The sequence below is a fragment of the Ascaphus truei genome, chromosome 9 (genome assembly GCF_040206685.1).
Source record: "Ascaphus truei isolate aAscTru1 chromosome 9, aAscTru1.hap1, whole genome shotgun sequence".
In the NCBI taxonomy this organism is placed as follows: domain Eukaryota; kingdom Metazoa; phylum Chordata; class Amphibia; order Anura; family Ascaphidae; genus Ascaphus; species Ascaphus truei.
Genome location: NC_134491.1, coordinates 30,958,382 through 31,019,329, shown reverse-complemented (window position 1 = coordinate 31,019,329; position 60,948 = coordinate 30,958,382). Strand labels below are relative to the sequence as shown.

The 60,948-nt window shown below is 43.7% G+C and overlaps 1 protein-coding gene across 3 annotated transcripts; it reads right to left on the bottom strand.

The window, feature by feature from the left end:
- Window positions 1-16,630: 16,630 nt before the first annotated feature.
- Window positions 16,631-57,958, bottom strand: PSEN1 (presenilin 1). 3 transcript variants are annotated; one of them, XM_075614253.1, is made up of 12 exons: window positions 57,812-57,939; window positions 53,158-53,247; window positions 48,147-48,283; window positions 45,680-45,912; window positions 39,004-39,145; window positions 35,146-35,213; window positions 32,614-32,834; window positions 28,570-28,668; window positions 26,540-26,626; window positions 25,229-25,405; window positions 19,920-20,038; window positions 16,631-18,398 (listed from the first exon to the last, which is right to left on the bottom strand). In XM_075614253.1, the coding sequence occupies exons 3-12, from the start codon at window positions 48,228-48,230 to the stop codon at window positions 18,243-18,245; spliced, it is 1,386 nt and encodes a 461-aa protein (XP_075470368.1). In that variant the 5' UTR covers window positions 48,231-48,283; window positions 53,158-53,247; window positions 57,812-57,939; the 3' UTR covers window positions 16,631-18,242. The 3 variants fall into 3 exon arrangements, with proteins under 3 accessions (XP_075470368.1, XP_075470367.1, XP_075470369.1); XM_075614252.1 differs by lacking the exon at window positions 53,158-53,247 and having other exon boundaries at window positions 57,812-57,958; XM_075614254.1 differs by lacking the exons at window positions 48,147-48,283; window positions 53,158-53,247; window positions 57,812-57,939 and adding an exon at window positions 46,655-46,742.
- Window positions 57,959-60,948: the final 2,990 nt, after the last annotated feature.

The window sequence follows — 60,948 nt, the reverse complement described above, 5'->3', positions numbered from 1 at the left end:
TGGAAAAACCCCAATAGATTTACCTTGGCTTGTGCAAAACTACACATTATTCAACTTCATGTACATTAATAATGAACCCGGTCTCCATTAACTCTATGTACACTTTCAGATAAAGAATACTGAAATCTGTATTGGAATCATCAGGCAGTGGCCAACTCAGGAGGCGCTGATAACAGGCACTGCAAGAGTTCACCCTACTGTAAAGATACACTTACATGTCTGTGCCATCTCCATTTATGTAGATATAAAAAAATGTTTTAGCTGCATCGGTCCCTTATATATATTAAAGAGAAGGAAAGAATAGGTAGTGGGATACCTTTTTTTGGCCCAACAATACAAGTTGGTACAAGCTTTCCAGCCCCACAGATTTCTTCTTTAGTTACATCTGTAAACCTTCCTATTGTTGGTCTAATAAAAGGAATTGCACAGATATAATGTATTTGTATAGCATGATAATCTGCACAGAAATAATGTCACAATAACGGTACATGTAATATTTTTCCATTACGTAGTGATGCCATTATACATCTTTATTTGTTTATAGCACCGTGTCCCCTAAGTGACCCACGGGGCACATGTAACCGATGAATTAATTTATTGTGGCCCTATCCGGTTACATGTCCCATTTACAATTAAATAGTATTTCCCTGAACAAAAGGAACAAAAAACAGGTTCTTCCTTGGTCGGTGCACTATTGATGACACAATCTTGTTGTCTCATTGTTTCACAATACTTGTGCACCCTTAATATCCTCCAGCCAAATGAGTATTTGGAACATACATAGTTCATATCACTGATTTACTGAAACCAAATAACGTATTCTCTGAGCACAATTATCTGCACATAACACAATACATACTACATACTACTCTGTCTACAATACAGACACCCACATCATTTAGTATTAGGCCCTTTGGGGCTTAGTTACCAAGATCATATATTTTTTTGTGTTAAATAGTACAAACATATATACAATGTGTGTCATACATATGAATGCTTCATATGAGATGCACAATTCATTGTTTGAAATGAATTTTGACTCATTGCAAATACCTGATTGATACAATTTTAATTACAACAGAATTGTGTATTTATTTATAACTAGTGTTGGTAAATATAAATTAGTGTAATGTTATATTAAATATAATAACCAGTAAAAATACATTGTGTTAACCAATGTAATGAAGCATCTGTGTTGTGTCAATTTTTTTTTGCTTAATATATAATGTAATTAGGCACTAACATTAGGTTTATGGCAGACAATTTTGATGCGCGTGAACTTTATGGCGCACAATTTTTTTAGCACATACCATTAACATCTGTACGCCTGGCGCAGTAACAAATACATCTGGGATTTTGACATTTCTCTCTACCTTAATTACAACTACTGACATGGCACAATAACCAGAATCCAGCATAATTAGGGTCCTACTTCTCTATGTTTGTTTCTATTACTAGGATTTACCTGATGGTTATATTTGTCTGTATATCATGTTCCACCATACCCCATGTTAGGTAGGTTATTCACTGACCAGCAGGTCTTCGTTACATTCACAAGGGAAAATATTTGTTCTCTACATTCCATTAACCCCAGCATACGCTCGTTAGCACAGGTGTGTTTTTCATATAATTAGTAACAACAGGTATACATATTTATTTGTGTTGAGTTACATTAGATATATATGTACTTGATTTGCAGCATTAGTATTAAAGCTGCAGTTCAGTCTTTTTTTTTTTTTTTTATTTTTTTTTTTTACTTCAATAGTTTCATGTGGGCAATCTCTAATTACCTAAAGAACTGCATAGCTGCCGGTCAATTCGTTCTCCGTCTATTGATCGGCAAAGTTTGGCAACATCTTTAAATATGGGGAATGTAAATCGTTGCTATAGGAACAAGCATGCTTGTTAAAATAGAATACAAGAAAATTGGTCTTTCAAAGTTGTTTTTTTTAAAACAGAAAATGCTAAAAGTATTTTTTCTTACTACAGAACTGATTTATTAAAAAAAACACACGCAAGATATTGACTGAACTGCAGCTTTAAGGGGTTGAGTGGTCTTTGTTGTTTTACCTCTACTTTATTCTGTTTGTCTTTTCTGTGTTATTAATAAAATCCATTGTTTTTTTTTAACATTTTGAGTGCTTTATACAGGACCTCCTTTTTTTCTCCCTTTGTGTGTTATACAAAATCAAAAGGAGTGCTACAGAGAATGGCCAAATGCATACAACAAAAGACAGAAAAGCTAAATGCTACATCCAATGTGACAACAGAATATTGAAGTATTTCACTATGTATTTTTGAGTAAGAGTCATTTAGTTAAACCCAAAGCATTATAAGCCTGCAAGCCACGTCATTGCATGATCAGCACGCAGGTCCTAACACTACCTATGCAAATTCTCATTTACCTCTGCTGGAGGGAGCATGGCCGCAGTGGGTCTGTACTGCACAGGAACATGAAAAAACCTGCTACTTAAAAAATGTCTGGCTTTTGTCTTTAAAAAGGACTACAGCTCACATTCCCTTCGGCGCTGGAAGACACCTCAAGGTCTATTCCAACTCTGGATGGTGTCTTGTGAAGTAGCACACAGCTAGTAGACGCGAGCCCATGTGTGTCAGGGTTATGGTATATAACGTTTTCATTTTTGTAGTTGTGATGAAGCTGATGCCGTGAGGAAGGCTGCGGTGTGCGCCAAAACGTCAGACTTTATGGCAGTGATCGAATAGAAAAAACAGTCTCCAGGGCACTCCTAAGCCAAACAGGATCCCAACTGAATGAATAATAAACGCTGGTCTCAAAAAATTGAATGAAGTGGAAAAAGAATTTATTGCAACATAGGTGAACAATAAAAATACCTCCTACGCGTTTCAACCAACTAGTGGTCTTTGTCAAGGAGTGGTCTTTTCATTTATGGCAGCGATCCCTCCTTTTTCTTCAACTTGTTACACAGATGGGAAGCGGCCACCCTAGGAGTCTGGATGCACCGGTATTTGTAGATCTATAATGCTGCAAAGCAGCGAGTGCCGAGGTATAATCATTTCATATTCCCATACGTATCAGTGCCTGTGTGTGCATGTTTCTCTGGGTTAAGGTGTGCGCATCGCTGCGTTAGTGAATGTGTGCGCATCGCTGCGTTGGTGAACGTGTGCGCACCGCTGCGTTAGTGAACGTGTGCGCACCGCTGCGTTAGTGAACGTGTGCGCACCGCTGCGTTAGTGAACGTGTGCGCACCGCTGCGTTAGTGAACGTGTGCGCATCGCTGCGTTAGTGAACGTGTGCGCATCGCTGCGTTAGTGAACGTGTGCGCACCGCTGCGTTAGTGAACGTGTGCGCATCGCTGCGTTAGTGAACGTGTGCGCATCGCTGCATTAGTGAACGTGAGCGCACCGCTGCGTTAGTGAACGTGAGCGCACCGCTGCGTTAGTGAACGTGAGCGCACCGCGGCGTTAGTGAACGTGTGCGCACCGCTGCGTTAGTGAACGTGTGCGCACCGCTGCGTTAGTGAACGTGTGCGCACCGCTGCGTTAGTGAACGTGTGCGCACCGCTGCGTTAGTGAACGTGTGCGCACCGCTGCGTTAGTGAACGTGTGCGCACCGCTGCGTTAGTGAACGTGTGCGCACCGCTGCGTTAGTGAACGTGTGCGCACCGCTGCGTTAGTGAACGTGTGCGCACCGCTGCGTTAGTGAACGTGTGCGCACCGCTGCGTTAGTGAACGTGTGCGCACCGCTGCGTTAGTGAACGTGTGCGCATCGCTGCGTTAGTGAACGTGTGCGCACCGCTGCGTTAGTGAACGTGTGCGCACCGCTGCGTTAGTGAACGTGTGCGCATCGCTGCGTTAGTGAACGTGTGCGCACCGCTGCGTTAGTGAACGTGAGCGCACCGCTGCGTTAGTGAACGTGTGCGCACCGCTGCGTTAGTGAACGTGTGCGCACCGCTGCGTTAGTGAACGTGTGCGCATCGCTGCGTTAGTGAACGTGTGCGCATCGCTGCGTTAGTGAACGTGTGCGCATCGCTGCGTTAGTGAACGTGTGCGCACCGCTGCGTTAGTGAACGTGAGCGCACCGCTGCGTTAGTGAACGTGAGCGCACCGCTGCGTTAGTGAACGTTAGCGCACCGCTGCGTTAGTGAACGTGTGCGCACCGCTGCGTTAGTGAACGTGTGCGCACCGCTGCGTTAGTGAACGTGTGCGCACCGCTGCGTTAGTGAACGTGTGCGCACCGCTGCGTTAGTGAACGTGTGCGCACCGCTGCGTTAGTGAACGTGTGCGCACCGCTGCGTTAGTGAACGTGTGCGCACCGCTGCGTTAGTGAACGTGTGCGCACCGCTGCGTTAGTGAACGTGTGCGCACCGCTGCGTTAGTGAACGTGTGCGCACCGCTGCGTTAGTGAACGTGTGCGTACCGCTGCGTTAGTGAACGTGTGCGCACCGCTGCGTTAGTGAACGTGTGCGCACCGCTGCGTTAGTGAACGTGTGCGCACCGCTGCGTTAGTGAACGTGTGCGCATCGCTGCGTTAGTGAACGTGTGCGCATCGCTGCGTTAGTGAACGTGTGCGCATCGCTGCGTTAGTGAACGTGTGCGCACCGCTGCGTTAGTGAACGTGTGCGCATCGCTGCGTTAGTGAACGTGTGCGCACCGCTGCGTTAGTGAACGTGAGCGCACCGCTGCGTTAGTGAATGTGTGCGCACCGCTGCGTTAGTGAACGTGTGCGCACCGCTGCGTTAGTGAACGTGTGCGCATCGCGTTAGTGAACGTGTGCGCATCGCTGCGTTAGTGAACGTGTGCGCATCGCTGCGTTAGTGAACGTGTGCGCACCGCTGCGTTAGTGAACGTGAGCGCACCGCTGCGTTAGTGAACGTGAGCGCACCGCTGCGTTAGTGAACGTTAGCGCACCGCTGCGTTAGTGAACGTGTGCGCACCGCTGCGTTAGTGAACGTGTGCGCACCGCTGCGTTAGTGAACGTGTGCGCACCGCTGCGTTAGTGAACGTGTGCGCACCGCTGCGTTAGTGAACGTGTGCGTACCGCTGCGTTAGTGAACGTGTGCGTACCGCTGCGTTAGTGAACGTGTGCGCACCGCTGCGTTAGTGAACGTGAGCGCACCGCTGCGTTAGTGAACGTGAGCGCACCGCTGCGTTAGTGAACGTGTGCGCACCGCTGCGTTAGTGAACGTGAGCGCACCGCTGCGTTAGTGAACGTGAGCGCACCGCTGCGTTAGTGAACGTGAGCGCACCGCTGCGTTAGTGAACGTGTGCGCACCACTGCGTTAGTGAAGGTGTGCGCAGGCAGTGTCAGAGCGCACCATTACAAATAGTGCAGGTAAATATGTGACTTCCTTATACGTGATGGCCAATTTCAAATCTGACTTTCCTGACAAAAAGGTGCAACTTAGAGCTCAAAGATCTAAAATTGATATTTAGCCAATGGGATCATCCGCAAGCTAGAAAGAAGCATATATTCAATATTCAGACATACGGATATCCCATCATATAATGCAACCAGGGAGATTTGGGAAGGGGAGATCTCAGATGTCCATGTGCATTAGCGTCGGGAGCTTTAATTATGGCCAAAGTAAAAAAAAAAAGCACACTGTTTTGCCTAAAGAATGGAGAATATTATTATTTATTATATTATTAATCTACTCAGAAGAGACCTGGACTAATGCTGCGCTTATAGTGCCTGGCGACGTCGCTCCAAAACAAATCCATTGACTGTCGCAAGCGCTTATAATAAGCGCGACGGAGCGACCAAAAATGTTGAAGCCGGGTAAATTTGATTTTTTTTTTTAGATACAGTCGCCACATGTGACTGTCTCTAAACCAGAGAGCGCAGCCCGCCACCTTCGTGACTTCACTAGCCTGGTCGCCAGCGACGTCGCTTAAAACTGAAGTTTAACTTTCCCTAGTGGCGACGGCATCGGTCGCGTCGCCGGCATTATAAGCGCGGCCTTAAGGAGAAACTCCTTAAAATTATTTTATTTTTAACTTCCCTGATCCGTGAAAAAAAAAAAAAAAAAAAATAAGCATATTGGGAAAAAAAAAAAAAAAAAATACAAACATGGCTACCAAGGTCACCGAGATGATGCTGCAACTTTCGATTGGCTGCCGGAGCAAACCTGACAGCAGCAGACATTTTGCATCCACCAGGCAAGTATAAAAACCCTCCACGGCTCAGGAAGCAGGGGGTCTGAGAGAGGCCTGGGGACCCTGGATCAGCTGCACGGGACCCCACTTTTCAGGCAAGTAAAAATAAATAAATTAGAACCCAAAACACTAGCAGGGCCGCTGCTTAAATCTGCAATGCTCATTTACTATATATCATGAAGAAAAAAGCTCCTCAAGTGGGTTTATAATAATTATGTACCATCTACCAACAAACCCCTCCTCAACTGTAGATAATACAGTGCAAAGAAGTGGCGTTACCATTGGTTATTAAACACCCATACACAAGGGTGCAGCCTGCGGACCTCACACTGATAATCTACACCAGAAAGATGTCACTTGGTAAGTAAAGGGGACAAGATGAATGAGAGCAGGGGGGCTCAGGACTGTCCCACCCACCTCTACCTCACTGCCACATTCTTCCCCTCTATCTCCTCCACACTGTATCGCACAATCTATTTCTCAGAAGCATTTTTCCTGTGGTACACATTCCTCCTGTATTATTCACCTTCAGCTCTCATATGTACACATTCTTTCTAACTTTCTCACACATTCTCTCTCACAAACTATCCATCACACATTCTCACACACACACACACACTCCTACAATGTCATTTTGTCAATGTCAATGCATCCATCTTTGACACACACACACACACACACACACACACACACACACACACACACACACACACTTCTCACAGACCACGTGTACTGGAGGTGCTTTTGTTCCATGCAATATTCCCTTAGTGCTGCCCTTACCCATCTCCCCCTTCTGCTTGGGGAAGGATGACAAACAACATAATACTCCAATGTATATAAATCTGCGCTCCCTTTATTTCTGTCAGTGTAATCTGGAGTAGGTACCACTTTGCATGCGGCACCAATCAAAACATTTGACTGTGCATACAAACGCCATAAAATACTCGAACACGGGGCAGGTGACAATATAGGTGGAGGAGACATTTCTTTAGCGAGCACCTCCCATAACGGCACATTAAACACCTGCAATTTAATATATGCAGAGATTACACTGTATTTTTGTATTGAATTGTATGTATAAAACATAAGCGGTGATAAATTCTTTTTAACACCTGATCCTTAATCAGTCATTGATCTTAATGTTACAGTAATTAACTGAAGGTTCTGAGATGCAACCAACAGACAGGCCGTGGATAGATCCATTGGCTCACAATTGGGCAGATAGGTAACCTGGTTTTTAATAGGCTCCGGTCATAAAAAAAAATGACATTGAGTTCCTGCTCAATACATACAGTTGGAGGGTATGCTAACGGTGTGTTAGATCTTAATTAGGGATAGAGACTGTTGGTATGTTTGTGCATAAAACAAAACAGCGATTTGTTGTACATTCTTGTAAAGTGGGAGCTCTGAAAGTCTTCACTTCTGAAAATGAACGTAGGTGGTAGTTAAACCTTAGAAAATGTCATAATAAGCTTAATATCATGCCATTGTAATAAAGCCTCATGTAATTAGATACCACTGTTAAGGTTAGGAGGGAAAAATCAAATGATTCTCCAAAACAGTATAGCAATTTCCTTTCTGATGTGAATCCATGGTTTCTTTGCATACTTCGCTTTATTTAAGTTCCACCGCATAAGGATAGTAAAGGAAACAGAGCTTCTCCTCCGCAGAATAAAGGACCTGTTGCACATGATAAGTTGATTCCCCGGATAGATTGCTCTTTTTGCAGAATTGACTCCCTGGTTTGCAGTGGCTCTTGGAGAAAGGGCTCACATCTGGGATATGTGGAGATGCCCCAGTTTGATATGCAAATGTTTGTGCAAAGATATCATGTAAAATACATGGCAAAGATGCACCTACATGCATATGTTTTTGACATTTGCATAGCAAATAAAGCATGTCTTTCTAAATTCAGAATAAATCAAGTTTCCCTCTGAAAAATATATTGAAATCACCAAAACATTTGTAAACCTAGGGGTGAGATTTGATCCCTTAGTAAGAAATGCAGCGATTTGTCACAAGGGTTGCCACTTAGTCCGACATTCACCCATTTTGCAAATATTTTTCCCATCTCTAGTTATTTGGAAGCAAACTGGTATTATGCCTACTAAAGGTGTGCCCACCTTAGAAGCATTGCCAATCCCACTTGCTGGCATACATCCAGAGATGACGCTGTAGATGTCAGTGTTGGGAGCAAGAACCCGGAAGGAATTAGAGGATCACTGCATGGGGAGTCCTGCTATTGCAGGCGACGGCAGTGTTCCTGAGGCCTCGTTCAGGGTGCTGGCTTCGGAGGGAGGGCGTGCTTACGTGCGAACTGCCGTCCGAAACAATGTATTTAAAGTTAATTGTGGTTGTCAGGGTAGCAGCTGCCCTGTCTCCGAAGTACGGAGTTGACGCTGGCTACAGTTTCAATAAACCCAAGTTGTTTTTTGAAGCTACAGCAGCGTCACTGGGACCTCGGCAGCCAATGAAATCATTCTTGAGAATGATTTCAAGACAGCAACTTCGATCCCTAAGCTGCCGTCTGTAGCCCCGCCCCCTCCACTCTTGAAAAAGTCTGCTGGGGAGGATGTGCACACATCGCCCAGCAGACTGCCGATCACACACACGAACGCCCGCCCTCCAACTCCTGCCTCTGGCACCCTGAACGAGGCCTGAGACGCAGATCCTAGACCGGAAACCCCTGACGAGCGACTAACCAGGAAGGATGACCGGACATCATAACATGACCCCTACGGGAACGGTATCCACGTGCTGTGTGTCACGGATTTGTGAATGGATTATAAACAGTGTCCTTACCGTGGTGCTTGCTTACCTGTGTATTCCTCTGATGCTGCACTTCAATTACCTTACTTGTAAGTAAGAATAGGGGCTTGTGGCCTAATACATTTACCTTTCAAACTTACTTAAAGAGGTCTGTGTCTGTACAAACGAAAAGAAGACAGTGTTTGCAAGAAGTGAGCCTGAAAATTCACTAACAGCACCAGCTGGCTACGGAAAGATTCAGAAACATCAATTTCTGCTCTCAAAAATAAAACCTCAGCACCAAGTGTCCCAAACTGACTGCTCAATGAAGTATAAACACACAAAATAACGTCGCTGCACCAAACCAACAAACATGAAACAGAGAGAGACGCTATCTACCTGGTGCAAGGGGGAGAGAGCCACTTGAAACCACACAAATAATCAAAAGATTATATAAAGCCCCCTAAAGTTGCACTCAAGGTAGGTGACAAAATGAATGGAATGTCAACTAAAGTATAGGCCAGTAAATAGCCAAATCCTGGTATAGGATACACTGCCAAAAAAGGTCACACTACTGAATGAAAAATAACAAAACTTTAATAGTGTATATTATAAAAACCGACGAAACACTATAAAAATGCAAAACATTGCATAAATAAAATCCCCAAATGTGTTTTGGGTAACGGTGCTCTATGAGCACTATGTGTATCAAATAGCTATAAAGTATCAATCGCTATATGTACGGCTGCAGAGATGTTCAAAGTGGGTGCTGGTAGTCTAATAGTATACCTTACTAGGTCTCTAGAAGCGACCACCAACTGTGATAATAATTTGGCTCTTTGTCCTCAATAGGATCAGGTCGGATAGAGAACCCCAGTATATACTTTATAATATACACTATTAAAGTTTTGTTATTTTTCATTAAGTAGTGTGACCTTTTTTGGCAGTGTATCCTATACCAGGATTTGGCTATTTACTGGCCTATACTTTAGTTGACATTCCATTCATTTTGTCACCTACCTTGAGTGCAACTATAGGGGGCTTTATATAATCTTTTGATTATTTGTGTGCTCAATGAAGTACTCTCAATGATGATTATATAGTATAATATCCTTACCTAAGGCAGCAATCAAAAGTAAATGTGGTGATGGCTTGTGTCACCGGGCATTTATATTATGGTGCATGTATCTAAACCAGCACTGCCAGGTCACAACACAACGTGAAAAAGAAGTTGCTGTTGTATAAATAAATCTATATGGTGTAGGTTTAAACACCTTCAACTATTTAAAGATTATTCTGCATGTCGGGAGAGCCACAAACGTTAGAGGAGCCCCCTAATGTTGCATTAAAAAGGACTACTGTACTAAATTAACAGAGTATTTCGAAACTACATGCGGTCCTCGCTTATCCGGCGGAATGCGTCCCGCACACCGCCGTCTGATAACAGACTGTCTGATTGCGGGTCCATGTTAATCCGCGGCGGTGAGCGTCGGATAAGCGGATCGGACGTCGAATAATGCGTCCAATGGGCTGCATTATGCGGCGTCACATAGGCCGTTCGACAGAAAACGGACCGCCGGATACGGAGGATCACCTGTATTTTAATTTCTACTTTCTTGGCATCAAAAAAATCTACGTAGCTGGAAAAACCGTAATATATGAATCATTGAAAAACGCTATTTTTTTTCTGTCTTTTACAAACCACCAAGCTAAGAAATCCTACTGACCGTCAGTAGAAAGAGAGGATGCTCAACGAAAGACGTTTGGGAAATGTGTAGCTCTTCCATGTTGAAAAGAGTGACGGTCGCTTGTGTAAATAAGACCGTACTTTTAGTGCAAAGCTTCAGACAATCCAAAAAATACACAACGTTAGAGCTATACTACAAAAAATAGTGCATGCACTATATAAATTATATGTTTACAAATAACGTATTATAATGGAAATACAAAATCAATTATATACGTGCAATTTAGTGTCGGGTGTTCACTTAACGAATTCCTGCAGCGAAAAACTATCCTCCTCGGCCCTGGACTTCACTCCATGCTCAGTGCAGACGTATAAGAAAAATAAATAAATTATATATATATATATATATAAAAAAAAAAAAACAGTATAGTAACATATAGTGCAATAACTAATAAACAATAACACCTCCATGAATGAATAATTTGACCATACCTGGTAGATACCGAGTCCAAGCTCCATTGCAGGAACCGGCGCCAAAGGACTAAACAGACGGCAAATCTAAGAGCCCTCAACCAGGCTTAATGTGTTGGAAGGTTCTTAAAGGATAAATCAGTATGTGAGTGGCATTCCCGGTGTCCGTCTTATTCAATTTTAGTTTCCGAGTGGATCTGTTCTATGGTGTTTTTCCCCCTTTTTCTATGAATTATTGTTGAGACTATCCCAGTGATCTGCAGACTTTGTCCTGTCATCAAGCTATGCTCTTTGTAAGTTACGTCCCATTATCAGGCACTGTTGGTGTGCTGGTGTAAATTAGTAAAGGGGATAAATATTTGAGTTACCTTCCACACCTAGGAAGTTCACCTAATTCCTGCACAAATGATCAATGGGATCATTTTATAACAACATCTTCATTCCCAGGTGATCTATTGCTGGGTATACACATCTGGTCAAAATGATTCACTCACGGAGGTGTTATTGTTCATAACGTATTGCACTATATGTTATTATAGGTTAAAGTCATGGGACTACGAGGGACCGCCGGGTGGAGCAGCAGCTCACCGGTCAGGTTAGAAGGCTTTTCCCTGTGATTTGGCACATGTTGCTCTGCTTCAGATGTGAGCTTGCTGATTATTAGTTACTGAATATTTGCTTTATCTGTCTATTTGGAGAGGGGAAATCTGCTCATTTAAAGACAATACTGAATTCTATGGCTTACCAGGAGGTTTCTAGAGCACCCAATTAGGGATTTTTCCCTTATCTACCTATATGTTATTATACACTGTTTTTTTATATATCTTTTCTTATACATCTGCACTGAGCGCGGAGCGAAGTCCAGCGCCGAGGAGGACAATTTTTGCAAGGATTTAATTCCACTTAAAACAGGACTTTCCTTCCTTTTCTGTACATCATTGTTTGACCGATGGCACCTCCGCTACCCCAGGTATTAGAAGTTGTCAATTGCCATAATAAACCTGCTTAATCTTGAAGCAGATTGCCAAGAACACAGAGTATTCCCTCTGGTGTTCCACGTTAAGGATCCGCTGCGTTGCCAGCAATTAGCTGCGGCCATTCAATAACTTGGGCTATGAGAAACAGCTCTCGGGGTTACAAACACACGATCACAAAAAGAAGCAATGGGCAAAAATGGGGGATGAGGAAGGAACAAGGAAACTGGGAGGGAGAAGGGCACAATGAGGGATGGAAAAGGGGTTTACTTGAAGGTACAATGCTGAATGACACGTTACCAATGTCCGTGTTTCAACGTGTCGTACTCTATGCCTGTAGCAATAAATAGAGATAAAGTGCAATAAAAAGTAGTTTTTACTTTAAAAGTAGTAATATTACTACAGTAGGAAAAGTGCCATCGTCCATCAATATCATTGAAACACCCCCCACCCCCGCTCATTGGAGGTGAATATCTCAAAACATACTAACCAATATAATAAAAAATAAAAAAAAGAGAGAGAATGTTCAGTCAGAGCCAGAGCATGGTATGAAGCACTAACTTAGTATCAAGCCAGCTCCAACTGCTCCGCAGGGGCGGGTCCAAGTTCCGCAGGAAGTAGTCATTGTCTCTCGGTCCGCCTGCAAAAGGAAGGGGTTGGGGGAAGGGCTGCATCTATCAGTGCTCCTTCTGAGTCCCTGATTTGGCAGCAGAGACCCGCTGGGGTCAACAGCAACAGTCCTCTGGTATTGTTTAGAAAGAGAACAGGTACGTTCTTGTCACAGTTACATAGTATATGAGGTTTAAAAAAAAAACAAAAAAAACCAGACGTCCATCACGTTAAACCTATGCTAAATTTAGACAACAGCTACTTTATCCTATATCTATATTTCCTTATTGATCCAGAGGAAGGCAAACAAAAACCCCCAGTGTCATGTCATCCAGTGATATCTCATAAGGGGAAAAATAAATTCCTTTCCGACTCCAATGTAACGCAATCACCCCCCCCCCCTCACCCCCTGGGAGATGTGGGGCTACGTTATGTGTGATGCAATGCAATACCTGCGGCTCACAGGAAACCTGAGCCTCCGCTGCTGGGAACCTGGGGTGTACCCGAGTTGATGCTCGGTAGCGCCTCCACCTATAATGGGATTCTACTATGTGGAATGACCCCGTTACAGGACAATAAAGAATACACACGGGTAAAACAATAACTGTACACATCAGAGAACCAATAATAACGGTGATACCCACTCGCAGGCCTCGCAGGACCCGTGTCCACACCCCAGTGGAGTTTACCCCAATGAAGTAAGGTGCTTCAGGCACCGGACCGTCCCAGTGTCCACCGGATCAATCACCCACCCAAGTGTGTGAGACAGCGCTGCCCCCACTAGCCCATGTATGGTTGGTGCACTTTGTATTATATGTCTTTAGTTGGGTACCTGCCGGGTGTGTCCACACCCAGGCGCACAGTGATGCTGATAGGATCCATGGATCCAGTGACCGCAACGCACCCGCGTCTACGTGGGGTGGATCCCGCATGGATTGTACCACCGTATGAGATTGTTCTTTGTTGCAGGTGTCTGGGCCAGATCACCTGAGATCAGAATGCAGCCACATCCTGATGGTGTCCCTCACTCTGGAACTACAGGGCAGTGTCCCTATCTATGGGCCTGTGCCTGCAGCAACCACAAGCTGAGGGGAGTGTTGACCTAGCTGGGGCCTAAGGGGCTCACTGAACACACACACGCGCTGTCCCAGCTACCACTGACACTCACTGCTCAACTGTATAACTGCCTTAACTACAAATGCAGCCGCCCTATTGGCTAAGCCGCAGCATGTGACATCCGTTCCTGAGGCTCATGGGACATGTAGTCCCTCTCGAGCATTTCCCCTTTTGGCTGCCGCACTGGGGGTCCTGCTGCTCATGCGCGTTTGTGTCTCGCGATGGCGCCAACCCCAACATGGCCGCCGGACTAGGGGATTCGCTGCGCATGCGCGACTACACTGCGCATGCTCGAGGATTAACAAAATGCTATGGGAGGTGCTGGCGACTCGGTCGCCGCTCCAACTGCACACTGACCTCCCCGCACTCTCCCCATCCCCCGCAGCAGAAGGTAAGGGGATGAAGGGGAACCGTGTCAATTGGCAATCTGATTAATCCCTGGATCAACATCCTTCCCATGTTTACTTATTTGGTATAGCCCTGTATACCTTTCCTTTCCAAAAAGATGTCCAACCTTTTTTTGAACAAATCTATTGTATCTGCCATCAGTGTCTCCATGGGTAATGAATTTCACATTTTAACTGCCCTTACTGTAAAGAACCCTTTCCTTTGTTGCTGGTGAAATCTCTTTTCCTCCAACCTAAGGCTACGCTTATAGTGCCGGCGACGGTCACTGGAAAATCAAATAGAGATGACTTCCAGTGATCGCGACCAATCCGTCGCTCTGCGCTTACTATAAGCGCACGCGACGGCGGCATTGCATGTTTTGCCGCGACGTTGCGTCGCTGTCGCCGGCACTATAAGCGCAGCCTAAAAGGATGCCCCCGAGTCCTTTGTACTGCCCTTGGGATGAATAGTTCTTTTGAAAGCTCCTTGTACTGTCCCTGAATATATTTGTATATAGTTATCATATCCCCTCTTAGACGCCTCTTTTCTAATGTAAATAAATCTAATTTAGTTAGCCTCTACTCATAAGTTAAATTATCCATCCCCTTTATTCATTTGGTGGCTCTCCTCTGCACGCTCTCTAGTTCCATAATGTCTTTTCTAAGGAGTGGCGTCCAAAATTGTACTCCATATTCAAAGTGTGGTCTTACTAATGCTTTGTAAAGGGGCATAATCATGTTTACTTCCCTTCCATCCATTGCCTGTTTAATGCAAGATAAGATCTTGTTTGCCTTTGCAGCTACTGCATGACTTTGGGCACTATTGCTAAGCCTGCACAAGCACTCTTAAATCCTTCTCCATCAAGGATTCCCCCAATTTATCCCCATTTCATTTGTAAGTCGCCTGCTTATTCTTGCTTTCCAAATGAATAACCATAGATAAATCTGTATTAAACCTCATCTGCCATTTACCTGCCCAAGTTTCCAGTTTCTCCAAGTCCTGGAGAGAAATTACATCCTGCTCTGATTCTACTACCATACACAATTTAGTATCAGCAAAGATGGAGACTTTGCTCTTGATGCCAACCTCAAGGTCATTAATAAACAAGTTAAAAAGCAGGGGTCCCAGTACCGATCCCTGAGGTCCCAGTACCAATCCAATCATGACCTTAGCCTAACCTGAAAAAATTCCATTTATGACAACCCTTTGTCTATCCTTCAACCAGTTTTCAATCCAGGTGCATATATTTTGACTGAGTCCAATTTGCTTTATTTTGAACACCAACCTCGTGTGGAATCGTATCAAAAGCCTTTGCAAAATCTAAGTAAACCACAAACTGCATTACTCTGGTCTAAATTCCTACTTACCTCCTCAAAGAAACAAATAAGGTTAGTTTGGCATGATCTATCCTTCATAAATCCATGCTGACTATTACTAATAATTTTGTTTTCCATGAGGTATTCCTGAATATTATCCCGTATTAAACCTTCAAATAGTTTCCCCACTACTGAAGTCCGGCTTACAGGTCTGTAATTTCCCGGTTGTGATCTAGCTGCCTTTATAAAAAAAATATAGGCACCACATCTGCTTTACGCCAATCTTGTGGTACTGAGCCTGTGGAAATGGAGTCCTTGAATATTAAATGTAATGGTTTGGCTATTACTGAACTTATCTCCTGGAGAACTCTTGGATGTATGCCATCGGGGCCAGTTGCCTTATTTACTTAAATTTTTAATCAGTCACTTGATTAAGGAGTGCTGCTAAGATATACCACGAGTCTTTAAAAAAATAAAAATCAGTGCACAGCAATATTGAAAATAATGAACATTACAAACCTTGGAAAAGAAAAATGTAAATGTATTGTTGTAAAAATAAATAAAATACATACGTCTAGGTGTTGGTCCCCACAAATTCTACATGTTTTGCACAGTATTCCACGAAACGCGTAGGATTTGTGGGGTCCACTACCCATGTTACTTTTTCATGTTTTGAAGTGTAACTTTTTTCTATGCTGCCAAGCGTGAATATTTTTGCTTCTCTCTATTCCTTCTACAGTCATTTCAGTTCAAGTACCTTCGTATTTTTGAGTCCTTATTTAATTAGCTGCAATTTTTATTTCCTGTAACTCCGTTATCCCTTGGTTCGCGTGTTAGCCCTCGGGAGTATACACAATGTGCTCCTGAGACCATATACAGTAAAAGAAGAATGAGCTTGCAGAATAGCAGTTTTTTTTAAAGTCTACTTTTTTAAAGAAATCCTCTAACATTCTTCCACGAGCTCAAACTAAACGTGTATAATGACGTTCCTAAAATTATTAACATTTCTCTGAACTTCCTTTGGATGCTCTCATTGGTGGAAGGCTTAATACAGAACAATATGAGCATTTGACAGCACTATGCGTATACTTTTCCCCGACTTTTAAAGGAAAGCCCCATATACTTAACCCAGCTAATGTTTTATATGCGACTAACTTATTTAGAAGTACAATCCTACAGTACATAAATGGTCCAAAAAATAGATTTTATTTACAAATCACTTTTCCTTAAATCACATTTCACTGTGATATTCCAGTGTGGTGTTATTGAGAGGGATGTGAATGTCAAATTATTTTGTGGGGTGGGGGTCTGAAAAAAAAAATAAAAAAAGCGGCCGTTGTGTCCTCTAAAATCTGTCCATCGGAATGGTTTATGTCCTTGTAATACCACAATATCTCCCACTCCCTGCACTGGAATCTGCAGAGGGGGAGGTTTAGTGTGTTCTGGTCCCACCACAGGCAGCTGTAGGAAACATGTCACTCTGTGGCAGGCAGTCACAGTTATAGTTTTTCAGTAGTCAATATACTCCAAGTGGCAGAAAAGTAATGAAACTAAACAAAGTTGACATTTAAAGTATATATATATATATATATATATATATATATACATATACATACAGTATACATATACATATATACAGTGTTCGACAAACCTATACATTTGCTCGCCCCGGGCGAGTGGATTTAACCCCCGGGCGAGTAAATATTGGCCCAAGCAGCACACGTTTGGTACTAGGTGGCGAGTAGATTTTTTGGTGATTTGTCAACCACATATATATATATATATATATATATATATATATATATATATATATATATATATATATATATATATAAAAGAAACATAAAATAAGACAAACATGCAATGCTGCTTTAAACTTTTAGCCCATTGCAATGCGTTGCTGCTCCTTTGGCACCCGAGGGAGTAAAACGGCAATAAAGTAAACCATTCCACAACCCCTTACCCTGCAGTACTCATTCTGTATTTGGCCATGCTTACAGCCCTCTGATATGAGAACCGCCTCATAACACGGGTTCTTGTATTGACTTCTGAGACGTGTAAGAGGCCTTTAGAGGCAGGCAGTACCACGCTTGAGATATTGATGGGTCCCAAATGTGTTTTGTTTTTTATTGGAAGATCGCAGTTTTAAACGGTATTGCTTTATATTACAGCATATTAATTTGCAGGTGTGTGGAAATCCCAAACATTAAATGCTTTCTTAACCTGGTGCCAAAGATAGTGCACAAGTATATAATAAAATATGAACACGCATGTGTGCGAGTGCATGCGTGCTTATTCCACATTTTATATATATATGAGGTTTGCACACTTTATGTACCAGGTTGCATAAAAACCACCCTGCTTTACTCTCCTGAATGGGACATACAATATAGTGTTACAGGACCCTCTAGGAACAATAGGATGTGAACTGAAAAGAATGCCCCAAACGTTGCTTGTTTTCCTTTACTGCTCAGAAAGTTTCCTTTGAATGCTCATTTGCTGGTAAGGTAATTCCCTCATGCCAAGAACCAACAGCGACGCATGATTCCAACCTCACTCACAAGTTCAGAGGGTTCCCCTCCGAGGATAAAAAAAAAAAAAAAACCTTTTGCATTTACCACTCCAATGCAGAAGGGATTTGCAACACATTGCTCACCCCTCAGCTCTAAGGAGGGTAAAACCTTGGGTCTTCTGATTTCCAAAAGCCGAAAAGCAAAATGCTTTTCTTCCATTTGTTCAGGTACAGTCATAGGGGGGGGAGAACAAAAAGTCCCAGGAATGTATCTGTCCAGAGGGTTAGATATAAAACTGGTGGAATGCCAACCTGTCCATAAAGGGTTGTAACAGGTTGTCTGTGGCAAAGTAGAACACAAGCCCGAATGTTATGGAAATGGGAAGCGCGGGCAGCGCCTTCTTGAAGATGGCAAGGAGAAGCAGTGTAAGGCACAGACCCTGCAAAGAGAAAAGAAATAATCAGAATATGATAAAAACGACACTATCCCCCTCCCCCCCCCCAACAATACCGATCTAAACATCTATCATGAGGGGCTGAATAAATGTATTGCTGGTTAGGGTAGCACCCTGCAATGTACCACCCTACAATTAAACTGCAGAATCAGGTTGAGCATCTTTAAAAACACTTCCATCTTACCAAAGCTCCCAGCTCCTTGTGTGTAGCTAAACAGAGTCCCTAAAATCTGGCTTTTTACAGACTGTCTGCCAAAAAACTACGTACATTATGTATTGTATTTGATTTTTTTTTTAGATGGATCACTAATCTGTCTGCAAACAAGTTTCTTTGCCGTTTATGTTTTTTATTCGTGCTGCAAGGGGTTACTCCTTCCATTAATTGTAGCCAGCCATTTCATACCAATTGGTTGCCATAGCAACAGTGGGCATTAACCATCTGCCCCTTTGGGTGTAACATTATTCCCTGATGTCACTGTAGTGATGAAACACATTGGAGGCGTTCTCCATTACATCATCACGTTGTAAGAGGAGGGCCCTCAAAGATCCCAGGGAAGAGACGCTGTTTGTGCTGCTTGCTCCGGACAAAATGAAGTAGATGGAGTGGGAAGCCAGTCCTCTGTGATTCTGCAAAGTGCTTTTCTGTTTGACTAGTTCAGCTCATTTTTAAATCTTTCTTAAATAAACAAGATTTCCTCTACAGAGCCACATGTGCGCCTCTTGGCTTCTTTGTAGGTGAGAGACTTGGTTGGTCTGGGGATCGAAGTGTTATCCCTAATATTAACTGGACTAATCCACCTACAATTGACTAACAGACGGTAAACTTCACGTGACCGTCCCTAACATTAGTGGATACGGATTACTTGTTGGAACTGCATCGATTATCACTATATTGGATTTAAACTTCTGGAATTTCAATTTGTTTATCCTTAGTGGAATCTCACTTTAATAGCTTTCTAATATTTATTTTGTGTTCATCTGTATATACTAATAAGTGATCACTCGCACATATTGAATAGTTAAGAATAGTTACGTTTACACTAATGGTAGCTTAGTGTGCACAATTTATTCACCAACACAAATATTGTTGAAATGTACAAATATAGTTGGAGTGATTAGTGCTGGGATTTACCCATTTTCAGATTTACAACTTGGTTTGTTAGCCTGGTGGGCGACAACGTATTTAAAAAAGGAGTCACAATACACTGATGGTACAGACCCTGAGGCGGATAGTGAGGCCTTCCAAAGTCATGCCCCACAATACCTTGTATTCCATCCGACTTCAGTCAGGCACAACGTCCTTGTGGCCCCTACACCGCTGGGCACAGGACAGTTGGCCCAGTACTCCCTCCCCCCAATTGTATGAACAATCACGGAAGGGGGACCAGGTAATTGATACGGTTTTTCATGTACAACTTGTGGCAGAGTAGTAACGAATTTGTTCACTGCCAGTTTCTCTGACAGGAATGATCGTCAGTCAGCCTGTCCTTGCTACTGCTTACTCACAATCAGTATGGCAACAAAACAAGCCAGAGTGGTATTCCAGTCTCCGCTGGCTGTGGCTGAAGCCTTCCCGACAAGGACACTGTAGAAAATGAAGTCTCCCAATCCAAGCTTTACTCCCCCTGAGGAGAGAAGAGGGAGAGAGTTGTTGTTATAGTTTTTGTTGTCTGCTGCATGTTCACATTATTTGGACCGTTATTTTAGAGCAGCATTCCTGCCAAAATTGTGAGAGATAGGGAAACCCTGCAACAATCAGAGCCTACAGTGGTGAGACTCTTGACCTTGATTATTTTGATAATTGTAGTGTATACAAAAGCAGGGGGATTGAAGTAGTGCCACCTATCTCACAACACATGCTCCCAGGCTCCAATTCAAGGTTGCTGGGGGCTTTCATCGGCAGTTGCTGCAGCTGCTATCATAACTATATATCAATGTGGTGACGCACAACCGGCTAAGAAGTGGCTTAATATCTCTTACTTCAATAACGTCGACGGTTCGGTGTCTCCAGGTCCTGACAAAGGCGTGGAAACACTGCAGAAATGTTGACTTTAAGAAGTGGCTTAATTAAATCGCTTTGTTGGGTGTGTGTTATCACATTGATATATAGCCAATTGTAGTGTAACCCATACCAGTCTCCCAGTCTTCAATCACACAGTTTGTGCCGTTTGCGCAAACCTAATACTCTTCAGCATTTAAGACGCCAGCTTCAGAACTCCAAGTGACACCTGGGATACACAATACACACGCCTGGTATTTAATTCAAATATCCCAGAAACTTCCCTCCGGAAGTCTATTATAAAAGGTACGCCACCACATTATACTGAAAAGTCAAAAAGCTTAAATCCATCATTGGCTGAAGCAAACTGCTTACACATTGGAAATCTCAAATCTCGATTCTCTGTGCGTCTTAGGTGTTCTCAGATTCTCTCCTTAAGACACCTTATAGTACGTCCTACATACTGTGTATGTATATACAATGGCGAGAAAGTTTGCAAATCCCTTAAGATTTTCACATATTTCAAACCTAAAATGTTACTAGATCTTAATCTAAGTGCTAATAATAGATAAAGATAACCTGATCAAACAAATGACACAAAAACAAGATACTTTCGACATTTATTTATCCACAAGTGATTCAACATCCAATATCCATGTGTGACAAAGTATGTGACCCTTTAGATTCAGCTCCTGGTGGCACGCACGAGCAGCAATGACTTCAGCTAAGCATTTCCTGTAACTGCCGTCAGTCTCTCACATCGGGTGAGGAATATTGTCCCATTTCTCCTTAAAGAACTGCTTCAAGTCAGCGACATTTAAGGGCATTCTTGCATAGACAGCTCACTTCAGGTCCTGCCACACCATTTCGATGGGGTTAAGGTCCAGACTTCGACTAGGCCATTCTAAAACACGAAATTTCTTCTTGTGCAGCCATTCTTTTGTAGATCTGCTTGTATGTTTAGGATCATTGTCTTGCTGCATGACCCACTTTCGGTTCAGCTTCAGCTCACGGACAGATGGCCTGACATTCTCCTCTAGAATCTTATGATACAATGCAGAATTCATGGTTGTACCAATAATTGCAAGCCGTCCAGGTCCTGAGGCAAGAAAGCAGCCCCAAACCATCACACTACCACCACCATGCTTGCCGGTTGAGATGAGGTTCTTCTGTTCGAATGCAGTGTTTGGTTTCCGCCAAACAAAACGTTTCTCATTGAGGCCAAAAAGTTTTACCTTTGACTCGTCTGTCCAGAGAACATTGTTACAAAGTATTGTGGATCATCTATGTGCTCTTTGGCGAACTTCAGGCATACAGGAATGTTCTTTTTAGAGCAGTGGCTTCCTCTTGGCAATAAACACCCTTCCTTTTCGGTCTTTTTCTGATAGTTGAGCCATGAACACTCATTAGCCAGATCCTTGGATATTACGCTGGGGTGCTTTGTGACTTCCTGGAGGATTTGAAGGATTGTTCTTGGAGAGATTTTGGTAGGACGACCGATCCTGGGTAGAGCGACTGTGGTTTTGAACTCTCTCTCTATTTGTCTGACAGTGGATTGGTGGAGCCTCAAATCCATAGAAATTGTTTTGTAGCCCTTTCTAGACTGATGAGCATCAATAACTGCTTTTCTGAGGGCCTCAAAGATTTACTTTGATCGTGGCATGACATGTTTCCACACACCTGTATGGTGAAGACCAAACTCAAAGTTTCTGATCTTTATATAGGGTGTGGCCTCTCAAACTCAACCCTGAAGATCTACTGAATTTTTTAAACACCTGATTATAATAATCACCTTTAATTTAGCTGATACAACCAGGGTTTTACTTAAGTTTGCACATCATCTTACTCTGAATTACACATTGTTTTTGTAATTGCTACATCATTTTGTACATGAAATTGGTTAATATAAACCCTATTGGACATTTAAATAAAAAATGGTTTTGATTCAAGGTTTTCATGGAAAAATCGATGGAATTTCCGTAATCATCATTGGGATTCACAAGCGCGTGTGTGTGTTTGTATATTAAATAGTCCATCAGTCCATAAGGAAAGTACAACTTCAGATGGCAGGTGCTGCTCTACTCAAGGTAGCTTTCCAATAATACTCCTCGGAAGAAAGCGTTACACATTTCGAGAGCCTACTCTGCAGACAATCTGAGTGTATCCTGGTAACATTATGCCATTCACATGTGACTTCCGATTCAGATGAGTGCAACTGGAAGTGGCAGCAGCAAGAACTGGCACTGGTGGACCTCAATAAGACTTCCCAGACAGTACACGCTGACCAGCTCCAGAATATCCACATCTGCATGCTATAATCTATGTGCTTTGGTGGAAAGAACTTTTAAATGTGATTGGACAGCTGTATGTTTTTCGTATTTTGCTTCCCCATTAATAAAGGGCCATATAATAGTGTTTGGTGTGCTCCTACAATTTCTTGCAGTGTCCTGTTATTTATACAAAAGTCTTTAATTCCCATTCTGGTCACCTACTTCATTGAGTAATCAACTGTTCGGTTTTGGTCTTGAGAAAACAGTGAAAATATGTTTTTGCAGGAACTTTATCATTCATCCATGTGAAAACTGATTTACAGAGAAGGCCCCGATGACTGCACGCCTGGCATAGCTGCTGCATTGCACCCTGGGAAGTAGACAGTGCTCCCCATATTTTGTAATGATTGTTAGATTGTGTGGTTTTGCAGTAGGGCTTCAGGGTTTTGTTTTACTATAAAATGATAAGACCTCTGTAAAACAGTGCTGCATGTCCAGCACCCATTTGAGATCAGGCTGGTATTAAAGTCAGATCTTCTGCACATTCCACAGATAACGCCAAGGGCTGTGAGACAGCGCATTTAAGCAGAGTCTGGTTACATTCCCCGAAGGGGAAGGTTCTGCACACACAGAAAAGATGACAGCACACGCCTGGGAGCACTGAACAGATTGCACTGCTTCGTTCAGGAGGAAGGTGTTGGCATTGTGGTTAACACGTTGGACTTCAATACATCATGTTGTGGGTACAAATCTCCGACTGTCACTATCTTTTGTGAAATAAATAAATTCACTACGTAACCTTTGGATTCAATGCAACGTGTTTTAGTTGGAGAATAATAGAAGCTATTTTCTTGCTCTTAATTTTGAAAGCTGCTGTCAGACCCAAAGTATCATCAATGCCTCTCCTATATTGTCAGCTATATAAATGCTTTTAGAGTACAACAGCAATATGAATTTAAAGGTAATTAGCAAGTTCACATTGTATATAGAAATTTCCAACTCTCAACACATTAAGTTGAATAGGCGTTCTATAATATGTGATGTAAGAAAAGTGCCTGGAGAATTCGTTAAAGTATATTAACAAGATCCACAAATCAATTGCAGGAGCACTACTTCAATAATGCTTCCCTGTAAGGACCCCCTGTAAGGTCCCCAAGACTTCCCTTTAAGTATGATGTATGAACATATAAAGAGTACGGCACCAGCCTAAATTATTTAGCCGAAACGTTGGAATTTAGGCTAAATAAATAATCTGGTATGAAGTCTGTGGTGCCGTAATCTATAATATGTGCCTGGGTATATACAGCTGAACCCCATTATAACGCGGTCCTTGGGGTCCACAGAATGAGAACGCGTTATAACCGGGATCGCGTTAATACCAGTACCTACAGCTCTCAGGTCTCTCCTCTCCCTGCTTCATAGGGCTGTGTCCACGTGTGCGGCACTTACGTAGACTTTCAAGCGCAGAGGAGGGTCACATGACAACACACATCCCCCTACACCATGTGGATTTATTTTTATTTTTAAACATTCAATTCAATGCTTTATTGCTAATGGACACATACACACAACTACTATGTGAGAATTGAACATTAATACATTTTTTACAATACACATGCAGGACCTTTCATATACTAATACCAATTCTCTACCTCTACACCACAGGCTTGGTGTGATAAAATACAATTAACTATGTATATGTTAAGTTTGTTTGTTTTTAGAGTCTGTGACATCACACAGTCCTGTGGCGAAAGAGGTAGAGAATTGCTTTATGAAAGGTCCTGGGTTCGATTACTGTATGATATGGTATAATTTACAGATTATACAATAAATAAAATTGATAAATTATTAATTTATTTTTAATATAATGAATAATTTATAAATTATTATTTAATAATTTATACCATATCATACAGGAATCGAACCCAGGACCTTTCATATGCTAGTACCAATTCTCTACCTCTACACCCAAATGGTGTAGGGGGGGGGGGTGTGTTGTGCCATGTGACCCTCCTCTGCACTCCAAGTCTACATATATGCTGCGCACGTGGACACAGCCCTATGAAGCAGGGAGAGGAGAGAGCTGACAGCTGCAGAGAGGAGAGAGATGTAGATGCCGGTAGCGCGTGAAAATTGAGCCGTTTTAAAAATCGGGAGCCATGCTCAGACCGCGTTATAATCAGATCCGCGTTGTAGCGGACCGCGCTATAACAGGGTTGAGCTCTATTTATACATGTATATGTATTTTGTATGTGTAATGAAACTCTGGAAATTCATTAAAATGGGAATGTAATGGGTTGACCAGAAATATGATAAAAGCTAGGCAATGGAAAGTTTACATTTTCCAATACCGAATCCTAGCTCCTACAAACCAAAATCAATAGGTGTATATGACATTACTATATAAAACATGGAATTCATAACCATACTGTTTTACACAGAGGTATTTCAGAGTCACTAATAAGACAGGAAGCGCTTTATCAAACCCTTCCCCTCGAAGTCGTTTTAATTTGTTACATTGTCTTGTATAGTTTGAATGCACTCACGCTCCTCTGGGTCTTCGCTTGGGGGTGCGTTACTGGGGAGAGCCTGGACAACCGCTCGGGATTCTGCTGTGGATCCAGTTGGCCCAATTCTTGTGTCCCTTTGTTCCTCCCACTCCGTATTAAAGCCTCCATTATCATCAGAGGTAGCAGCATCGCTCCTTATCTGGACAGTCGGGGCTTGAGAAAATACAAGAGACAGGTCATCACAATGTCCATTTTAGAGAGACAAAAAAAGTGCAAAATCTAAAATGCTGCATGTCCTAGCAACTCTGAACATTTAGGTCCAGATTCACAAAAGTGTGCTAAGCTTAGCATGCCTTCACTCTGCTTCATAGGAATGGGAATAAAGGCTTGCTCAAGTTTAGCACCATTTTTGGAGTTCTGGGCCATAGTGCCTTATTCTATACACCCCAAAATCAGTGTTTTTGGACAAAAATCCATAGTCACCAATGGGGATTTTTGGGCCTGAACACGTGTGTGCACGTGCGTGTTCGTGTGCTTGCTCATGTGTGCGTACGTGGTATTCCCTAAAATGTAAAAAAGGCCAGTCAAAATCTTTCTATACCCAGAACAAACTCTGCATGTTTACATGACTGTAGCAGGTTTGGGGAACTATGGGAGACACAAGAATGTCTTTAATGGTGCATTGCGAAAGTAGTAATCAGGTTTGGAGACGTCGCTGGCTACAAGGGGATTGACGTCAGCAAGGGGGAAGGCAGAGGGGCTATGTGATTGGCTTATAGGCAGTCACATGGGGAGCCTGTCTCTGCAAAATCAAATTCTAGTGACAAGGATGTTGGTAGCGCCGTCGCATCCACTATAAGCGCACGCGACGGCATCAATACAATTGTTTTGAAGCGACATCGTGTCGCCGCCACTATAAGCGCAGCCTAACCCTGAACTGTTGCGTCTGGCTCACATGTACAATTGTTCTTTCTGGATTTACCTGCCAGTATCGGAGAGGGATTAACCCAATCCTGCCAAGGGTTCAGTATTCGAGTAATTGCGGAGGTCACCTGGAATTCTCCCTAAGGATGTAGGACAACTAGGGAGTGCGCTTGTATCGGTAGTGTGCTTTTCCAACTGCAAAAGTGTTGCCCTGGTCATTAAACCATCAGGAATTATGGCTTTCTTTGTCCATGAACTCAAGTAGTAATACACCTTATCTAACGACCTTTCTGCTGCATAATTTCCCATCTGCTCTGGTACCAATTTACCATTGCCTCTATGGATTTAAGTTGTCTGTCCGTTAAAATAACACTTTAATTTCTTTAGCAAAAGACTTTGTGCCAGAACACCGAGCAGACGTACCTTGTGTGTTGTACGTAGGTTTCTTTGAGACGCTCTGTTTGAACCCTGGATCTGTGTCTGCCATCTTTACTAACCATATCATTGTAGCTGTGGGCAAAATAAAACAGTCAATGTTTCATATAAACAGCACCCACCTGCACTTCAGCACACTCCGCATGTAGTTCAAGGTTCTAGTAACTGTACTGGCCCAGGAAAAGTGCACACGCAACACTGGCTGTGATACCGTTTAATTATCCAACTTGCTTTAGAGACCTATGCTGTGAAAAGCTGTGTACAATCTATTTTCACCCATTAAGAACTCCTCTGTTCATTTATCACAAGGTCATTGCATCTACCATGCTTTACATAAAAAGCCAGGAGGTAAATATGGTAACTGGCTAGGTTAAGTGGGTCAAAACCTGACATTATTTTCTATGTTCCTATGACTTGTGCCACACAAATATATACAGTGTAGTGTGTTTGGGTTCTGAGCTTGCTGGGACAGTGTGCGCGCGCGGTGTTACTTGCGCTGTGCGCGCGCTTGTGCCAATGTTGCAGCTTTCCTTAAGGACTATTAGAATAAACCAGGGGGAAAAAACTCTTGCTGCAGCCAAGGAATAGGATAAGGTATGGTGCAAATGAAGGGATACACTGATACAGAATAGCAAAGAAGAAGAAAAAACCCTTCTCGTACTGCACTCAATACCTTGTTTGTAATGAAATAAAATGATAAACTTCTGCTCAAAATTAAAACAACGTTTACCAATAGTGTGTACATTTTTTTGCTATATACATACAACAAACTTGAAAATAGATTGTTAGAAAAAAATATACGTAATTGATATTAGTGATATTGATATTAACCCATGGTATACATTTATGTATACACGCTGCCCCTGGTGGACATAAGGAGTTAACCAGCTCCGCATACCACAGTGTCAAGTGTATTGATGGATATATGGTACTCTCGGGCCAATAGCCGAGAACAGAAGAAAGGACTAAGCCCATTGGATCCTGAGGAGCTGAAACATCATGGCAACGGGAGTGTGGAGATACACATGGAGGAGTGAGAGTGAAGAGTGAGAGCAACAAGAACCTGTCCAGAGGAGCCCGGTAGACAATACAGGGAGGTGTTGGGGCCTAAATGACCAGCGGGACAGAGAGAGAGAGAGGGAGCAAGAAAGCAGCTGGGAGATCGCTCCTACAAACACATCAGTCTCTTTCCAAGTGCCATGGGCACAATGCCGATTGTAAAGTAACAGACCTGCAACCATTTCAACTATATAACACTACACGAGCTTCAACGCTGTGCCGACACCTACAGTGGCCCTTTTAGTTAGCACACAGGCCACCGAGTCTGGACAAGTGACTGTTGTCCGACTCCAGCCTGGTTCTTTGCTGAATATTCTCTCAGGTACAGGGGAGGTGGCCTCCAGCCCTGCTCTAGTATATACATATAGGGAAATAAACAGGGGCTACATTGATGATGTAATTTACATCAATTAAGTATATTTTTTCCAACAATATATATGTTGTATGTATATAGCAATTTTTGAATACACTTCGTAAACGTTAAGATTTAATTTTGAACAGAGGTTCACCATTTCACTACAAACAAGGTATTGAGTGCAGTACAAGGAGGGTGGTTATTCTCTCTTCTTTGCTATCCGTACTATCATAATAGAAGCAAATAAAAATACCACCTGTGAGCACATCTGCATGTCTCAGGCAGGTCTGCAACCCGGCCTTGTCCCCATTATCAATTAGCATACAATGCTTCCACTGCAGCAAGGGATTCTGGGTAATGACACGCAAATGACCACAACTGATAGAACGTTTTTCATGATCCATTGCATCTTGTATTATACAGTCATATATACTCTGCTATAAAGGAAAGGTAAAGTGCTATGGGAGAAGGTATTAGAGGAATCTTTAAACAGAACATGACCAGAATGCAGAATCTGCTGTTAAGCAGCAAGGATTTGGTTGAACTCTGGCCGCAGTAAGTGACAGCATTCCTTTCGGAATTCCCAATATCGGAGCATACGTACAGGAGTAAATTAAGGCTGGGAAGAGGGTTTCATTTCTCTCCTGCGCAGTCTCCACCAGCATGCGGAGCGGTCCCTTCGGACACAGGACAGCAATCAGATCTACAAGAGAGCAGCACATAAGGACTTTCTCCCAGAGACTGAAACACGCAAAGCTCAATAGAATTATTATTAAAGCCAACTTCTTTTCATACAGTGCTGGAATGAAAAAGCAGCAGCACTAGGAAATAGTAAACTTTGTTTCCTAAACGGAAAACTGTACCTTGAATGGCAGAATCAGCGAATGATTACATTTATCACCAATCTCCCCTTGATGTGTGTATTTTAGTAAAATTCAATTTGTAACAATATAGGTAAAAAACAAAAAAAAACATTTGAATCCTGTCTCCAATCACCCCTTGATGTATCTAAATTAAATTCAGCTTGTAACACTTTGGCAGAACAGCCTGTTTAGAAATACCATTTGTTTTAATGTGCCTAACGTGCTAATTAAGCTGGCTGGGCTGAACTTAATTCAGTCAGCTGACATGTTAAAGCTATATGACTAAAAGCACAGCAGCCTTAGGCGGGGATCATTGTCCCTGCGCGGCCACGTGAGAACGAGCGCGCCACCGCACGCAGTCCTGCAGCCCAAGCCATTTGTGAACTTGGCTGCAGGAGACCGTAGACCCGTTGCGGGGCGTGGCTGACGCGTCATGAAGCTGGTTCGCCCTCATTGGCTGAACCAGCTCACGTTCGCTGACATCACGCGGCAGTCGCCTGAAAATACAACATTGGACAACACCTACTGACCCCGATTCCTGAATTTGAACTACGCTAGAAAGGAGGATATCTATCCCATACTGCACAGCTCAGCACTTATCTATTGCTGTGATGCCGCTGTTCTATTTATTTGCTATGACCTCACTTCTCAAATTCCCCACTTCTTTCTACCAGCCTCATTATGTCTCTAACTCATATTCATATATCTCCATCTCTCCTTCCTTCACCACTTCTCAGTTCACATGAACTCCTTTCTTACCTGCACCCTCTGACACTACACAGATATACCCCTGTACTAAAACACACCCCTACAAATCCTCACACATTCTCAGTCTTTCCATGATTCTCCACCTTGCTTCTGGGGATCTATCTCCTAATCCTGGTCCCTGCCTAACTTCTGCATGCTCTCGTTCTTGCCTCCCACATGCAACTTCTACACCTTCTGATATCAAGCCCTCCAAAGTCATACCCATCCCCTCTCACCCTCCCTCCTCTCTCCCTTTCTCCTGTGCCCTTTGGAATGCTTGCTCTCGCTTCAACAAGTTCCTCTCTGTGCATGACTTCTTTTTCTCTCCCGCTCTGCTTCTCTTTGCTATAACCGAGTCTTGGCTCACTCAGTCTGACTCTGCTCTGGAAGCTGCCCTCTCTTATGGTGGCCTTTCTTTCTCCCACACTCCGCGCCCTGATGGCTGGGGTGGAGGCGTGGGGCTGCTCCTCTCCTCTGTCTGCCGTTACCTTCCTATTACTTCTTCTCTTGCTTTTCCCTCTTTGTGGCTCACACTGTCGAGATCTTCTCTCCTCTCCCTGACCACGTGGTGGTCAACAATCGCCCACCTACTTCTACTCATCCCCCTTCTGCTTTTCTCACTTTTCTCTCCTCAGACTCCACCTGTTCGTCTGCTTGGGGACTTCAACTGCCACATTGATGACGTCTCCCCCCTTTGGGCTTCCCACTTTCTCTAACTTCATTTGGCCTTCTACAGTGGACTGCAGCCAGCACCCACAAGGATGGCCACTACCTAGACCTGGTTTTCATTAACGGCATCTCTGATTTCTCCATTTCCCCCTTTCCTTTCTCTAACCATCACCTCATCTCATTTTCTCTCGCTTCTCCCTCTCCCTCCATCTCCCCCTCGTTTCTGCAGAGACCGGAGATCTATTAACCTACCAGCTTTTGAGTCCACTTTACGCTCCTCCCTCTCCTCTCTCAGCCCTGCTCCAGACCCTGACAACCTGGTCACCTGACAACTCTGCCCTGTTCTCTCTTGATCTACATGCCCCCGCTTTCTCTCTGCCGTCCTCGCCCTTCTAACCCCAGGCTCTGGCTAAATTCCAACACGCGCATGCAGCGTTGATCCACTCGTTCCTCTGAACGCCTCTGGAGGAAATCTCACTCTCGCAGACTTCCTTCACTACAAATGTATGCTATCCTGTTTCAACTCTGCCCCCTCTCAGGCTAAACAAACCTACTTTTCTTCACTAATCAACACGCACAAATTTAACATGCAATGTCTTGTGTATATTGTATACCCTGTTCACTTATGTAACTGTATTTGTAACCATGCTTTATTTGCCTTAACTCTATGCCCAGGACATACTTGAAAACGAGAGGTAACTCAATGTATTTACTTCCTGGTAAAACATTTGATAAATAAATAAATAAATAAACCACTCCAACTCTTTTCTGTCTTTGACTCCCTACTCAGACAACCCCCAGCTGCCTCTTTTTCCTCCATCTCACCTTATGACTTTGCTGACTATTTTAAGGAAAAGGTGGAATCCATACATCAGACCATCCGCTCTGTTTCCACCACCCATCCTACACCGCTTCCTAACTCTCCTCCGACCTTCCTTGACTCTTTTTCTGCTGTCACAGAGGATGTGTCACTGTTGATCTCTTCTCCCTCTACTACTTGCTATCTTGCCCCCATTCCCTCCCATCTCCTAAAACCTCTTGCTCCTACTATAATCCCAACGCTCAAACCCTCACTAAAATAACTAATGACCTCCATGCTGCCAAAGACAAGAGGTCATTACACTCATATTATGCTCATATTACTCGACCTCTCTGCAGCATTTAATACTGTGGACCACCCTTGTCGCCTTCACATTCTCCATACTCTTGGTATTCATAACAAAGCTCTATTCTGCATCTCTTCTTACCTCTCCCAACGTACTTTCAGTGTCTCTTCTGCTAACACATCCTCCTCCTCTATTGATCACTCTGTGGGGGTACCCCAGGGCTCTGTCCTGAGTCCTCTCCTCTTTTTTCTGTACACACTCTCTCTAGGTGACCTAATCACAGCTCTTGGGTTCAAATATCACCTCTATGCCGATGACACACAAATATACTTTTCAACCCCTGACCATACACCTGCTGTACAGACCAAAGTTTCTGAATGTCCCTCTGCGATATCATCCTGGATGGCCCTCCACTGACTTAAACTTAACATGGCAAAAACAGAGCTCCTCATATTTCATCCCAAACCTGGCCCTACTACCTCCTTCCACATTACTGTTGGAAGTTCAGTCATACACCCACTAGCGCAAGCACGCTGCATTGGGGCCACACTCTCCTCTCACATTCAAAACGTATCTAAAACCAGTCGTTATTTCCTCCGCAATATTACAAAGATACGCCCTTTCCTCTGTTGCTCGACTGCTAAAACTCTGACACAGGCCCACATTCTCTCCCATCTCGATTACTGTAACCTCCGGCCTTCCTGCCTCTCACCTGTCTCCCCTATACGCTGCTGCCAGAATCACTCTACTCTTTCCTAAATCTGTCTCAGCGTCTCCCCTGCTGATATCCCTCTTCTGGCTTCCTATCAAATCCCGCATCTTACACTCGAAGGGTAAAGAAAACACTTGATTGACAAACACTTCCCTATTTAGGGGCCGCTAAAGAATTAAACTGGTCGATTGTGTATATTGCATCTTTAACAAATACATGTTTTACTGCTTCAGGAATAATACTAAAAATACTACAATACTCAAACAGATTGTTGGAATAGAGAGGAGGACAATATCTGACACTAGGAAAAAAAATCATTTTGGAGGAAAGTAGTAATAAAACAAAAAGGTAGATTCTGCTAAGCATATAAACTAAACAGCATTGTGAACGATTAAATCCCTCAAAATGCTATAAATGATAAAAAAAAATTATCAAATAAAAAAGCTGCTCTAAGATGTTAACCAATAACCCTTCGGCTGCCAGAGGGACCAGCAACGCATTGCAGATCTTTGCAGACACATATGGCAGCGGGTTATCAAAGATGCACTTACCATAAACAGATATCACTGCCAGGATGAGCCAGGCGGTCCACTCAGGGAGATACTTGATAAAAACCAGTGCCATCAGAGCGCTGATCATGATGAGATAAGCCTGTTGCAATAAGAGGGGCCCCTTCCAGTGAATGCAAATCATGCCCACGACGCCGAAATTCCAGATCATCAGGGCCAGAGTGATGTAATCCACAGCCACGTTATAGGTTTTAAACACCTCTCTAAGAAGCAAATAGAAGTTCTCATGAAAGATTGAGCAAGGATCTAATGTTTAATTGAAAGCGTTCTCTCATACACACATCGCCTTCACTCTCCTTATGCTTACTAGGAGGCAGTATAGGTATACGATATAAGTCATTCTTCCTAGGGTGGCGGATTCATGGACTAGTCTCTCAGACAAGCCGAAGGACAGTACAGAACTCCACCACCAGTGCAAACACACAGTAGCACTAATCTCAATAGCAATGTTAACAGAAATGTGGCAAAGGGCATTTGCCTCGGACGCTCGCCCTGCAACTGATTCGCGTTAGTAGTAATAGGTATACTTAATCCAAAAAAGGTAGGACATAACGGCACTCCAGGGGACTTGTTATAATAAAGTATAAAGAGATTTGATAGATCTACGACGTTTCGGTATGTAGATCTTATCAGATCTTTTAGATAAAGATTCGGTGTAGATCTAGATACATTTTTAGACGTATATATAATATTTATTCACTGTACAACAAACAATATAATCTATATTGCTTTAACCCCCCCCCCCCCCACCAAAATAATTTGAAACTAAAGTCTTCATTTATTTAACCTTTAGGGCTTCCTGTATTCAATTTATCAATCCAAAACATTTCTCTTATTTCCTCCTCTGATGGGTGTTTGTATCACAATTGCAAGTGATTGAATACATTCTGTTTATGTAAATAGAAATGGTTTTCCCAGTGGCGTTGTGTTTTTTTTTTAATGTTAAGTCTCTATACCACATTTATGTTAATTTAAATCTTTGTTCAATGGGTCTTCCAGTTTGTCCTACATTGCCCTTTCCACATTGGCATTTAAACAAGTATATTACCGATTTCGTATCATATGTAGAAAACCATTTTATAGGTATTTTAAAACCCTTTAATGGATGCAAAATATAATTGCCCTTTATAAATCCACTGCCGTACCCCTGTGGCAGAGAAATGTACCATATATTGGGGGTGATCGGAATCATGTACTTTTGTTTATTTTAATGCAATCTGGTTTAATAAGAAAATTACCAACTTTACGTCCTCCTTTATAAGCAAACAAGTCCAATGTTTTCCTATAAAAGAGCAAGGAATATTGGCAATTTTCATAAAATTAACTTGATTAGGATTTGTTTTTTCTATGTCCTTCTGCAATCTCTCCAGTTGTATATAGCCAGATTTATAATAACATGATACATTTTTTAAATATTTCTATGAATGTTTCCTATTAGTGTCTATTTTCTAATTCTATATATTTCTGTAAGCATTAACATTGCTAGTGAGATTATAAGAACAAAAGACAAAAAGCCCTAGTGCTCCATCTAATGTGACATATTATACAGTTAAAGGTTTATCTGTATATCTGTATATCTTCATTTAGTTCAACTCTTTGGCCAAACTATTTTAAGCCTACAATCACGTCACAGTATGGGCCATCCATAGGGCCCAACACTGCTGCACCGGCACAAACCTCTCATAACCTCTGTGAGGCTGCGGCGGCAGGCGGCGTGAGCCAAGTCCCCCGGTCTGCAGAGAGCTGCAGGGGGAAAGACAGTGGGGGACGTGGCCATGGCGTCATCCGGCAGGTTCGCCCTCATTGGCTGAACCGCCGAGGGGAGTGGCCTAGCGCTCCGTCACGACGCCTGCTCTCGATTTTCTTGAGAGCAGGAGTTTCTTTTGGCGCGGCGGCCCCCCCTCGCAGCGGGCCCGGCCCCATTGCGAGCGCTGCAGTAGCCAGCAGAGACCTGGCCCAATGGTGTGAGAGCCGTCTTTATAGGACTGGTCATTCCCGTGTGCTTAGCAAGAACTGCCATTAAAAAAGGTAGGTCGAGTGAGCTTGGAAACAGGGAGGGGTCACTAACTGTCATGTTGTTTTACTATTAAAGGCCGCTCTCCCTCCACTAGAGAGGTTCTGAGAGCGTTTTGCAGGTGCAGCCGTGTTGGGACCCACAGATGGGACATACTGTGGCGTGGGTGGAGGCTTAACATACTTTTGCCAGAGAATTGAACTAAATGACCGTTGCTTATGAGAAGATATGCAGATAAGTATATAACTATATATGTCTAGTTAGATGTAGCATTAGGTCTTTTTGGTCTTTTCTTCTATACATGAGGGTTTTAAAACAAATTGTGAAGTGGGAAGACTGTTGGCCAAATTATTATTTTCTTGCCAAATTCTATGTAATCAAAATTCAAAAATCTTTAGGGTATAAACAGAGGTACAGGAGAGAAAGAAATGTTTCCATGGCGGGTTGCCAAACCCGATGTTGCAGATATTTCATGTAATGCCGCTTTTTGATCCACTTACCCCAGGTATATGAAAGAGAAAAAAAAAAGCAGCAAGAGGGAAGAAATGATGAGCCAACCGTGTATGACCTGGCAAGAAAAGCAAAATATGGTGGGTTAGCCTCCATTGGAAAAGGTTAACGGTTATTTCAGCCAACCAGAAATCGGCTGAAAGACCTACTGTGGATGTAGAAGTATAACCGTGTTAAGATGAATAAAGCACTCAGGAAGTTATACCATATTGAAATGAGATATCTCTAGCACAGGTATGGAAGAAATAACTCATTAAACTTGGGTCAATTCAGTTTGACAAATACATGTTGGTGCAATGTCAAAGTTAGAGTTACAAAAGTACAAATCAGGTAAATACAGCGGTCAGCTCCCAAAAAGAAAGTCAGAGGGCTACGTGCAAGCAGGAGGAGGCCAGGAACCGAGCCAAAGACACCGGTACTACTAGGGGGGAGATTGTGAGACATCGCCGGCATGGTCCTGCCAAACACTACAGTTGGATGAGGAGCTGTCCAGTGTCTGAGCCTCGGACACAATAACAAATCAACCACGGCTGCCAGACCCGAAACCTGGAGCAGGAATCTCTCGGCAAGCCTGTCAGCCTTTCCATTTGGAGGATAGACCAAATGTTATTTTTATATACATCTGGTTGTAGCCAGAGTAGGGCTATGTCACAATCTGGCCGCAGTCATAATGTTCGAGATTAGCTTGTTCGTGTGCTTAGCAAAATCTTGGGAAGGCACATTGAGCCAACAGGACTATGGTTTCTGCCTCCATGGAGACCAATTACATTTTGTGCAAATCTATGTACCTTTCCCCAAAGTGGTGACACCCTGTGGCACGACCACCACATGTGGAGAAAAATCAGCCAGCTGGCTCCACCCCATTGGGCAAATGTGAGGTGTCCCAGGGAACATTCCAGTGCTGCACCGGGGCCAAGTGCCATCGGTAAAATAGTGTTTAAATGCTTCAATGAAAACCTGTCTGGCACCAAGAGCCATCTTACACGGTGACCTGGTTAACATATCCCTGCAGGTAATCCATCCTTTACAAAACGTCTTCACCCCGTGGATACAGTTACAATGTGGATAGGAGAGAGTTGACTGACTGTGTATATGTAAAATATTAATTTTGCGCAGACATAAAATATATAAAAACAATTATATACAACAACATCCAGAGTTCGCAGTGGATACAACACAAGGGACCACATCCAAGTCGTATAAGAAGAAGTGATTTTCCGAAGTAATGAATACGATCTAACTCTGTTTAGGATTCATAAAAAAAATTATTCCGTCTACCCCTGAGGGGTCAATACACACAAATAATCGTTGTAATTAGTCAATAATAGACTCTGAGTGACTCTGGGTAGCGCACGCAGAAATGCACAAAATAAACACTCCAAAGCATAGAACGAGCACTCGCATACAGTCGTCCATTTGTTGTCAATAGTAGACTCTGAGTACTTGCTCTGGGTAGCGCACTCTGCAAAGTGCGCAAGTACAAGCCCCCAGAGAGGTAGAGTAACACCAAACCAAAGTAGGATAGTATACAAGCTGATACGTAATGGCAATAAGCAGCGTTTTGCTCCGTGTAATAGCTGGAGCGACCGTTCCTTCAAACACAAACTGCGCATGCGTCAACGTGATGACGTTATTTGAGTGTGACCTTTTGGTGGTGAATCCTATGCTAGGATTTGGCTACTATCTAGCCAGTTATTAGTAGACAATAGCATTTTTTTGTCACCTACCTTGAGTGCAACTATAGGGGGCTGTTTGTAATCCTAGGATTATTTGTGTGTATTGATTTGTGCTTTCTCCCTTGCACCAGGTAGACTGTTTCCTGTTTAAGTGTATGTGTGTTTGGTGTAGCGACGTACCCTCTGTGTATATTTACCCCTGAGGGGTCCCAGATGTACCGAGAAGACAAAATGTTGAAGAAGCGTACACACTATTATACTAGTAGTTCTGAAGGGCCCCTTTGCCACCAATAATGTATTTCAGTGGGATGATGGGGGAAAAAGCAAGGTCAAAATGGTAATACATTTTGGTTATAACAGACACAGAATAAAAACAGCCAATTAATATCTAATAGAATAAACTCCAGTGAACGATTGAAATGATAATATTTATGAAGAGGCGTTGCCCAAATGCATGTCTAATACGAGAATCACGTAGTAATGAATAGTGTATATATGTTTGATTGCTCTCATATATGTGTTTGTAATCGTTTGTTATTGTCCCGTAGTTTCCCTGCTTGTGAGAGGCAGAACACATTCTATACCGAGACAAACTAGTGCTGGGTGTGTTGGCATCCAGATTTACAATTGATTGATTATTGCTATGAGAAAAGAAGTATCCATCAGCCAGATCTTCAATACAAACAATTCAATCTGTCACAAGGGTATTTGGTTTCATTCTACAAACATGTGCTCCTCTTCACCTGTTCTAGGTTATTCTCACTTGTGTCTCCTTACCTTTGTCTGCTGCCCATAGTTTTTTTTTTTTTAACTATTAAAATGTCTATTATGACATAATTACCGACATAACATTTGGTTTCTTGCATAAAGTTGTGTAATGACTTAGAGCCAAAAATCAAACTTTTCTTGTGCCTGAAAGTTGCTTACCCAACGAGACCACAAAGCTTAAATAGTTTCATGCGCTTGGCCACTCCTTTTCCTCCTATACATTGCAATACATTTGGTTACAGCCGTAGAACGCACCTCATTTATAAAACTTCTATACAACTGAAGAGAACACACGGAGCGTGAGCACAATTGTGTAGCTAAACAATTCTGGCTGGAAAAACCTACGCGAAATAACACCTGGGGACCTGTGTAGAACCTAAAACATATTTTGAGGGCGTCAAGTCTTTTAAAATGTCCCTTTTCATTGTCGTTTCTAAATAGAAGTGACCGAAATGAATTACCACCATTCTGACATGAGAAACTGTGCTTCGGGCCATCAAACTGTCGCCCGCAGCATTGCACACATACCCCGATTTCTGCTGCATTTTTCCCCCCCCTTTTTTTTGTGCTCAGCTATTTTCTTTTCATAAGTTTTCTTTTTTTTTTTTTAAACAGTTCTCAGAAAAAAAAAAAAAAAGAAGCTCTTGAAAGGAAGTGGTCCTGCGACATTCCGGAGAGTACCGGGAGGTGTTTGTATGCAGTGATGCCCCGCGGGTTAAGGCACGACTCCAAGTTTTCTGATCAAAACGCTCTCGGGTTCCTGGGAGAATTTATATGCTGCTATTGAAGCTTGCTAGGACCTGAATTAAAACTAGTCAAAGGTATTTATAAAAAAAAAAAAGGCAGAACGAGGCATAAATAGACCTTTCATTTAAAACAGGAGTAGCCGTTCTTTAAAAATATTTTTAACGTAGCAGAGCCGATTGGTCCAACGGAGTTGATCTGTGGCACCCGAACCTCTACATACCCTTCAGTTCCTGTGATACTTGTACTCTCTTATTGCGGTGTTTGACACACACACACACACACACACACACACACACACACACACACACACACACACACACACACACACACAAACACACACACACAAACACACAAAAAGAACATAGAAATATTGCCATGGGATCAACAATAGAAAGTTGTGACATCTCCCATTTTTTTGCGCTGCTGAAGCAAGGCTGACCCTGGCAGCCATACTGTGTCCACCGGGAGAAGCCGTCTGTATATTGGGCCCCGGGGGGGGGGGTTTATTGCCCAGTATCTAGACCGCTGAAGATTAAAATCCATCGTATTTAAGACACTGGGAGAGGAATGGGGAAATCAGTGTAACATGGTGTGACAAGGTGATCTGAACCAGATACGTTATAAACATACAGCAATGAAAAGTCCTAACATGCTCACCTTATAACACCTGTACTTGTATAGCACCACCAGGAGTATGGTCATGACGATGATCACGCTGATCATGATGGCGGTGTTGAGAATGGAGTTAAGAGCTCTCTGACCCACGGTTTCTGTGTCTTCTGTGAATGGGGTATAAATTCTAGGAGACAAAAACAGGAAGCCCGATGTTATCTGTGATCCAATATGGCAACAACTTCTATTCAGTACTTATTCCCAACTAACTCCATGCTAACGGGGCGATTCAAACCTGGTTTTGTATTCCCATTTACTGGACTCTGGCATAACCCTTTCACTGCCAGAGGCCTGTGCAAAGCATTGTAATGCCCCGCTAGCAACAAGATGGATAATAAAGGAACACCCGAAGAAAGATTTGCCAGGATCTCCGTTATTCTTTTGCAAATTAAAGAACATTTTACAGGACCAATCTGACCCCTAACCCCAGGATTGGAACCAGGTCAGCTACACTATTTTCAGCGTCAGGGACCCCGTGGTTCCTGAGAGTTACTGGTATTACTTCCTGGGTTTTGAAGGGGATTTAAATAACCCTCCAATAGGAAGTCACAACCACTGGTGTTACGGCTTCTCATTGGCTTGAGATATGGCAGCCATTTTATTTCCCCTGGAGGGAAGATTCAAACCCTGTAACTTCACTTGTAAGTATCTCGGGAACCAGGGTGGTCTCAGAAGCTGAAAGTAGTGGATTGCAGCTGGTTCTGAAGGCCCCACAGTTCCCATCAAGGATAACCAAAAATCAGTGTTAAAAAATAAAAAAATAAATAAATAAAAAACACACCGGGAGATGGGGGAGGGGGTAATTGCACCTTTAAAAGACTGCCCCACTTATTAAAATAACACCTCTAAATATTATCAAATGCATACACTTATACTGAAAGCAACTTCTGAAGCGAAACAGCCCACATAATGGGGTCTTTGTGTCAAGCTCTAGGATGTTTTCATGGTATAGTGATGCAAGCACAGTGGTAGGGAATGTGCCGATGTATCACAATGCTCCGCCTGCACGGAGAAGTAACACGGGAAGGGTTACATGGCGCAGGAGTTGGGAAAAGACAATTGGGGATTATGTATCAAAGTCTCCCTGTCTGCAAAAACTGATCCAAACAGCACCACCCATTCACAGCACTTAGTTGCTGACTATTACACTGTGCTAAATATCGTCACATAAATCTGTGACATCGGAGTAAGTGCAGGACGCAGGAAATATCCAGCAGCAGTCATGTTTTGCCCACGGTCTCCCGAGATAAAATCATGTTTTTTTTTTACTTTGGATAAATGCAATGGGTGATCAACCGAGCATGGTTTGGAACAAACCCATGAAAACCACCCGAATAGGATCTACAATCCTTTTAAGTTGTTCTTGGTAAGACTCTTGCCACAATATTTTAAAATGCGAGGTGTACATTTTGTTTGGATGGGCTGGGGGGAGGGGGGAAATGGTTCCCCAGAGGTCAGAGGAGCACAGATCAACTGCAAGGGGATCTACTTGTGGGTATCATAATGAAAATATAGATTTTCTTGTGGGGGGTGGGGGGGGGGGAGATTTAGCTGCTTTCAGGGGATTCTAGGAGTAGCCCCCGTGTTCACTGATATATCTTTACTATTTGGAATCTTGAACAGCCTATGAATTATAATAATCTTGGCCGAGTCTGAGCTGTTCTCATGCACATGCTGACATACAATACAATACATGTATGAGGACTGGAGTTGACAACCTCTGTTAACCCATATCATACCTTAAAGGAGGGAATCTCCTCCCAACATACAATAAACTGCAACATGTCTGCCATCTAGAGGCAAGAAGAGTGTATTGCAGAGACCTTGCTAGCATGCTTGAACGTTTGGGCATTGGAGACTAAGGCCCCGCCTATAGCGCCGTCGCACGAAAATTGTATTTCGCTATGCGGTGGCGACCAGGCTCCTGATTGGTTCATGGCCTGTCTCATGAGGCGACAGCCCCTGAAAAATCAAATAATTACGACTACCAAAAATCGCGTCGCCACGTCGCCCTTACTATAAGCGCACACGGCGGCGACAATGCATTTGTTTTCGGGCGACGTCGCATCGCCGGCACTATTAGCGCGGCCTAAGGCTAAGTCCCCGCTAGCGCTGATCGGGCGGCGCTTGCGGTGGGGAATTACATATAGATATATGTAATCCCCCGCTCATGCGGTGCGTGCGGCGCTCGTGCACACGCTCAGCCGCGATGGTAAACAAAAAATCTATACTTACCCGCGCGCTCAACTACCCGCAATGCCACCCCCGTGCCCAAGCCGGACACCTGGCGCTCATGCTTGGAGCGCTCTCCAAGCATGAGCGTGCTCAGCGCCAGCGGGGACTTAGGCTAAGGCTGCGCCCACACTCACCGGCGCACATGTAAACAAAAAAAAAAATCTACCTTTCCAGTGCGCTTAAATGACAGGACACCCGGCACTCATGCTTGGAGGCTCTTTTTTTTTTAGGGAGATTTAGGCTAAAAATGCAGAAGCTTTCTAGAAGATCTAATAATTTGCATTGGAACAAGAACATCATTTGTCAGGAAGACGTCAGAAAAAAGAACCATTGTTCAGTTAAAGATGAGGGAGTCTCTCAAACAGGCAGAGTTGGTCACTACGAAAAGGGAATGAAAGAAAGTGACAGACGGGAGGCTGTGTGACTGCACCACTAGCCCAATATATTCCCCTATGTAAATAAATCCCTATTATGCCCAAGTTAAGGCCGCCGTCCATGATCATTAGGGATCGGACCAGCATCATTTGCTACCAGCAGTTTTGGTTTGAGGGGTACACCAAAGAACACTGTTTTAGAGCCTTTGCCCAACACCCGTGGGAGCTGTGCCAGCTGGCGGCAACCTAGGCAGAGCTCAAAAGAGGCCGTCCTGGAACCAAGTGTACTGGAAACTTCATCCGGGTACTCCCTGTTAAAGGTAAAATGTGGGTGGTGAGACACCAGGTACAGACCCCGCCTCTGCAGCAATACACTGGTACATATTTGGGGTAATAAGAGGAATCCTTTACTAAGCAGGATCCCAGGCTTGGAGTAAGGTCCCTAGGGAAGTACCATGCTTGGACAACTCAAGCAGCACCCACAGGTCCTCCTGGTCACCCCACCAAAGCGGGAGAAAAAAGGAGAGGAGCCGAGTTCCCTTAAAAGTATTTCCGCAGAGCCTGGATCAGGACAAAGCCTATGATAACCCAACCAGACTCTGCACTAGCCCCAATAAGGCAAAATCTAAATGTCTGAACTGTGGAAAAACAGTATAATCAGGACTGCTCTGTTATGGAGAGTTCCCTGGCAAAGTTTGGTACTGCGGGGATTAACCACACTGTTCTGGGGGCTTTGCAGCTACCTGATCAGGTAAATGGGACTCTGAGGCTGAGAAAACATTGGTTGCACCGTGATGACAAAAGGAGCCAGGTTAAGGTATAACTTGTGTATATTCGATGTGTACATAGGAAAATACAGGCACACCCTACCACCAGTGTCCCCAAAGGTGATGGGAAGAGAAGTCAGTCAGTAAGGGCAGTGACAAAATTACGCCACCCAGTGGTGATAGGGAGAGACTGAACATTATTCACTCTATTTAAAAGGAAATCCTCTATTTACCGTCTAAATCCTGTGTGTGTGTGTGTGTGTGTGTTACTTCTTAATAAATACGTTGTGCAGTATTAAATAAATCTTACTGCATTTTCCCCCCACTCTTTATAATGAGTTTTAATGTGTGAAGCTTCATTGGGTTGCTAAAGTAACCATTTAGAAAAGCACAGCACTTCCTCTTTTGAAATAGGCGGCCATATTGGGTGCCCTGGGAAGCGGGATCAATTGGTCGCTTAGATACTTATATTGCCTTAGGAAAAAAAAAATGTATAGAACTGCTGCATTTATTGAACCCCCCCCCAAATGGCAAATGGGAGTGCCCCTTTAATAAGGGTCACCTTCGATAAAGGCCAAATAAAGTAAAACCCACCACAAGTTTAAAAGTGATCGGGAAAGTCCCGCACGGAATGGCAGCGCAGGGTTATCTGCCGCTCAGTCTTCTGCTGTGGGTACCCTGGACTACCCACAAAGGGAGGGGGGGGGGGGGTGAAGGGAAGTAAAAGGAAGAGTCCCGTGACCCTGGAATACAAGATTAATACATACTTATAGTCCAGGTGTTACCGGCCACCGAGGGCTGTGTCTATGCCCACATTACACTGCTACAGTGTGAGCCCTGCCACCGAGGGCTGTGTATGCCCACATTACACTGCTACAGTGTGAGCCCTGCCAACGAGGGCTGTGTATGCCCACATTACACTGCTACAGTGTGAGCCCTGCCACCGAGGGCTGTGTATGCCCACATTACACTGCTACAGTGTGAGCCCTGTAACCACAGCTGTGTGTATGCCCACATTACACTGCTACAGTGTGAGCCCTGTAACCACAGCTGTGTGTATGCCCACATTACACTGCTACAGTGTGAGCCCTGTAACCACAGCTGTGTGTATGCCCACATTACACTGCTACAGTGTGAGCCCTGTAACCACAGCTGGGTGTATGCCCACATTACACTGCTAAAGGGTGAGCCCTGTAACCACAGCTGTGTGTAAGCCCACATTACACTGCTACAGTGTGAGCCCTGTAACCACAGCTGTGTGTACGCCCACATTACACTGCTAAAGGGTGAGCCCTGTAACCACAGCTGTGTGTATGCCCACATTACACTGCCACAGTATGAGCCCTATAACCTGCTAAAGGGTGAGCCCTGTAACCACAGCTGTGTATGCCCACATTACACTACTACAGTGTGAGCCCTGCCACCGAGGGCTGTGTATGCCCACATTACACTGCTACAGTGTGAGCCCTGTAACCACAGCTGTGTATGCCCACATTACACTGCTACAGTGTGAGCCCTGTAACCACAGCTGTGTGTATGCCCACATTATACTGCTACAGTGTGAGCCCTGTAACCACAGCTGTGTGTATGCCCACATTACACTGCTACAGTGTGAGCCCTGTAACCACAGCTGAGTGTATGCCCACATTACACTGCTACAGTGTGAGCCCTGTAACCACAGCTGTGTATGCCCACATTACACTGCTACAGTGTGAGCCCTGTAACCACAGCTGTGTGTATGCTCACATTACACTGCTACAGTGTGAGCCCTGCCCACATTACACTGCTACAGTATGAGCCCTGTAACCACAGCTGTGTGTATGCCCACATTACACTGCTACAGTGTGAGCCCTGTAACCACAGCTGGGTGTATGCCCACATTACACTGCTAAAGGGTGAGCCCTGTAACCACAGCTGTGTGTACGCCCACATTACACTGCTAAAGGGTGAGCCCTGTAACCACAGCTGTGTGTACGCCCACATTACACTGCTACAGTGTGAGCCCTGTAACCACAGCTGTGTGTATGCCCACATTACACTGCTACAGTGTGAGCCCTGTAACCACAGCTGTGTATGCCCACATTACACTGCTACAGTGTGAGCCCTGTAACCACAGCTGTGTGTATGCCCACATTATACTGCTACAGTGTGAGCCCTGTAACCACAGCTGTGTGTATGCCCACATTACACTGCTACAGTGTGAGCCCTGTAACCACAGCTGTGTGTATGCCCACATTACACTGCTACAGTGTGAGCCCTGTAACCACAGCTGTGTGTATGCCCACATTACACTGCTACAGTGTGAGCCCTGTAACCACAGCTGTGTGTATGCCCACATTACACTGCTACAGTGTGAGCCCTGTAACCACAGCTGTGTGTATGCCCACATTACACTGCTACAGTGTGAGCCCTGCCACCGAGGGCTTTGTGTATGCCCACATTACACTGCTACAGTGTGAGCCCTGCCACCGAGGGCTGTGTGTATGCCCACATTACACTGCTACAGTGTGAGCCCTGTAACCACAGCTGTGTGTATGCCCACATTACACTGCTACAGTGTGAGCCCTGTAACCACAGCTGTGTGTATGCTCACATTACACTGCTACAGTGTGAGCCCTGTAACCACAGCTGTGTGTATGCCCACATTACACTGCTACAGTATGAGCCCTGCCACCAAGGGCTGTGTACGCCCACATTACACTGCTACAGTATGAGCCCTGTAACCACAGCTGTGTGTATGCCCACATTACACTGCTACAGTATGAGCCCTGTAACCACAGCTGTGTGTATGCCCACATTGCATAAATAAGGTTACAGACTAGTGGGGTGACCACTACATTAAATTGGCAGATGTGACAGGCGGAGTATGGACTAATTTAGGTTATATATTCTAAGAGCAGAGGGGAACTTTGAGGACTAAAAAGATTTCCTCAGTAGGCACTTATAAAGTGGAGCATTTAAAAAAAATAAAATAAGATACTTTACGTTTTTGAAACCTGCTAAAGATCATTCAGCAATCTAAAGCAGTGCCGAGTAGAACTGCAAAGTTCCATAAACAAAGTGTAAGGTTTTTATTGTGTGTAATGTAGCAATCTAGTGCTTAAGAACCCCCAACCGGTCAGGTTATCAGTATAACCCTGCTTCAGCACAGGTGGCTCAGTAGCTCAGTGGAAGAGGACTGGAGTTGGCCACCACTGGCCTTCCCACACTTTAACTCAAACCATGTGTTTATTACACACACAGACACAATATGAGGTGCCACAGCAGCAGCCCAATGATACTCACAGTTGCCCATCCTTCCGTGTGTAAAAGCTGACGGACTTTATGGTTGCTACGACGACCACCATGCAGAGCGTGACGGGCACAAAGAGCATGATGACATGCTTGGCTCCATATTTCAGGGTCAGCTCCTCATCCTCCTCCTCGTCCTGTTCTAACACTTGCTGGGAGCTGTTCTGTGTCTGCCCGTTGCTCTGAGACTCCGCACGGTCATTGTGCCTCCTCTCATTGTTATCGTTCTGCGAGACACAGGCCAGGGGGGACGTCAGTGAAGGGACATTTCTCCATTGGTACAAAATGGCAATCTCAAAATGACTGAAGACCTCCCCGAATTTTACAGAAGATTGGGATTAATCCCCCCCCCCCACTAATCTTCCCATTATGCCATGGAAACATGTTTATTCTGAGAGTACCAGTTGTACAGTAACTGTAAAGCCGTTTAGCTCCTTAACCAGCAATAGAGAAAGAAATGGGGCAAAGTCTCAGCAATTGCATCAAGTTGCTTGCGGGGGAAAAAAATATATAAATAAAAAGAAGGTTGGGAACCACTGCTTTAAGTGAAGTTTTTCCCACGATCTAAAAATGGCACTGATATCTCCTCTGTTATCCTGGCAATGCTTCTCTGCATGCAGTTTAACAGATGGCCCTCCCACTACACAGCTACGTTAATGGAATAATTGCAATGTCTTCGCTGCACTACAACATCCATCGGATCCACGCAACTAACAATGCGCTCTATACAATACGGAGTATCTGCGGGCACTCCCACAACCCTTAACATACTTCCTCTTTGTGGTGCAAGCCCCGTATTAACCCTTTGTAAAAGCAGATGTATGGTCTGACACTTCATTGTTCAGAGATTACATTTCTGATCTACATTAGAAACGTTCTTCAGAATAGCGCAGAACAATAATAAGTACAATGTAGCTGGTTAAGGAACCACAAACAACCCCAGAACTGTTTCGACCCTGCCGTACTCACACACTGCAGCAGAAGCAGTGGAACAGATTCCTCTTCCTCCAACATGTCCCCTAACATGTGGCGTGTGAGGAAGTTACAGAGTAACTGGGCTGCTGTACAAAACCAAACCCCTCCTCACAGACCGCCAGAGTGGCCTCTGATCACAGAATCCGCGGGGAAACTGGCCCTTAGTTAGTTATTAACGGAGAGATAAGGACGGTAAAAGAGCATTCTCTTTTAGTGACCTTCCAAGTAATGGGCTTTATTCATAGCTTCTTTAGCTTAGTGGTCTGTAGAGGTCATTTAAAAACTCCCACCCTCTTGACTTTGGCAAATTTACTGTGTATTTATTATCATTTTTCTGGCCCCTCACTTTTTTCCTTAAATCCTTTATCCCACGATGAAAAACAGGTAAATGGCGATGGCTGAAAATATGATGTCTAAAAATAAATAAATATATATTTAAAAAAAAAAATATATAAATACATATACACACATACACAGTTATGCCACAGCCTCTTACATTCCCACACCACACACACACCTTTTGTAAAGCGCTGTATACACTGTGGACACACACACACACACACACACACACACACACACTATTCCAGTATGCACTGTTTTAAAGTAAAAACCCTTTTTTTTGGCTTCATTCATTGTAACATCGCCGGAAGAAGAGATCAGTGTATCTCGAAAGCTCGCACAAATAAAGGCATTTTGTTAGCCACAGAACGGTATTGTCTATTCCTTTTTGATTATTAAGCTCAGCTAACACGGTACCGATACATATATACATTTCAATATATATGAAATAGTTCTATTACACTTGTGTTTCCCGCCCATCATGTTTCCGGCTGTCCACCGCCATTTACCTGTTTTTCCTCCTGTTTGTTCCTCTTCGCTCGTGCTACTTCCAGCAGCAAGGAACCTGCAAATACTTTTTCTGCAATCAGCGTTACAGGAGATTGTTGCGATATGTTTCTTTATTATTAGTGTTTCATTGTGGCTGCTGTCCATCGGTGGGAGACGTGCTCCTTGATCCCACGGTATCGCGGTGCTCTCGGACGCACCGTTTCCAAACCAATTACAGCATATGCCACACTCTGAACAAGTCAATAGACCTAGCTAGGTCTGTTAAAAAACATACAAACTGATATATATTGAAACACCGATTGAAATACCCAAGGAAACACAGCCCTAGCAATCTAAACATGGAAGTAAACACCTATTTTGAGTTCTTTTAAAGCAAATGCGGAAGTATTTTCCCCCATTTCACATACAGACTTCTCTGCATAATGTTTACGGTTCTGATTACAGTGTTGTGGATTTTGTGGCATCGATATCCGGACTTGTTCCACTCTTTTACTTTCAATATCCTGTATACCAATTTGAAGACAAACAGAAATAACATGAGGGGTTATAAAAATGAATTCTTGCCCAAAATGTACAGATGTGTAGGGGGATGCTTTGGTTTGCATGGAATCTGCTGGCACACAGCTCACATACATACCATGTTAGCCTGGTGGATCTCAGGAAAGTCCTCCGTCACTTGGCCTTGCTGGAGGTGAGTTAAAGATGCAGATAGTTCAGTCATTCGGACACAAGGTGTGGAACTATTTTCTCTTGAAATCTCTGATTATTGTAAACCTAAAGGGGTGAAAAAAAATACCTTACTTTTCATATATTATTTTATACATCACAAAGGTGAAGAAATTAAAATTGCAGTGGTCCGGACATATCGCAAGAAGAAATGACCATCAATAGACAAAGATGGTACTCAACTGGATTGCAATTAAGATTAAAAGACGACGACGATCAAAAGAAAGATGGAAAAATGAAATCGGTAAATGTGTTGGAGCAACATGGAGGACAGAAGCTTGTGACCGCAGTACCTGGAAGATCATTGGGGAGGCTTCATCCAGGATGGGACCGAGAAGGGCTGAAGATTATTATGAAGAGTTATATACATACACAAAAAAACATGCAAAAGCTTGTTATATAATGCAGAGTCGCGCGATCTTTTTTTGCGGCGCCCCCCTGCCTTACCTCGCACCTCTTCTCTTCATCTACATGCCCCACTATCTCTCTGCCGTTCTCGTCCTTCTAACCCCAGACCCTGGCCAAATTCCGACACGCACAAGCTGCGTTCCTGCACTCGTTCATCTGAACTCCTCTGGAGGAGATTACACACTCTCGCAGACTTCCTTCACTACAAATTTATGCTATCCTGTTTCAATTCAGCTCTCTTTCAGCCTAAACCAACCTACTTTTTTTCACTATGATTAGTGCACAAGTCTAACTCACGCCGACTCTTCTCTGTCTGACTCCCTACTTAGACCACCCCCAGCTGCCTCTTCTTCATCTCGCCTTAGGACTTTGCTGATTATTTTAAGGAAAAGGTGGAATCCATATGTCAGGACATCCCCTCTGTTTCCTCCTTCCACCCTACACCGCTTCCTAGCTCTCTTCCTGCCTTCCTTGACTCTTTTTCCACTGTCTCAGAGGAGGATGTGGCACTGTTGATCTCCTCTTCTCCCTCTACCACTTGCTCTCTTGACCCCATTCCCTCCCATCTCCTAAAACCTCTTGCTCCTACTATAATCCCTACACTCATATTTTTTTTTACTCCTCCCTCTACTCTGGTACCTTTCCCGCCTCCTTCAAAACATGCAACAGTTATACCATTACTCAAAAATAGCAAGCTTGACCCTACATGCCTTTCTAACTATCGACCTGTCTCCCTCCTGCCTTTTGCCTCTAAACTCCTTGAACGTCTTGTATTCTCTCGCCTGCTCCATTTTCTCACCACCTATTCTCTTCTAGACCCTCTACAATAACTAATGACCTCCATGCTGCCAAAGACAGATGCCATTACACTCTGCTCAAATTACTCGATCTGCAGAATTTGATAGCGTGGACCACCACCTTCTCCATACTCTTGGTATTCGTAACAAAGCTCTATCCTGGATCTCCTCCTACCTCTCTCATCGTCCTTTCAGTGTCTCTTTTGCAAACACCTTCTCCTCTATCGATCTCTCTGTGGGGGTACCCCAGGGCTCTGTCCTGGGACCCCTTCTCTTTTCTCTGTACACACTTTCTCTATGTGAACTAATCACATCTCTTGGGTTCAAATATCACCTCTATGCTGACGACACAAATTTACTTCTCAACCCCTGACCATACACCTGCTGTACAGACTAAAGTTTCTGAACGTCTCTGCGATATCATCCTGGATGGCCCTCCGCTGACGTAAACTCAACATGTCAAAAACAGAGCTCCTCATATTGCATCCCAAACCTGGGCCCACTACCTCCTTCCACATTACTGGAAGTTCTGTCATACAACCAGTAGCACAAGCACGCTGCCTAGGGGTCACACAACTCCTCTCTCCCTCACATTCTCCTCTCATATTCAAAAGGTAGCTAAAACCTCTCTATTTTCCCTGCGTAATATTGCAAAGATTCGGCCTTTCCTCTATTGCTCGACTGCTAAAACTCTGACTCAGGCCCTCATTCTCTCCCGTCTTGATTACTGTAACCTCCTGCTGTCCGGCCTTCCTGCCTCTCACCTGTCTCCCCTACAATCTATCCTTAACGCAGCAGCCAGAATCGCTCTCCTCTTTCCTAAATCTGTCTCAGCGTCTCCCCTGCTGAAATCCCTCTCCTGGCTTCCTATCAAATCCCGCATCTCGCACTCAATTCTCCTCCTCACTTTTAAAGCTTTTCACTCTTCTGCCCCTCCTTACATCTCAGCCCGAATTTCTCGCTAAGCACCATCCCGACTCTTGCGTTCTGCTCAAGGATGTCTTTTCTCTACCCCTTTGTATCTAAAAGCCCTCTCCCGCCTTAAACGTTTCTCACTGACGGCTCCACACCTCTGGAATGCCCTTCCCCTCAATACCAGACTAGCACCCCCTCTAGCCACCTTTAAGACTCACCTGCTTAACGAAGCAAACGAATAGCTCCGTGGCTAATACTATACACCCGATACATAAAGCTTGGCCCCTTGCAGACGCATTTACCAGAACGCCCTCCTACTGTCTCTGTACGTTCTCCCTACCTACCAATTAGATTGTAAGCTCTTAAGATCAGGGACTCCTCTTCCTAAATGTAAATTTTTATGTCTGAAGCACTTATTCCCATGTTCTGTTATTTGTTATTTATATGATTGTCACGTGTATTACTGCTGTGAAGCCCTATGTATCTTAATGGCGCTATATAAATAAAGACATACATACAATGTGTTTAGTGTCCTTCAACACATAAATCAGCAGCTTCCCACATCAATTCCTACAAGAACCCACGTACAATTATAATAGAATATATATCATTGTGAAGCTGCAGTTCAAACTCCCGTTTTACCATTGTATTTTTCCATTCAATATGTGCATCAATACAATCTGCACACTGACAAGTGATTAACTAAGCTGCAGATCGATCCATTCTCCTGTCAATCGATCGCTTTGCTGGGGGTTATTTAATTCAGTTATTGCTGCAAAACAGTACCCACGATGCAAAGTTCTGTGGGAAAGTTCATGTGACCAGGCAGTTACTAGATACAATTGGTGCACTGCCAGAGAGAGGGCGGGGCTCAAGAGCCAGAGTCTGTCTCAGAAGAGGGGGTGTGACTTTGTAAATGGTTTCTATAGAAACAAAAATGCTTGTTACATTAGAATACATTAAAAATGTCTTTAAAAAATGCTACAAGAATTTTCTCACTGATTATTTAAAAAAAAAAAACACACATGTAGGATGTTGCTTGATCTGCAGCTTTAAAAAAAAAAAAAAAAAAAAAAAATTGCCGGCACAAGTCCCAGCTCTGTTGAGCCTACAACATTGGTGCCTGAGGCACAGGGAGCTACAATGACTTGCCCCAGTAAAACTGAGACTGGGATCTGAATCAGATCTGCCCGCTTCATAGGTAGATTATCATGGATCTACTCCTTTCAGCCCAAGAAAGCTGCACACCCATTGCCAAGAACACCACAACCCAAGCACCCACCGAGCGGAGCTTCTCCCCAGCAGCAACATGAGTGCCATTTGATTTATTTGAATTTTTAGTACAGTTTAGAGACACACTACTGCAAAATATATGTTCACACATGCAGGATAAACAGTTCCTGCAGGCTTGGAGAGTGAATTCGTTCACAAACTATTGAATACAAGATGAGATTCTGCTACTGTGCCAGAACACGCAAGTGCACAATTCCCTCAAAGCAAATTAACTATTCAGATCCCATTTCAGCAACTTCATGGAATCTGTGTGCTATAAAGAATAGAAATTAGTTTTGTGAAATAGCCTATTATCCTTTAAAAAAAAAAATGTGCAAGTTGTGTTTTAAAAATGAGCGGCAGTACCATTGGAAAGAACCAATTCTCCTGCGCAAAGTCACAAAGCAGAGCCCAAATTACTGCGGTCCCGCGGTGCGGACGCCTCAAACATGGAATGTTACGTATGGATCATCAACGTTCTCTCCCAGCCGCATGACTCCGTCCCTCTTTAAATCAGGGGTGGGCAACTCCAGTCCTCAAGGGCCACCAAGGCCAGGTATTAGGGATATCCCTGCTTCAGCACAGGTAGCGCAATCTGTGGCTGAGGCCTAGAAGCCCCCCGGTTTAGGGGTTGTTTACCTCTGATATAGAAGTATTTTCAGGAGCTTAAAATGCCAGCACAGGAAACAGCTGATACGCAAGCTAGTAACCTTTGATTGCACTGCTCCTCATTGATCCAGAGGTAGGACGCTGCCCAGCAGCCCCTGCAAACAATGCAAATGCCTTCCTGGGACGCTTTACACTTTGGGTGTAGAACAGGGCTCTTCCGACTAGATTTAAAGGGTTCAGATCGGATAAAATGTACAAATAGGAGGGCCTCTTCAGTGCCCTTAAAGCTGCAGTTCAGTCTTTTTTTTTTTTAATTTTTTTTTTTACTTTAATAGTTTCATGTGGGCAATCTCTAATTACCTAAAGAACTGTATAGCTGCCGGTCAATTCGTTCTCCATGTATTGATAGGTCGAAATTTGGTGACATAATTAGTGAAGGGATCTGTTTATATTCTGCTTGTCTGTCAGTGGAAGCTCATGAATATTCATGAGCACTCCTGCACTGACATGTGCAAGAGGCAGGGCAGTGCTGACAAAGGGGCGTGCCAGGGCTTGTGACAGGACATGAAGGGGCAGTGCCTTAGCAAATGCTTGTTAAAATAGAATACAAGAAAATTGGTCTTTCAAAGTTGTTTTTTTTAAAACAGAAAATGCTAAAAGTATTTTTTCTTACTACAGAACTGATTTATTAAAAAAAACACACATGCAGGATGTTGACTGAAGTGCAGCTTTAAGACATTCTGGCCTTGTGCTAGCTTTCTAGGCAATGTTTGCGATTGGACCGCTGACTGCTCTGGTCCCCGGAAACTAGGAAGCGATCGCATGATCGCTCTGGAGAGCGGACACATGATCGCTAGGGCCAAAAGGGTCCATGGCACTGAAGGGGTTAGGATAAATTTAAGAAGACAAAAATATACTTACATGTTGTTTGCAAGCAGCCACATTATCTGTATTTGTTGGGCTTTGGAACCCTTATAACTGGGACCAAGTATGACCTGGCGCGTTGTATTCCTGCACAAAAGGGATTCATGTTCAGCATGAGGCTAGATCATATGGGAGGTCAAGAAGGCGGACAACATGGTAGCAAATCTCATCTTGAGTCCCTCCGTAAGACACCAAATAGATTTAGTCAACAGCTGTAGACACCGGAAGTTCCCCGTACACAAGTTATGGCAAAAGAATGCAGAAGATAAAGACTGTATAGGGAATTGATCACAGAAGATAAGGCCAGGGCGAGTCAATCGATGTTAACTAAATTCACTGTACTAGGTCAACAGATACACTGCAGCAGGTACATGTTCATTAAACGCAAAATAGGAGGTTTTCCTTCGTAGCTCGTAAATGTGTATCTGTTGTAATCTAATCTGAAATACTAAGATTACTAAACCGTTTGAGTTCAAAATGTCCTCCTGCCGAAACGCACACCCCGAAGACGAGAACGCCACTGTCTGATCGCAAAATCAATAACGCGGTGACCCAGCTGCTCCCTCTCTCGAACGATACAAATTATTATTTTTTTCAGTCCTCCTAGCGACCGTCCTTGATACAGGAACATTTTATGGAAGCGTTTCGGACCAAAATTCTTGCTCTGTCTCCAGCACTTTATAACGTGCTTATCTTCTGCGCTAAACACCATTTTGTAACTATGTACTTGATGAGGTCATCACGCCATCACCAATTCCAAAAGATATTGATTAGATTATCAAATCATTCTTAAAATGTAATAATCTGCTCTGACAGACCTGTAATTTATCGCATTTTCATGAAAATGTGATTTTTCTGCCAGATATGACAAAAAATAAAAGGTGTTCCAGTTTTTCTAATAAAAGAGAGAGTGTATACTGGTGATTGGGATAGATTCTGTACCTAGACCAGGGCGCCCGTCCTCACCACACTGGGACAACACTGGAATATTAATCCTAATTGCGTGCTGTACTATTAAATAAAACTAAATCTACTTTGAGAAATATCTGTCAGGCTCCCTTTCCATCAGTATCATATGTTTAAATTACTGTGGCCTTATCCTACCTCTCCTAACACAGCACATTGCAGGCCTATCCTACCTCTCCTAACACAGCACATTGCAGAACTATCCTACCTCTCCTTACAGCACATTGCAGGCCTATCCTACCTCTCCTAACACAGCACATTGCAGAACTATCCTACCTCTCCTAACAGCACATTGCAGACCTATCCTACCTCTCCTAACACAGCACATTGCAGAACTATCCTACCTCTCCTAACAGCACATTGCAGGCCTATCCGACCTCTCCTAACACAGCACATTGCAGGCCTATCCTACCTCTCCTAACAGCACATTGCAGACCTATCCTACCTCTCCTAACAGAACACTGCAGCCTATCCTACCTCTCCTAAGGCTGTGCTTATAGTGCCGGCGACGGCGCGGCAAAACAAATGTATTGCCACCATCGCATGCGCTTATAGTATGCGAGACGTGACGGAGCGACGCAAATTTTTGAAGCCGGTCAAATTAGATTTTTTTCGGAGTCTGTCGCCACATGTGGCAGCCTCTGAACCAAAGACCTGGTCGCCCGCGATGTCGCCGGAAAGTGAAATACAAGTTTTGCTAGCCGCGACGGCAACGTCATCCGTCGCGCGCGCTATAAGCGCGGCCTAACAGCACATTGCAGGCCTCTCCTAAGGCCGCGCGTATAGTGCTTGCGACAGCCGACGCGTGATGTCACCCGTCGCAGCTAGAGAAAGTTATATTTCGCTTTGCGGCGGCGGCGCAGGCTTTCTGGCATTTGATTGGTTCAGGGGCTGTCACATGAGGCGACAGCCCTTGAAAAATCAAATATTGCCAGCTTCCAAATTTGGCGACGCGATGTCGCGCTTATTATTAGCGCACGCGGCGGCAGCGGGCACTATATGCACAGCCTAACACATCACATTGTAGACCTATCCTACCTCTCCTAACATCACATTGCAGGCCTATCCTATGAACGATAAAATCTCCTCTAGCAACAGAGAATCAAAAAAACGGAATGTATATTGTAATCAGCCATAGAGATATATATATAATTTTGTAAATTACACAGCAACGAACTTCGCACTGATGAGACTCAAAAGGTCGAAACAGCTGTCTGTGAGTAGGTTTACTGGCCATACACTTCTTTAACCCCGGCTGTGCTGAAAAGCTGTGTAATATACGGCAGGCAGAAGCTTATAAGGGTCCATGTTAAAATGGATAAGAAGTAAAGAGTGACACACTGCTTATTTACATATTACCCATAATCCCTGACTGCAGTGGAAGCATTGTTTACCAAGGGATAATGGGGACTGATGGGGTTGCTGACCTGTCTAAGACGTACAAAAAGTGGGATTTTTATTTGCTGTACAAAGCACTTAATGGCAAGCCAGGAGAGGGAGTTCCGCAAGACAGGTTTAAGAGAAAGTAAAGTGATTCTACCAGCAACGTTTAGACTAGATTGTAGGTGAGAAAGTTAAGAGACAGGAAGGCCAGGCAGTGAAAGGTAACAAGATGGGACAGACTGGGGGCCTGCATTTGAGCAGTGATTCCAAACAGGGGGTTCAGGAACCCCTAGGGTTCGTGAGATGTCTCCAAGGGGTTTGCCAAAGCAAAATATGTAATAAGGATCCCAGGCTGTATACTGGGTTCCTGTACCCATGTGGCCACTGCGTCCCAAACTGCACCTTAGCGTGGGTGATATAGTTGTCCATAACAGTAGGAGCTTCCAAAGTTGCTCCCCACAATGCTTTGCATCCACTGCAGCAAGGCATTGTGGGGGGCGTGACTTTGGAAGCTCTCACTGTGAGTGACAGCTATACCACCCGTGCTGCCCGCACACACTGAGGTACCGTTTGCGGCCTTAATATTTGTAAGGGAGAGCCTCGGTATATATTGCTATATTAAATAGTCCAACACAGAAAGTTAGCAGGTAAAAGAATCATTAAATTGCGTCCGTGCAAACGATTGGTTCACGGCTACTGATTCTTTAGGTCTTTTTGAGCAGAATATGGGATGTGAAACACTGCATGAGGAACGAAACATACTGGGAGGAAGAAGGATTTTCCGTTTTGGGAGGAGCCGATTAAATGTTTGAGAATTGTGAAATCATAAATAAATTACAGGTTATAGTCCAATGAAAAAAACAACCCACATTGCTTCCAATCAAAGAAGGATTTCATGTGTGACACACCTGGATAATGAAAATGATGCCATGTAAAAAGTACAGATTAGGGCAACAAACCAACCACTTTGATTGTGATTTCACAGTTGACAACAAACATATTATTCAGGGAGTTCACATTCATTAGATCAGAGGACAGAAATGTGTCAATAGAGATCACACACACAATGTAACAGGGAGCCCTTGTAAAAGGAGGTGTGGATCACACACACAATGTGACAGGGAGCCCATGTAAAAGGTGTGGAACACACACACACACACTGACAGGAAGCCCATCTAAAAGGAGGTGTGGAACACACACACACACACACACACACGTGACAGGGAGCCCATCTAAAAGGAGGTGTGGATCACACCTACAAGGCCAATTTCTATAGTAAGAAAAATACCCTTTCTTCACCACGTTAGCACATTGATCTGCATCTTTAACCATCCTGAACTGTGTGACCAATATCTTGACGAATTTATGAAAAAGGATCCATAATCACACACCAAGGTGCAGTTTGGAACCTTATATGGTGTGTGTTCCCCACCAGCTCAGGACACTGACAAAAATCGGTTAAATGGTTTTGTTAGCAATAATCTGATGAATAGGCAATACGATTGATTAGAGATTCACGGAACAAATATATTCTAGTAGGGGGTACCCAGTGTAAAAAAGGATGGAAACCGCTGCACTAGAAAGTCTCCATGTGAATTTAGTGCATTAAAATTAATTATGTTCCCTTATATTTTCGGGGTGTATTAGACACATTTCAAGATTTCCCTGCTCATTACCTGATCGTCTCAAAGCTACTTTGCATTGGTACATTAGCACTGCACACTAGATTTCATGTCCATCCTTTGATGTTATAACTCAGGTCACTAATCATATTTAGGCAGCTCACAAGGCCCATATTCATGCTATACCGTGTCTTCCAAATGACTAGGAGTGCAGGTGTGCCACTGCTGAGCACCATGTACTGAATATTGGGCCTACGATTAGTGGTGCACGTTACAGTCATGTGCTCGCTTGTATCTGGTCGGTGGAGATGTACCGGCTCAGCTTTAACTCGTGTAATCCTATGTATCACTGTTAGACCGTTGAGACCTCTCTCTTTATAACATACCCCTCCCCTCCCCCCGGGGGTATCTGAGGATAACTGCACCCTGATCAGCGCTGCCTCACTAGCCTGGCTTTAGTCTCCCTCATGTTTACCATCTGTAGCCTTCTCTACATCAGCAGAGCCTCGATTACAACACAATGTTAGAAGGACCAGGTATCCCGGAATCGCTGGTGTCTATCCGGTGAAAGAAGATCAGACAGAGACAATAGGGATGCATGTAAATACAGAAGCATGGCGGTCCCATGAGTCCCCACAGCCCTGTAATCCTCTTCCACTGAACCCTTCCCATACACTGACCTCCTGCTCGTCTCCTCCGGATACAGCGGCCTACAACACCTCCAATCCCCGAGCTTTCCTGCGCTGCAATCCCAGGGCAGTCTCCGGGATTCCCGAATCAGGTGTCTCAGATCACTTCCGGGTCAGGCCCCTCCCAGGAACACGTCAAGCGTCTGGACTCGATCGCCATCTTGGGAGGGGAATGCGAGGACAACCATCAACTCTTTCTACTTTACCAGCCTATAGGAGGCGCCATTGCTGGCATGCAGATGGTCACACTCATTGTGTGTGCTGTTAGCTTCATTGGATTCAGTGAAATCTCACAGTGTCATTGCATTTATCACAAACCCTCAAGCACTCTCTTTTTGATACCTATATTCCCAAGACTGGGAGAAGGAGCGGCTCAATGAGACACTGACTGGCACGGAGTGTGAAGTAGGCGAACCTGATTAAATTCCCGGTGTTGGCTCCTTGTGACCTTGGGCAAGATTCTTTATCTCGCTGTGCCTCAGGCACCAAAAACATAGATTGTAAGCCCCACGGGGCAGGGGCCTGTGCCTGCAAAATGTCTGTAAAGCGCTACGTAAAACTAGCAGCGCTATACAAGAACAAAAAAATTCTAATTATTATATTTATAGGGCCAAATGAATGAACTATAGACCTTCCTGAAAGTGATAGAGATCAAAATCAGATAATACTGTTAGCAGTCACATAATGGGTGCACTTTTTTCTGAGCCTTAGGCTGCGTCCATAGAGCCTCAGCCCGCGCTCCTCCGCGCTGAGGTTGACCTGCCCGGTCAGAAGCAATTTCATAGACTGGCAGGCAAGCCAGCATGCGCGATCGGGGGGCGGGAAAGTGACGTTGCAGGGCCAATAGCCCGCGACGCGCCGACGTCAAAGTCACGGTGACGCTACTTCGCTGTGATTGGAGGTTTTCAGCCGAAAGCGCGCTTGGAAACAGTTCTGCTGTCGGCTGAAATTCCCAGCGCCTCAGCACGCCTGCGGACGCTCGCGGGAGCCCCCTCTAAAGACATCCTCATTGAGGATGAGGGGGCTCATCGCGGAGCGTCCGCACGGCTCAGCGCAGCTCCCCCCTCTATGGACGTAGTCTTAATCTATATCAGACATGTCAACTCTCATTGCCTTCAATACATTTCAGATACAAATCTAAAAATTTCCATTAAAATGCCATTTTTTATTGTTCAGAACCCCCCAAATCTCACCGATATTGGGTCCTTGAAGGTTAACATCTCTAAATAGAAGAGGTTAGACTCACATATAATATAAAGGTTAACTCAGACCATTTATTGGTGAAACAAGACCAAATTTACAACATTTCAGGGTACCAACAGCGCCTTCATATGGCAAAGGGGCTGTTTGTACCCCAAAACATTGTATACTTGATCTCGTTTCACCAAGAAATGGTCTGAGTTGACCGTTAGGCCGCGTTTATAGTGCTGATGATGCGACCGATGACGTCACCCGTCGCCACCAGCGAAAGTTATTAGTTTTTTGGCGACGGTCGCCAGTGATGTCACTAAAGGAGGCGGGCCACGCAATTTGATTGGTTTAGAGACAGTCACAGCCTTATATTACATGTAAACGTTTAACCGCTTCCTTTTCTATTTGGATTAATGCTGGTGGCAGTTTTGGGGGGATCCTGCCACAGAGAACAGACTGTACCACCAATAGGCTATTATATGCCATTCTCACACAAGTGCAAGGCGAGTGTCTATTTTGTGGACATAGGTTAACATCTCTGCTATAGACAAATTATCCAATAAAAGGTTGCAGGAAAAAAATACAATGAGATAGGGCTGCTTTAAGGCACTGGTGAGCCCTGAGCAAAGTATAAAATAGGGGGGGGGTTGGAGGCTAAGATGGTAGTTATGGACCTGGGGTGGGAGAAGGACGTGGGCCCTGAGCAACTGCTGCTTTTGCTCATTGGATAAAGGTGCCATGCAGTGAGAGTTGCCTCTCATTTTCAAGTATGCCCTGGGCACAAAATAAAGTTGACATTATTAACATTTATAGTTACAGACATGTTTAGAGTAGGAAATAGCCGACGTTTTCAAAGAATAAGAAGCGGATTTGAGAGACAGTAAATTACATAGTTACATAGTAGATCAGGTTGAAAAAAGACGTACGTCCATCAAGTTCAACCTATGCTAAATTTAGACGACAGATACTTTATCCTATATCTGTACTTACAATATATTGATCCAGAGGAAGGCAAACAAAAAACCCCATTGTTATATCATCCAATGATATCTCATAAGGGGAAAAAGAAATTCCTTCCTGACTCCAAGAATTGGCAATCAGATTAATCCCTGGATCAACATCCTTCCCATGTTTACTTATTTGGTATATCCCTGTATACCTTTCCTTTCTAAAAAGATGTCCAACTTTTTTTTTTAAAACAAATCTATTGTACCTGCCATCACAGTCTCCATGGGTAATGAATTCCACATTTTAACTGCCCTTACTGTAAAGAACCCTTTCCTTTGTTGCTGGTGAAATCTCCTTGTTCTAGAAGTGGGATGTTCAGTAAAACAGAAGAGTGACCAGATTATTTGTTGAACATTGGAACCATACACAGGTTTTTGGAGGCGGATCTAAGGCGATAAGTGCTTTGTACAGTAGGGGTGAGAAGCCTGCTCAAATAATTGGGTTATTTGTCCAGAAAGTATTTGAAGGTAAGATGTACATTGTGTCTGGACTCAAGTGATAGCCAACCTAGTCCAATTAATATATCACAATGGTGGGTGTTGAAGTTACGTAGTACACCCAGTTTGGAATATATTTTGGATGTAAATTTGTCAATATGCAAACCAAATGTTAGTTGGTAGTGTAGCCACATAACCAAATATTAAAAGCTAGTAACTAAGGCACAATTAGAGTTAGAGCTGGTTCTGATCAGTAGCTTGGTCATGGTAAGCTTTAGAAACGTAGCCTTAGTCCCAAGTACCCTAGCTACTTTTTTCAAAGTGTTTAAAAACAGTTTGTGCTCTGAGTGATCTAGTTTTTGTCCTTTGAAACATCAAATTGCAATACATATTCAAGGTCAGAGACTGGGACTGCGTGCATAGAGGATAGCATCATCAGCATACATGTGCAGAGAAGTTCTTATACCAGAGTACTGGACCTTGTTTGTCATA

Bases quoted from the DNA above. Each gene is read 5' to 3' on its own strand.
- PSEN1 (XM_075614252.1), bottom strand. From the start codon at position 48,230: ATGACTGAACTATCTGCATCTTTAACTCACCTCCAGCAAGGCCAAGTG. The intron at 25,406-26,539 runs GTACGTCTGCTC...TATTTTCTCAAG, and splicing joins ACCTACGTACAACACACAAG to CCCCGACTGTCCAGATAAGG. The intron at 18,399-19,919 runs GTGAGTAAGCAG...TTCTCTTTGCAG, and splicing joins GTTTTGTTGCCATACTGATT to GGTCTGTGCCTTACACTGCT.